General features: G+C 33.9%; 5 protein-coding genes across 8 annotated transcripts; 2 read left to right on the forward strand and 3 right to left on the reverse strand.

The window, feature by feature from the left end:
* The first annotated feature begins 29129 nt into the window (after positions 1-29129).
* On the forward strand, positions 29130-32758 carry LOC117906037 (RING-H2 finger protein ATL58-like). The gene is made up of 3 exons (XM_034818973.1): positions 29130-29752; positions 30619-30704; positions 31999-32758. The coding sequence occupies exons 1-3, from the start codon at positions 29543-29545 to the stop codon at positions 32363-32365; spliced, it is 663 nt and encodes a 220-aa protein (XP_034674864.1). The 5' UTR covers positions 29130-29542; the 3' UTR covers positions 32366-32758.
* Positions 32759-36209: 3451 nt separating this feature from the next.
* On the forward strand, positions 36210-40300 carry LOC117907527 (phytolongin Phyl1.1-like). Of its 2 annotated transcripts, none has more exons than XM_034821090.1 (2): positions 36210-36481; positions 36756-40300. In XM_034821090.1, the coding sequence occupies exon 2, from the start codon at positions 37279-37281 to the stop codon at positions 38110-38112; it is 834 nt and encodes a 277-aa protein (XP_034676981.1). In that variant the 5' UTR covers positions 36210-36481; positions 36756-37278; the 3' UTR covers positions 38113-40300. The 2 variants fall into 2 exon arrangements, with proteins under 2 accessions (XP_034676981.1, XP_034676983.1); XM_034821092.1 differs by lacking the exon at positions 36210-36481 and adding an exon at positions 36488-36622.
* An 811-nt stretch (positions 40301-41111) lies between these two features.
* On the reverse strand, positions 41112-49209 carry LOC117907863 (tRNA-specific adenosine deaminase TAD3). Of its 3 annotated transcripts, none has more exons than XR_004650071.1 (10): positions 49101-49209; positions 48925-48976; positions 48022-48095; positions 46405-46526; positions 45586-45668; positions 44835-44934; positions 43562-44017; positions 43081-43193; positions 41924-42155; positions 41112-41791 (listed from the first exon to the last, which is right to left on the reverse strand). XR_004650071.1 is itself a non-coding variant. In XM_034821533.1 (10 exons), exons 1-9 carry the CDS (start codon positions 49174-49176, stop codon positions 41975-41977), a joined length of 1257 nt encoding a protein of 418 aa, XP_034677424.1. In that variant the 5' UTR covers positions 49177-49209; the 3' UTR covers positions 41798-41894; positions 41942-41974. The 3 variants fall into 3 exon arrangements, 1 of the variants encoding a protein (XP_034677424.1); XR_004650072.1 differs by having other exon boundaries at positions 48930-48976; positions 49101-49140; XM_034821533.1 differs by lacking the exon at positions 41112-41791 and adding an exon at positions 41798-41894 and having other exon boundaries at positions 41942-42155.
* Positions 49210-53070: 3861 nt separating this feature from the next.
* Positions 53071-59354, reverse strand: LOC117905904 (single-stranded DNA-binding protein WHY2, mitochondrial). Its single transcript, XM_034818773.1, has 8 exons — positions 59215-59354; positions 57764-57885; positions 57563-57660; positions 57382-57474; positions 56639-56733; positions 56354-56424; positions 55778-55866; positions 53071-53488 (listed from the first exon to the last, which is right to left on the reverse strand). The coding sequence occupies exons 1-8, from the start codon at positions 59244-59246 to the stop codon at positions 53393-53395; spliced, it is 696 nt and encodes a 231-aa protein (XP_034674664.1). The 5' UTR covers positions 59247-59354; the 3' UTR covers positions 53071-53392.
* Positions 59355-62549: 3195 nt separating this feature from the next.
* LOC117906585 (auxin response factor 1-like) lies at positions 62550-69720 on the reverse strand. The gene is made up of 15 exons (XM_034819675.1): positions 69483-69720; positions 68547-68744; positions 67731-67846; positions 67509-67604; positions 67326-67382; positions 67016-67168; positions 66829-66913; positions 66425-66515; positions 66172-66336; positions 65874-65993; positions 65712-65787; positions 65170-65335; positions 64574-64977; positions 64097-64287; positions 62550-63462 (listed from the first exon to the last, which is right to left on the reverse strand). The coding sequence occupies exons 2-15, from the start codon at positions 68590-68592 to the stop codon at positions 63291-63293; spliced, it is 1938 nt and encodes a 645-aa protein (XP_034675566.1). The 5' UTR covers positions 68593-68744; positions 69483-69720; the 3' UTR covers positions 62550-63290.
* Positions 69721-72089: the final 2369 nt, after the last annotated feature.

A 72089-nucleotide genomic window follows, 5' to 3' on the forward strand; every position in this document is an offset into this window, starting at 1 on the left:
GCAATAACTGTTAACTCCTCACACTCTAACGATAGGTTATACGGGGAGAAGTCCAGCGGCTTTCAAGTTCGCGAAAGGGTGACACGAGCAAGCTGACATAGCACGCTCATACTTGGACAAGGCCGCTAAGAAAATAAAGAAGTGGGCAGACAAGAAGTGACGTCACACGGAGTACAAGGTCGGAGACATGGTGCTTGTCAAGCTCCTTCCTCAACAATTCAAATCCCTAAGGCCGGTGCATAAGGGCCTTGTGAGGAGGTATGAAGGACCCTTCCTCATACTTGGGAAGGTCGGCAAGGTGTCTTATAGAGTTAAGCTACCACCAAGGTTGAAGATTCATCCTGTCTTCCACGTAAGCTACTTGAAACCCTATCACGAAGACAAGGATGATCCAAGCCGAGGGTTGTCTAAGAGGGCACCTACAGCAGTCGTGACCTCCTATGATAAGGAGGTAGAACACGTTCTCGCAGATCGGGTCATCAGGAGACGAGGAATACCTCCTGCTACGGAATACTTAGTGAAATGGAAGGGACTACCAGAAAGCGAGGCTAACTGGGAGCCAGCAGATGCACTATGGCAATTCCAGAAGCAGATTGAGCGGTTCCGAGTAGAAGGCGCGACGAGGACGTCTGCGGCTTAGGTGGGGGAGAGTGTCACAAGATGATTCAAATGAGCCTTCCCATGGGCTTATATAGAGCTAAGAAGCTTCTGGAGACTCCTAGAGTGGGAAGAGTGTGAAAGGTTCTAGAGAAGCCTAGAGGAATCCACACAATTCTACACTATGGTGGAAGACATGAGAGGAGTCCAGGGCTTTCTAGAGAATTCTAGAAGTCTCTTGTATATCCTTGTACATAGCCTTGTACCTAGAATAATGTGGGACATTCTAGAATATACTTGAGTTGTAAGGAACCCTCTAAGGTTCCAGAGAGTTCCATTGGTGCCTATAAATAGGTGAGGGCCTCATTTGGCCAAGGCACTAAGCAAGTGAGCATCCAAACACTTGTAAAGGCTTCCTTGAGTTAATAAGAGCTTCCATTCTTTAAAGAGTTGCCTACTAAGCTTCTTAAGCTTTCGAGTCGTGAGCGTCTTATCCTAGCAAGCTAAGCATTGGGAGCAAGGCTGACTTAGCAAGATCAAACATCGTGACTTGCCTAAGTGCCACACGAGCTTAGTGAACGACTAAGTCCGTGACATCAGGCTCTAAATGCAATGAATGACTCTAGTTCAATGATGAGATGAACGACTCTCAATCAAGGGCAAGATAAATGACTCTAGGTCAGAAGCTCAAGACTCTAAATGCTATGAATGACTCTGGGTCGTGATGTAACAGGTAACTCCGGGTTATAATGAATAGCTCAGGGTCGTATGAACAACTTACAGCTATGAGCTCTGGGCTCTATGACTAATCGACTAGAAGGAGAGTGTGATATGCAAACCCAAGTCAAACCGCTCACAGGCGACCAAATGATAAAGGCTCGGCTCGGGGCTAGAAAGGCTCCAAGCCTAAGGAAATGATAACTCAAGGCCACGAGGGTCATGGCCTAAAAGGAAATGATAGCTCAGGGCCATAGGGCTTAAGGCTTAAGAGAAGAAAGATAACTCAAGGCTACAAGAATCAAGGCTTAAAAGAAAAAGGATAGCTCAGGGCTACAAGGCTTAGGGCCATGAGAAGAGGGATAGCTCTGGGCTATGAGGCTTAAGACCCAAAAGGAAATGATAGTTCAAGGCTACGAGGCTTAGGGCCTAAATGGAATTGAATAACGAAGACTGACTCGATAGCAGACGGGAAAGAAATGGGCTAAAAGCTATAGACTCTAAACATCAAGGATCACACTACTAGGCTTAAGAAGAGAAATATGTCCCAGTATCTAGGGTGCTCGCGCTACCGAAACAACTAGTAAATCAATTATTTGCTGAAATCAATGGGTAAAAAATCGATGCATCATAACAATATCCTTTGGAAAAAAAATCTGAACCAAAAAATCTCTTTGTGTGTCTCAAAAAATGCTCTGTCGATAAATCTCGAAAAGACAAATCTCAAAGTGTGTACATCACAGCTCATCTAAAAACAAATCTTGAAGTGCACAAAATGCTACTCATCTAGATAACCAAATCTCTAGGATTGCTATGGTGAAAGCAATCTATCTCATAAACACTTGACGAAATAAACCATTAGCGCTCTCTAGGTGAAATCTGATGTAATCCATCTCTATCTCAACAAAACCATGTGGAAAGGCCTTGATATCGTAAATCATCAAAAGTCTAAGGTTAGTGCTCAATCTGGAACAAAGCTGGTCGTTGTCTCAATCTCAAGGATACTCTCTCGAAAACCAAATTGTGAAACCAAGGTTTGGTTAATCTTGATTTTGATGATAACAAAACAAGGTTTAGAACTAATGATCATATTTCAAGTGTGATTAGGCAAGACGACTTCCAAAGTGGCAATCCAAAGACAAATCAAGCCAAGGAGAAATCATGAAGAAGAAGACCACCTCAAAGAGAAGAGTTTTTCAAGACCAAAGCTTCTTAAGATCTCTTTGTAAGGTTGTTGGTGCACTAGGACTTTCATGCATTTCATTCTTTATTTATGCACCAAAATCATCCAAGAGTAATATTGTTTTAAATATCTTAAGAATTGGATGATTTCATGTTTTCAACTAAAACCTTGTGTTAAATGATTTTCAAACTTGTGTTAAAAAAGTTGAAAAAAGTTGAGTGTTGAGCCAAAGAAATGGCTTAACCGGTTCAACCGGTCGACCGGTTGTCCTCATCCGGTCGAGGACCGGTTGACGGAGGCCAAAAAGTTTCTCTCTCTCCCAGTGGCCTTTTCTTCCCGATCAAGGTTGAACCTCAACCAGTTGAGGTCCGGTTGAGGCCCAACGATCACTTTCCCTAACGGCTAGTCAACCGGTCGAACCCCCAACGGCTAGTATGACTTTTTTTCTTCTATAAAAAGGCTCCAAACTTCATTGTTTCATGAGCAAAAACCTTCCCAAATCATTCTTGATTATATTTGAGCCTTGGAAGATTATTTTTGAGTGCACCATCCAATCCTAGTTTCTCTTATATCATTTGAGCTTAAAGTTCTTGTGCTAGGATTTTTGAGAGATCATTTTATTTGTAAACCTTTGAAAAGAAGTTTCTCAAGTGTGAGGTATCACTTGAGGGGTTGTTCAAGAGTGGGATAACTCTTGAGAAGTGTAAAGGGTGCTTGGAGCCAAAAGTCCAAGAGGGTGAATTGGAACCATAATCCAATTGTAAAGAGATTGGAAGCTTGGTTGAAGCTTCAAGATAGTGGAACTCTCACTCGGTTAGGAGGTTGAGGAGAGTGGACGTAGGCAAGGAAGTGCCGAACCACTATAAACTCTCGTGTTTGCACTCTCTCTTCCCTAACTCTTTTAAATTATATGCAATTGCGTTTATTTTGTTTATTATATATTTGCATATAATTGTCTCTTATTTTTGCATAGTTTAAATTTGTGAAAAAGAGATCATCACCCTATTTACCCCCCCTTCCTCTCTAGGGTGATTACCATAGTTTGGATTAGCCTCAAATTCCTAACACAAATAACAAAAAAAAAAAAAAAAACCACTACTCGAAATGCTCCGATAGAATCACATAATGAAATCTCCAAAGTAAATGAAATATGCCCCAACATAACGTCTAATGTCAAAGTCATGAGACAAACAAGCCAACATCGATCATCCATCTATGTAACACTACACAGACAAAACCTCATCAAGGAGAGGAGAATATGCCCTGGTATAACATTTGATGTCTGATAAAGAAAGTCTCAACATCAATCAAACATCCCTACAACCATAAATAGGGCTAACCACATGACTCAATAACAACTAAGAATCTCGAAGATAAGGGAAAATATGTCCTAGTGTGGATATCTAATGAACAACAAGAGGATGAATCCGACATCATCAATCAACTATTTCCAACTCAACAGCTAAGAAATCAGAATGAAGTATCTACCAATGTCTCAAGGAAGACAGTCCAAATATAAATCAAAATAACGAGGGATGTGATAATCTCAAGAGTAGAATCAAGTCTTTAATGAATCCCTAAATGCATCTTATGTGAATCTAATAACCTCAAAATGCGGAGATATGCCCCAGTATGTGGGATCTGCGCACTGCACTAAAAACGGTCTCCAACTCAACAACAATGCGCTAAGAAATTAGAATACAGAATCTGCCAATGTAACAAATCTCAAAAGTATAACGAAAATGGTAAGGATTTGATAATCTCAAGAGTAGAAGCATGTCTCTAATGAAGCTCCAACCAGCTCTGATAACCTCAAAGTAGGGAAATATGTCCCAGTATGATAGCTAATGCATAGTAGAATGGGAAGCCAGACAACATTAGGTATCCTCCATAAAATCAAATGATCATCTACATCCATCACTAAATCACTTTCAAGCATCAAAGAAGTATATCACAGAAGAGAAAATAGGACGACATCTACATGTCAAACAAATCCTAAACACCTGTCCAAGCAGAGGCTGTCGAAGATAACATTTGATCTCATGGTCTCAAACTGGTCTTAAGACATGGGACGTAACATAGGCTAGAGTGATAAGGTGAAACAAATGAAGGGAAACTAGACTCAAATACTCGATGATCAAACCCACACCCTTGTGTATAAAATGTAATGCACGAAAAAATCTCATGAGCTATGGGCTTAAAGGTAACCAAATGAAATGTTGATAGTAATGAAAGAGAAAGTAGAAGTGGTCAAACTATCAATAAAGTAGGAGAATAATGTGAAGAAAGTATTGAATAAAAAACATGTATCAATGTAGGAAAAAAATAAGAGGTGGAACAAATATTAGAAAAGAGATAGTGAGGAAAACATAGAAAGACATGAAGAAATCAAAATGAATGATGATCAACCCATATCAATGCAACGAAGGAAAAGTCATATCACTAATAATGGAATGGTAGATAAGACAATGATCTGGAAACCCTAGTAAGAGGTTACTCATCTCTCACACCCAATACCCATCAACAACGATCTAAGAAACGAAGGATCTCCTAGAATTCTCATAAAATCTCTCAACACTCCAAATGCATAACAAAAGTGACTTAAGAAGTGAAAGCTCTTATACAAATCTCATAAGAACCCTTAATGATGGATGTACCCAATAAACAACCCTCAAAAGATGACAAAAGTGTCCAATGGAGCAAGATACTATATACAAACATATTAATGCACTTTCTTTCCATTTTTTTCTTCTTTCTTACTTTCTTTATTTCTTTCTTTCTTTTTGTTTTCTAACATGAACCCTCAATGATGAACATACCTTATAAACAACCCTCAAAAGATGACATAAGTGCCCAATGGAGCAAGATACCATATACAAACATATTAATGCGTTTTTTTTTCTTTATTTTTGTTTTCTCACATGAACCCTCAACGATGCATATACCTAATAAACAACCCTCAAAAGATGACATAAGTGCCTGATGAAGCAAGATACCATATACAAAACATATCAATGCATTTTCTTTTTCTTTTTCTTTTTTGTCTTTTTTTTTTCTAAAGAATGTGCATACTCTAATCATCAATAAATCAAACTCCACTGAGAAAATATAAGGAATGAATAAACTCCCCCCAATCACTGATGAACACATGAACCCCCTCCCATTAGATAACCTCTCAAGCTAAAATCTCTTAATCAATGCCAAATAATGGAATGAATGGAGTGATATGCTTACCATCTATGCACCAATATGTGAAGAATCACCACTCCAAGTGAATGGGAAGATAAAACAAAGCAAGTAATGGTAAAAACAAGGAAGGGAATGAAAAGGTGAATAATAGTGAAATATAACGAGGTGATAAGATGATAATGACAAAGATAAAGAAGATAGGCCTATAAGTATGAAGCTCATGAGACTTTTCTAGCAAAGCATACATATACATCAAAGGGTCTCAACCCAGGTGTAGAAAAAGTAAGCAAGACTATAAGAAATGAAAGACTATAATGTACCATACAGGCTCAATGGGCTAGCAACGATCTATATATCAATAAGGTAATAAGGTATAAGGCTAATTGAAATGATGGCCACCCATCCTGTGACCATGGTCTCAAATGTAATACTTATTCAGCTGATCTACACTAATTGGGTTTGAGAATTGATCTCCATATAGATACGTCAATCATGTTGCCTCATCTGAGGTCAACTCTCTAATGACATGTGGTGTACTCCAAGTAGGTCTCTAAGGCCTCCTGGAATAGATGAATCTCTATGACCATAACTAGGCCCACAACATCCTAAATCATATCACCAACATAAGCAAGATATCCTAGCAAAAACAAACTAAATCTCTTTTGAACTCTCATCGACAAAAATCTCAAACATATCAAGAGAGCGAACTATCTCTGGCTAATCTATGTTGACCATCCAATTGTCATCCAATATGTCCATCTCAGGCTCATCATGAAGAAAAAACTTTGTCAATCAAATCTGTCATCTCAAAGAAAATACTAGTAACCTCCATAAGATCTTGTTGAAATTTGGCATTCAAAGTTAGGGTTTTAATTTAGGAAAGTATTTTAGGAATAAAAAAGGAGAGATCATTTAGGATATTTCCTTAGGATTCAGTTTCCTAATTTTAGGAGAGAATCAAGTTAGATTGATATTTTCTTATTCAGTCATTTGTGTATATATATGTGTATGGTGTGTACCGAATAATATTAATAAAAGGAATTCAGAAATTCTTCATGGTATCAGAGCCAGTTTTCTGAAACCCTAATCCCTTCTGGCCGCCTCTTATTCAGGCCATCATTCATTCCGGCCAAGTCTCTCTGGCCATCTCTCAATCCGACCATCTCTCTCTCTGGCCATCTCTCATTCCGGCCATCAGTCCCTGTTCTCACAGCCAAGGGAGAAAACGTTTTTCGGTCGGTCGAATCGTCGTCATAAAACATTCACCGCCGACGACTTTTCCGACGAACTTTTCCGGCGAACTTTTCTGGCGACGTCTTTTTCCCACACCGCAAGGAGCGCCTGGAGGAGATCTCCAATTTTTCCCAAAGCACCGGGGCCAGAAAACCACCCACGCGCCGGCCACGCGTGTTTTTCCGGCCGGCGACTGCATCTCACGCACCGGCGCGTGAGGGCGTGTGAGACACTTTCCGGCAACGCGCTTCCTCCTCCAGCCTCACCTGACGCCGACTAGCCACCCTTCATACCTGTTCTGCCATCCGAGCCCTGCACGTGCCTCTTTTGGGGTTCTTTTGCCTCCGCGGGCCCTCCGAACAGTTTTCCGGCGTGCTCCGACTAATTTTTTCTCAACCCCAATCCCTGCACGTGCCTTGGGAAGTGTTCTTCTACCTTTCTGGTGGTGCCACGGTTGTTTTTCTTTTCCATTAGGCCGGTATCTCTGATTTTCTCTCTCTAACCATATTCGACTGTCTTCCTCATCTCCATGACAAAATACGAAATGGCATCATCACAAGTATCCAGCGTCACGGCACCAGAATCAGGGGGCAGTTCTGAAATTCCAAACCTTGGTGGCAGTGATTTCTCTCCTATTCTCATCATAGGACACAAATTAAATGGCCATAACTATTTACAGTGGTCACAATCTGTGTTGCTGTTCATTTGCGGTAAAGGAAAGGATGAGTACCTCACTGGAGAAACAGCCATGCCAGAAACTACAGAACCGGGTTTCAGGAAGTGGAAGATTGAAAACAGCATGATCATGTCATGGCTTATCAATTCCATGAACAATGACATAGGTTAAAATTTTTTGCTGTTTAGGACTGCAAAGGACATCTAGGATGCAGCCAAAGAAACTTACTCAAGTTCTGAAAATACTTCATAACTTTTTCAGGTTGAATCAACCCTACATGACTTCCGCCAAGGAGAGCAGTCAATTACTCAGTATTACAACACACTCACAAGGTATTGGCAGCAACTTGACTTATTCGAGACTCACTCATGGAAATGTTCGGATGATGCAGCAACATACAGGCAAATTGTGGAACAAAAGAGACTGTTCAAGTTTTTCCTAGGACTAAACAGGGAATTGGATGATGTTAGAGGCCGAATCATGGGCATTAAACCCCAGCCAAGTCTCAGGGAGGCTTTTTCAGAGGTTAGGCATGAAGAAAGTAGAAAGAAAGTGATGATGGGATCCAAAGAGCAACCTGCCCCAACATTGGATGCCTCTGCCCTTGCTGCTCGGTCATTTAATAGTAGTAGTGGAGATCGTCAGAAACGGGATAGGCCTTGGTGTGATTATTGTAAGAAACCAGGCCATTATAAGGAGGCTTGCTGGAAGCTTCATGGCAAACCGGCTGATTGGAAACCAAAGCCACGGTCTGACAAAGATGGCAGAGCACACGTGGCTGCCAACTCTGAGAGCACATCTGTTCCCGAGCCGAGTCCATTCAACAAAGAGCAAATGGAGATGCTACAGAAACTATTAAGCCAAGTTGGCAGTGGCAGTACTATCGGGATAGCCTTCACTGCTAATCGAGGAGGAATGAAGCCGTGGATAGTGGACACAGGTGCTTCTGATCACATGACAGGAGATGCTACCATTCTTCAAAATTACAAGCCAAGTAATGGTCATTCATCTGTCCATATTGCTGATGGTTCAAAGTCAAAAATTGCCGGGACAAGTTCCATAAAACTTACTAAAGACTTGTATCTTGACTCTGTCCTTCATGTACCAAACTTGGATTGTAATCTTTTGTCCATTAGCAAATTGGCTCGTGATCTCCAATGTGTTACTAAATTTTATCCAAACTCGTGTGTTTTTCAGGACTTGAAATCGGGGAAGATGATTGGCAGTGTTGAACTGTGTTCCGGGCTCTACCTCCTCCCATGTGGCCAATTCTCAAACCAAGTCTCTCAAGCAAGTTGCGTACAGTCTCAGAGTATGTTAGAGTCTTTCAATTCTGTGTCAAATTCTAAGGTCAATAAAGATAGTAAGATTATAATGTTACACTATCGCCTTGGTCATCCTAGCTTTGTTTACCTTGCAAAATTGTTTCCCAAATTATTTATCAATAAAAATCCAGCATCTTATCACTGTGAAATTTGTCAGTTTGCAAAGCATACTCGAACAATATATCCTCAAATCCCATATAAACCTTCGACTGTTTTCTCTTTAGTACATAGTGATGTGTGGGGTCCCTCACGGATAAAAAATATTTCTGGCACTCGATGGTTTGTGACATTCGTTGATGATCATACATGGGTAACATGGGTTTTCCTTATGAAAGAAAAGTCAGAGGTCGGGCACATTTTTCAAACCTTCAATCTTATGGTTCAAAATCAATTCAATTCCAAAATTCAAGTCCTCAAGTCAGATAATGCAAAGGAATATTTTACTAGTAGTCTCAGTACTTATCTTCAAAATCACGGCATTATCCACATAAGTTCTTGCGTTGACACCCCACAACAAAATGGGGTGGCTGAACGCAAGAATAGACATCTCTTGGAGGTTGCCCGGTGCCTTATGTTTTCCTCTAATGTTCCAAACTATTTCTGGAGGGAAGCCATTCTCATAGCTACCTATTTGATTAACCATATGCCATCCAGAGTGCTTACCTTTCAATCCCCACGTCAACTTCTCTTAAAAAAATTCCCTCACACCCGTGCAGCCTCTTCTGATTTACCACTCAAAGTATTTGGTTGCACAGCATTCGTTCATGTGTATCCTCAAAATCGTAGCAAATTTGCTCCTCGAGCCAATAAGTGCATTTTCCTAGGGTATTCTCCAACCCAAAAAGGGTACAAATGCTATTCTCCAACCAACAAAAGATTTTACACCACCATGGACGTCTCTTTCTTTGAACATGTCTTCTTCTATCCCAAATCTCATGTTCAGGGGGAGAGCATGAATGAACATCAAGTTTGGGAGTCTCTTCTTAAGGCTGTACCTTTTTCTCACTCAGAGTCACCAAATCCTTTCCAATCCGCGCCCACTGAGTTGTCCACACCCATGCCGTCATCAGTCCAGCTAGCCCAGCCCACAAATGTTCCTTCTCCCGTGACCATCCAGTCTCCCATGCCTATTCAACCGATAGCCCCATAACTTGCTAATGAGAACTTACAGGTTTACATCAAGAGGAGGAAAAGACATGAATTAGAGCACGGATCACAGCCAACATGTGGCCAATATATTGACTCCATTTCAAGTCTACCTGAAGAGAACATAGGTGAGTATAGGGCTGGAGAGGTGGTAATTCCAAGCATTGATGATTCTACTCTGCCGATTGCATTGAGGAAGGGTGTTAGGAGATGTACAGATCATCCAATTGGGAATTATGTTACGTATGAAGGGTTATCACCATCTTACAGAGCATTTGCTACTTCTCTTGATGATACTCAGGTTCCCAACACAATACAAGAGGCATTCAAAATTTCAGAATGGAAGAAGGCAGTGCAAGATGAGATTGATGCACTTGAGAAGAATGGGACATGGACTATCACAGATTTTCCGGTTGGGAAGAGGCCCGTGGGGTGCAAGTGGATTTTCACCATAAAATACAAAGCAGATGGATCAGTCGAGAGATTCAAGGCTCATTTGGTAGCTAGAGGGTTTACACAATCCTATGGGATAAACTATCAGGAGACTTTTGCTCCTGTTGCAAAACTGAACACTATCAGGATTCTTCTCTCATTGGCTGTCAATCAAGATTGGTGCTTGTAACAACTGGACATAAAAAATGCGTTTCTAAATGGTGACCTAGAAGAGGAAGTCTACATGGAAATACCACCTGGATTCGAAGGAAGTATGGCAAAGAATCAGGTTTGCAAACTCCAAAAATCCTTGTACGGCCTTAAACAATCTCCCCGAGCCTGGTTTGATAGATTCACAAAGGCAGTCTTGAAGCTGGGCTACAAACAAGGTCAGGCTGATCATACTCATTTGTCAAGAAGTCTCATGCCGGGAAAATGGCCATATTGATAGTCTATGTCGATGATATTATTCTATCTGGGAATGATATGGAGGAATTACAGAATTTGAAGAAGTATTTGTCAGAAGAGTTTGAAGTTAAAACCTTGGAAATTTGAAATATTTCCTTGGTATAGAAGTGGCTAGATCAAGGAAGGGAATTGTAGTCTCTCAAAGAAAATACATACTGATCTTCTTAAGGAGACCGGTATGCTTGGATGCAAACCAATTGATACTCCTATGGATAGTCAGAAGAAACTTGGTATCGAGAAAGAGAGTACACCGGTAGACAGGGGGAGATATCAGCGACTCGTCGGGCGCTTGATTTATCTCTCACACACTCGGCCAATATTGGCTTTGCAGTGAGTGTGTAAGTCAATTCATGCACAGCCCCACTGAGGAACACATGGAAGCAGTCTACAGGATTCTTAGATATTTAAAAATGACACCAGGGAAAGGCTATTCTTCATAAAGACAGAGAATCGTGACACTGAAGTATACTCAGATGCGGATTGGGCAGGAAACATCATTGACAGGCGGTCCACTTCTGGATACTGTTCTTTTGTCTGGGGAAATCTTGTTACCTGGAGAAGTAAGAAGCAATCAGTTGTAGCCAGAAGTAGTGCAGAAGCTGAATACAGAGCACTAGCATAAGGAATCTATGAAGGGATTTGGATAAAAAGGGTTCTTAGTGAATTAGGACAAACGAGTTCATCTCCGATTCTGATGATGTGTGATAATCAGGCAGCTATAAGCATAGCAAAGAACCTTGTGCATCATGACAGGACCAAGCACGTTGAGATTGACAGACACTTCATCACAGAGAAGGTGACTAGTGAGACGGTTAAATTGAACTACGTTCCTACCAAGCACCAAACCGCAGACATCCTCACCAAAGCTTTACCTAGGCCTAACTTCGAAGACTTAACTTGCAAGCTAGGATTATATGATATATATTCTCCAGCTTGAGGGGGAGTGTTGAAATTTGGAATTCAAAGTTAGGGTTTTAATTTAGGAAAGTATTTTAGGAATAAAAAAGGAGAGATCATTTAGGATATTTCCTTAGGATTCAGTTTCCTAATTTTAGGAGAGAATCAAGCTAGATTGATATTTTCTTATTCAGTCATTTGTGTATATATATGTGTATGGTGTGTACCGAATAATAGTAATAAAAGGAATTCAGAAATTCTTCAGATCTCTCATCCGATATAACAGGCTCGGACTTAATATCCATTAAACTCATCATATGTATGCTATCACCCTCAAAAGTATCACTGACTGAGTGGGTAATGGGGGTGGGTGGCAATGAATCATACGACATCTCATCCTGAACTAAAGGTTGTCTAGCCTGTTGTCCATCAATCCGCTGTCTCAATCCTACTAATGCCTCCTAGGTAAAAGTCATGGACTATAAACTGATCATCTGTAACATGCTAAGGATCCACATCTAACTGCTCTCTAACTCTGGTCAATCTACTCCCAACTCTAGTCCAAAAAGGTGAATCGAAATTGAAAGGAATAAGGTATAAGGGGGATAGGATAAGATACAACACATAAAAAGTTCTAAAGAGGCGGAAACACACTAATCACAATGCAAAAAAAAAAAAAAAAAGTGGCCCAATTGCAACTCAAACATGTACCAATCTCTAAGCACACTGAAAGGAGACCATGAAAAGGAAAACTAAACCTAACTATGACCAAGGCAACTCTGAAGGTCCACAGATGCACCCACGTGTAGGAATGAAATCCTAATTAGACCTAGGCTTAACTTCTAAGGTCAAGGTGAATCTATAAAATAAAATGGGTGGGTTAAAGGATCCCTAGTAGAAGCGATCCTACGATTTGGTGGTATGCAACCCTCTGCACGCCTCTTTAGAAATGGGGTGCTACCATGCAAAGTGGTCATTACCTCCACACATGCACTACCTCGCTCTCCCAGGAGGTTTCCTAATGGTGAAGGCTCTTACATCTCTCAACACTCAGGGATAGTCTAAAGTGCATCGTGAAGGGTGTGGGTCCATCCGAAAAGCCTAAGATCTAAAATAAGATAATAAACATAGGCGCTTTCATACATCAAACGAGTGGAAGGGTTATCATGTAACAAGCAGTCATGCAAAGCAAATAAATATCAAACAATCAAAGTCCTATCTAACACATGTAAGAACGAATCATGCTAAAGTGAACAAGCAATCAAGTGATCATACAAGATAAACAAACATAAAGACATGTTGAGATAACAAACCAATCGAGCAAGCAAATTGAATCACTTTGCCTAAAAAAATGAGGTACTCTCTAATCGACCAATTAAACATCATATTTTCCTCAACTAGTATTCAAGCTTGATCCTCCAAAATCCCCAATAGAGTCGCCAAGTTGTGGACCCGCATTTTTCGCATGCATCCTCACTCAATGGCAAAACTTATTTTTGTTGGTGAAAAAATTGTTTGGAAAAGTCGAAGTCGCCACTTATTTTAATTTATTTTAAAAGGGAAAATGAAACAAAAAAAAAAAAAAAACCCTCAAAAAATGACTCCATAGTTTTGGAAAAACACATCTTCGGAAAAGCTCGAGTCTAGGTCCGATGATCAGATTTCCTATTGGGAAGGTACCTCAAAGAGGTAGCACCCTTTTAAGCCCTAAAAATGTCTCTACTAGCTAAGTTGAGGGAAGTATGACAATTAGTCAGTTGATTGAGGATACCTAGGTGGGCTAAAGTGATTTCAAAACTAGCATGCCAAATAAGAAATCAAATCACAATCTTAAAGAAGAGTTAGGATGCTTACCTGGATTGCTTCTTAAGCGTTATCATAAGACATCAAAGTTAGCTCAGAAATATGGCACATAACATATATTTTTGTTAGAGATAATCAAACAAATATCAAAGTGACCAAACATGGCATCAAACAAAGACATAATTCACAATGATATGTGTATTGAAGGAATTTTGAAAGTAGGGCGATAAAGAGCGTCCTTGGATAGTAAGCTAAGCGCTTCAATTGGAAACATGGTTAACTCAATAATAAGTATGAAACAAACTCATATATGTCAATGCCAATCAGATATCAAACAAACGTATCTCTATAATCAATATCAAAGGAGATAACATGGATGTCGAGCCCTCATCAAGGCCCATTTTACTTTTGCATGTATTGATGCCATGAGTTCCATTGTTTGGAACTATGAAGTTTATTCATGCTTGTTAAAAAATCAAGAAAACCATGAAAATTAGTTGAAAATAGCAAGAACTCATTATACAAAGAGGGTGTGCGCTAAAGGGAATTGTTATGTAGTGTTGAAAGAACACTTAATTGGGTGTGTGCTGAAGGGACAAAATTGAGGGTCTACAAAGAAGGCGTTACTCGAAGAACAACAAGAGCTCAATGTACAAGTTGCACCAGAGGAGACTAAAAGAGTTTGTCAAGTATTTTAGAAGATTTATATAAGTGACTCATCGACTCTTTCTTTATCTATCTTTGATAATGATCTATTCCTATGCTTACTAGAGATAGACTCTTATGCTAAGTTTCTTTATTTGGTTTTCTTTTTTGTGTTTGCATGTATGAGTCAAAACCTAGTCTAAAGTATTCAATACCTATATTAATTTAATATAATATAACAATAATAAGACTTTTTCATAAAAATGTGTTGAAAATCCATGTAGAAGTTAAAATAAGGTGTAAGTGCACTAGAGATGTGCGCCGTCTTATGAAAGTCTCTCTAATTACATGAATTTCCAACTCTGAAGCTTCATTCTTCCTTAAGTTTACGCCATTTAAAAACCAAATCTTAAATCTTGCTAATTCAATTCTTATGTTTTATGTGAGTGTGTTTCAGTAGAAAAAACATGAGAACTTGATCGTAAAAGAAAGTGAAGTGTCGTCTTTCACAAAGTCTCTAATTGCATGTTTCTCCTCATGTACAAGAATGGACTTTAGCCATGAGTTGTCCAACCTAGACACTAATAATGTGAAAACGCTTGATCCTTGAGTTTTCTGATATTGCCCTGGTATGAAGGAAAAAAAATCCAATATCAGTGTACAAACTAATCTCTAACTTGATATATACTTGAACTTTCCTTAGCTTCAATTCTACTGTGACCACCAAAATGGAAATTGATTCCTTGTCCTTTATAAGCTTCAAATCCTTGTCATCTAAATTTTGGTTGAGAAACCATTAAAATATTGGTAGCCCTCGAATATTTTTAAGAAAGATTCGCTCCAAATGAACTAAAATATACGAGCATGGGATGATATTGAGGTTCCCTAAGTGTTAAGACTGCACTCATACTAAGAGTCAATGAAGAAGGAAAGCTACTATACCTAGATAGAGAAGAAGGTGCAGACATGAGAAGAATCCCAAGGCATTCCTTTTACCTTGTGTTTATGAGCAATTCTACTAATTAAGTACCAATATGCCAATCTACGCCTACAATACCTTCTAAATAGCTCTTGTAGCTGCCAAAACCAACCAAATCCACAAAAACTTAAAAATTCCATGCAATGATTTTCATTTTAGTATGATTATCAAGTAATCAAGTTTAATAAATTATGGAATTTCATGATAGCATGATTATCTAAAAGGATTCATTCTATCATTATTATAACTATACGTTAGATAGTGAAATGTGAATCAATCTTATTGCACTATGCAAGGGATGTTAGGGGGAGGTGTAAGGAGATGCTATCCTTTGGATAACATTTTCTATTTATTGAATAATAAGTTTGTACCTGTTGTATTTTAACTCTCTTATAATTTAGGATTTCTTTTTAAAGAGAAAAAGTTTGTGTGTGATTGTAATTAAGAGGAGTAAAAGAGCTTCTATCATTGTAACTTTTTATCTTCATTTAATCAGTGGATTCTTGAGTGTTGATGTGCTTTGTTGACGAAGGGATCACAATAATTGCTGAATCTTGACATGCTTCATAGTTGTAGGGATGACCATGATCATCGAATCATATTATATTCATACGTGCACAGAAATTAGTTAATACATGCACAGAAATTAGAACATTTAGACATGAATGAGACAGACACCCATAATTCACCATTGCATAATTGCCAGGAGAGTTTTTGCAGCTGGTGGTTCTCCACCTTGGTCATTGCTTCAAAAGCATTCTTTGGATAAGCCCTTTTTTCCAAGTAAATATTTCCAATCAAAGAAGAGACAAAACCACGAAGATGAGACCAAATGTGCTGGTGATGACCCACTAGTTGCAGCTGAACTTACAACAAACTCAGCAGCCACCAACCAGACTTTCACAATATTTTACAACTACAGGTAAACAAATGTGGGTCAATACCCTAAAAGGACAATAAATAAAAAACACATCCTAGATTTGGAGAATCAAAGTGTGCTCAAAATTTTTCATTCTTTTATTTGGTATACTTGTAGCTTAAGTGACACAAACTAGATGCTTCCTTTCTTTCATTTGACTAAATGTTTTCTTGGGTAGACCTTCAACCAAAGAGACATAATTAAAAGGCTCCATAATTAATTATACATCCTATGGAACCATAGTCTATGCAGTGTTCCCTATATATGAACATGTATAGCCTGACATTTGAGAGAATCAAAGTAGCTAAACAATGGATATGCTATTCAGATGATTTGTAGTTTATGTGAATTTTTTTGGAAGATTGGTCCTCAAAGAATTTAAAATTGGGTGCTGTGGCGACATGTAAGCCAATTCTGACCTCAAAAGATATGTATTTCCACTTGAAGGTTGATTGGAAAACTACATATCAAAATACTAGTGGGCCATTCTTAAACATTGTCAAGAATGATGCTCTTCAAATGAACTAAAATATTCTAGTTCATAACTATGGGATTAATGTAAAGGGTCCCCAAATGTTAAGACTGCACTCATAGCTAGGCATTCCTTGTGCATTGTGCGTATGAGCAATTAATTCAAGTGAGTGAAAGGGAACCAAGATGATGGAAGAAAAGTTTGAAGGCTTTGAGGTATTTTTGGAGCTTTGTAGGATGGTAAAAAGCCCATTGAAATTGGGCTAAAAGATCCTCGAGTCAGCTTGTATATGTATTAGATTTTGCACAAAACCAGGTATAGATGTCAGAAAATGCTTGATCCTCCCTTGAACTTGTTAACATAGCCACACATGCGAGCGAAAATAAAGAAAAAAATGAGATATTTTATTGTAGTTCAATGATCCATGTGATCCCTACATCCACAAAGTACATTAACACTCAATAATCCATTAATCAAATGAAGATAGAAAGATTACAATGGTGAAAGCTTCGCTACACAATTTTTTCACTGTCTCTAACAAAACCATAAATCATATAAAAGACTTAAATATAATAAGGGCAAACACATCATTCAACAAATAAAAAAAATTATCCATGGACACTACCTCCTGCACTATCGCAAGATTAACAAGAGAACTCAAAGACTGATATCTTTTGCGTAGTGCATACAACAAGACTGATTCAAACTTTATAATCTGTCATAACTTTCTAATTAATTTTTGTCATTGTTATAAAGAATTAATATAGTTGGTTGACAAGACTTCACAATCCATCATAACTTTCCAATTAATTCTTTTATCATTGTTATAAAGGATTAATATATCTGGTTGAGACAGGAATAAGTAGTACTCTTGGACATGCTTGAGAAATGCACCTAATAATCCATCATCAAATCACTGCTAAGAAAGCCTTTTGTTGCTGGTGGTTCTCCACCTTGTTCATTGCTTCAAAAGGATTTTTGGGTTAGTCTTTTTTCCAAGTATACATGTCCAATCAAAGAGGAGACAAAAACAGGAAAGTTGAGACCAACTGTACTGATGGTGGAGACCAGTACTAGTGACAGCTAAATTTTTAACATATCTTACTAGAGTTATACTACGGATAGACATAAAACAATACCTTTACAAAAAAAAAAAAAAACAACCAAAAAGGCATATCCCGGATTTGGAGAATCGAATTGTGCCCAAATTTCGTTCTTTTATTTGGTGGACTTCTTTCTTCCATTTTTCTTTCGATTAATATATAGTTTTGAAGCATATTCTAAGCAGTGTTGCATACATATGAACATGTATAGATTAAAATTCAAGAGAATCAAAGTAGCTGAAGAATGGATATGCTATTCAGATAATTTGTATTTTATGTGAAGATTTTTTGGAAGATGGGTTTTTAGAGAATTAAAAATGGGGTGGTGTGGCGACATGTTAACCAATTCTGGCTTTAAAAAAAAAAATATATATATATATATATATGCTTAGCTTCAAGGGTGGTTGAAAAATGAAAAACCATAAAAATATTGGTAGGCCACTTAAATATTAAGAAAGACTATCCCTATGAACTAAAATCCAAATTAATTATCATCTTCAACTTTCTGCCTTAAAATAAGAACTTAGGAACGATGCTGATGGGACAAAAGTTTGAAGCCTTTGTGTATGTATTAAGGGGCTTGCCCGAAATTGTATAGAAGTGGCTGAAACCTGCCATTTCCCACAAAAACTCGAAAAACTCCTTACAATGATTTTCATGATACCGTGATTTTGAGGTAATCAAATTCAATAATTTCAGGCATTCCATAGTAATACGTCTATCAAAAAGGCCTTCTTTTATCATTGTAATGAAGAATGTATCTGGTTGATTTATACACTGCAATAAGAGCTTCCGGACATGCATGGTGTATGCACCTAATTAATCATTATAACTCCCATACAGTTTGTCTTGATGGTAGTTCTCCACCTTGGTCATTGCCTTTAGGATGACAAAATTTAGTACGATTTACTAATATAACTCGAACCTAATATGTTTTTCGCCAATTTGGATTTAGTATAATCGGGTTTGGGTCAAATTCATGTTGACCTGTATAATATATCTTGTAAACAGGTAATTTTTGAGTCAATTTATGTGATATCTCACATCGGATTAGAAAAAAGTTTTCAATACTATGTAAGTGTGAATCCCTCTTAATCATGTAAATGCGTTTTAAAACCGTAAAAACCACTTTTAAGCCCAAAGTAGATAATATTTATACAATTAGATTTAAGTAGTTTCAAATGGTATTAGAATTTATCCCTGATTTCGATGTCAGGGTTTGTTTGACCTGCGATCTTATAGAACACAACGAAAATATTGTATCTATATGATAAGGATAATTGTGACATCTCACATCAAATAGATGAGAAAATTTATGGCACTATGTAAATATGATTCCCCTTAACCATATAAATGTGTTTGAAAGTCATGAGGATCTCTTTAAGTCCAAAACAGATAATATATACATAATTGAATGTGAATTATTACAACCTACATAACATAAATTTGACCAAAATTGGTCCATTTAATAATTGAATTAATTAACCTAATTATAAATTTAAACTATTTAACTTATTTTTAGATAAATAAGTGAACTGAATCATAAAAATATCCGGTTGAAATATTAACATTAGATCTAACTTAACCTAATTATTAAATTGGTTAAATGGGCTACATAATATGTTACCTATTTATAATTAGGTGATAGTTAGATTTGAGTTTTCAACTCAATTATTCTTCAAGTTGGGTTTGAATTGAGCTATGTAATAAAATGTCTAAGCCTTAACACGAAATTAATACGACCATCAACTCGAATTTTGACCCTAATTGCCACTCCATATTGCCTTAAAAGGATTTGGATAAGTCCTTACAAGTATAAATCCAATCAAAGAATACACAAAAACAGGAAAGATGAGACACAAAATGCAGTGGTGGTGCCCCAGTTGTAAAAGCTGACCAATTTTCAACAAATTCAGCAGCCACCAACCAGGGCTTGCAGAAACATCCAAGAGATCAAAGACTAACATAGAGCAATACCCCAGAAAAAACCGATCAAAATATAAATAACCAAATCCCAGATTTGGAGAATCACATGAGTGCATGTGCCCCCTAATTTCGTTCTTTTTTAAGTGTATACTTCCAACTTTAGTGACACAGAACTAGCTTCTTCCTTTCTCTCTTGTGGCGTAGAGACATGATGAAAGGTTCAGCATAGACTTAGGTGCCATGTTCCGTGCAGTGGTGGTGGATAGATATGAAGATATATACATATATATATATATATATATATATATATATATATATATATATATATATATATATATATTAAGATTATTAAGAGCATCAAAGTAACTGAAGAATGGATATTCCATTTGCCCAGACCATCCGTCCGAACATCCTTTTATACAACAAAGAAGCTCATCTAGCTCTAATACAGGTAGACAAACTCTTCAAGAGACACGAAGTAGGGAAGAAGTCCGTCTAACTTCAGCGAAACTAGACAGACCTGATTATAGTTGGCTTGACACCAATACTATTCACCTAATTTATATTTATGTGAAATTTTTTGGAGATTGGTTTTGAGATTAAAAAATGGCCCGGGCTAAATATATGAAAGGCTCAATATAGACTTTAGTACCATATTCTATGGATTGGATATATAAATGTAAACCAACTTTGACTTTAAAAGATATATATGTGTTTTTGACTTGAAAAGTGGTTGACAAACCATCAAAATATTGGCAGGCCACTCTTAAATATTAAGCTACAATCTACAAAGCTTGCAACATGGAGTTAAAACCATTGTCACACATGCTATCACTTCTTCCAAGCATGGAGTTAATTCTGCAATTTTTCCCAAAGAGCTCTCGTAACTGAACCCAGCCAAATCCCACAAACTGAAAATTTAACTCCATACAATGATTTTCACGATGTCTTGGTTATGAGGTAATCCACTCTATATGGGATAATTTTAAGGTTCCCCAACTGTTAAGTGTGCACTCACAGGTACTCCTTGTGCGATGTGTTTATAAGAGCAATTTTAATAATCAAGGTTTTATTTAGTAAGTGTTTTCGAAAACAATTTTCAAAAACAGTTTTTAAATATATTCTCAAATGTTTTATGCAATAAAGTATATTTGGGATCTAAAATATCTTTAACCTATTTTCTATCTTTTTAAATATGTTTTTAAAATAATTTTTATCTAAGTGTAATTATTTTTAAAAGTGGTCATAAAAAAAAAATTAAAACAACTAAAAGAAAGAAAATAATTTTTTAAGTACAGAAATTAAACTGTTTCCTATTTTATGATGATCAAATTTATTTGTCAGCTCTTTTGTTAAGAACAGACAAGACTTGCTGGTGGTGACCCACTAGAGGCAGCTGAACTTTCAAACGAACTAAGCATCCACCAACCAAACTTTCACAATGGTTTACCACTAAAATCTGTAATTTGTATTTTATGTGAAGTTTTTTGGAAGATTGGTCTTCAAAGATTTAAAAATTGGGTGTTGCGGCGACATGGAAGCCAATTGTGACCTCAAAAGATATGTATTATCCACTTGAAGGTTGATTGAGAAACTATATATCAAAATATTGGTGGGCCATTCTTAAACATTGTCAAGGAAGATGCTCTTGAAATGAACTAATTAAAATCTGCAAGTTCATAACTATGGGATTAATGTTAAGGGCCCCCAAATGTTAAGGCTGCACTCATACCTAGGCATTCTTTATGCACTGTGCGAATGAGCAATTAATTCAAGTGAGCTGGCTTGCTGCTTTAAATCCAGTAAAAGGGAACCAAGATGATGGAAGAAAAGTTTGAAGGCTTTGAGGTATTTTTGGAGCTTTGTAGGATGGTAAAAGGCTCATTGAAATTGGGCTAACAGATCCCCAAGACAGCTGGTTCATGCATTAGGTTTTGCACAAAACCATGCATAGATTCGGACACTACTTGACTCTACCTTGAATTTGTTAACACAATTACACACATGAGTGAAAATAAAGTACAAAGAAGATTTTAACATGGTTCAACGATTAATATGATCGTTACATCCATAAAACATTTTAACAGTCAACAATTCACTAATCAAATGAAGATCGAAGATTTTTCTTCTTCTCATAATTATGGTTGTATATAATGTTTTAACTTTATAATAAAACTCTAAATCATAAAAGAATTAAATAAAATAAGAACAAATAAATAATATAAAAAAAATATACGAGGGGCACTGCACTCTTCAATCCCCGCAAGCTCGAGGAAGAGCTTAACCTCGACATCCATTGCATTACATAATAAAACTAATTCAAATTTCATAATCTATCAAAACTATCTAGTACTTAAGTACACAAAGAGTATGTAGTTTCTAAAAGAAAGATTTATTAGTTTACTAACATCTTCACCATACCGAATCATTACGCTTGCCACATCCTCTAAAGGAGCTAGTGGCTTGGCCACTCCACTGTTTCTAGCCACTACATTAAGGGCTTATGTCACACTTGCCATTATGCTCATTCTATGGACATAGGTAACTAGGACCTCGAACAAATTCACTAATTCCTTTATCAACCATCTCCAAGTTGCCTAAGTTTTAATTCATGTTTCCTCCTATAGAGCTCTTGTAGCTAAAACTAGTCAAATCCCATAAAATTTATGTTGGATTGCAAAATTTTGAATCAATCTTGTTGTATTACATAGGAAATGTGAGGTCGAATTTCTTACTCAACTCATAAGGATTGAGTTGTCCCTATTATATTTTTAATTTTTTTATGATTTAGAATTTTATTTTAGAGAGAAAAAAATTCGGAGTGCCATCACAAATGAGAGGAAAGGAAGAGCATTCATCATTTTTGTTATCCTTCCCTTTTATTTGACTATTGCATTCTTAAGTGTTGGTATATGGACTCGTCAATGTAGGGACCACATTAAAAGCCTCTTGTATTTAGTTTCTTTATTTCTACTCACATGTCTTATTTGGTTAACGATATGAAACACGCCTTATAACTTTCACAACATCAATGTGCTCATGATCAATAATTTCAGGAATTTCATGGTAACATTAATCAAGATGCCTTCTTTTATCAGGAATTACATAACTGCTAAGAGAGCCTTTTGTAGCCGGTGGCTCATCGCTTAAAAATAGGGATATTTGGATAAGTCCATATACCAAGTATATATATCCAATCAAAGAAGAGACAAAACCAGGAAAGATGAGACCCAGCTGCACTGATGGAGACCCAGTCCTAGTGACAGCTAAATTTTCAACATATTTTACATTACAAGTCATAAAACTACAGATAGACATAGAACGATACCTTTAAAAAACTATCAGAAAAACATATCCCAGATGTGGAGAAACGAATTGTGCCCAAAATCTCATTCTTTTATTTGGTGGACTTCCAGCTTAAGTGAGACAAACTAGCTAGCCACTTCCTTTCTTTCATTTTGCTCATAGTTTTCTCGGGTAGACCTTCAACGAAATGGACATATATATCTACAAAAGGATTAATTAATATATAGTTTTGAAGCATATTCTATGCAGTGTTGCATACAGATGAACATGCATAGATTAACATCTCAGAGCATCAAAGTAGCTGATGGAAGAATGGATATGCTATTCAGATAACTAGTATTTTATGTGAAGATTTTTGGAAGATTGGTTTTGAGAGGATTAAAAATGGGGTGGTGCGGCGACATGTTAACCAATTCTGACTTTGAAAGATATATATGTTTAGCTTCAAGGATGGCTGAATAATGAAAGACCATCAAAATATTAAGAAAGGCTCTACCCAAATGAACTAAAATCTACAATAATTTTTATGGGTTTCCAGATTGATCATCATCTTCAGCTTGCTGCTTTAAGAACTTAGGAACCATGCTGATGGAACAAAATTTTGAGGCCTTTGTACATGTATAAAGGGGCTTGCCCAAAATTGTTTAGAAGTGGCTGAAACCTGCGACATACCACAAAACTCAAAAACTCCTTTCAATGGTTTTCATGATAGCGTGATTTGAGGTAATCAAATTCAATCATTTCAGGCATTCCACTGTAATATGACTATCAAAAAGGCCTTCTTTTATCATTGTTAAGAAGAATATATCTGGTTGATTTATTTACAGCAACAAGAGGCTCCGGCCATGCATGGTGTATGCACCTAATTGATCATTATAACCCTAAGACAGCTTTTGTTGGTGGTGGTTCTCCACCTTGGTCATTGCCTCCAAGTGATGATAAAGTTTAATACAATTTATCAACATGATTTGAATCGAGACACATTTTTCATTGGTTTAAGTAGAGAATAATCGGGTTTGGGTTCAATTCATGTCAACTTGTATAACTCATTTAACAAATTAGTAATTTTTTAGTCAACATGCATAAAACAAACTTGATCCGAACTAACCTGCTTAATAATCATACTAATTAACGTAATTATAACTTTAAAATATTTAATTCATATTTGACTCATTTTCAATTTATTTTAAAATAAGTAGATCAATTGAATCGTAAACATGTCTAATTAAAATATTAATTATATAGACTAATATAAGATCTAACTCAATTTGATTATTAAATAAAAATACTTATTAAAATTACCACCTATAGTTGCTTGGAAATGGTTTTAGATAACTCCTTCCAAGTACATTTCCAAGCAAAGAATAGGCAAAATCAGGAAAGATGAGACAAAATGTAGTGGTGGTGCCCCATTTGTAAAAGCTGATCAATATTTTTCAATAAATTCAGGAGCCACCAACCAGGCTTGCAGAAACATCCAAGAAATCAAAGACTAACAAAGAGCTATACCCTAGAAAAAAGCATTCACAAAAACAAATAAAAAAATCCCAGATTTGGAGAATCACATGAGTGCATGTGCCCCAAACTTTCGTTCTGTTTTTAAGCGTATACTTCCAACTTAAGTGACACAAAACTATAGCTGCTTCCTTCCTTTCATGTGGCTTAGAGACATATGATGAAAGCTTCTGTTTAGGCTTTGATGCCATGTTCCATGCAGTGGTGTTGGATATATATGAAGATATATATAGATTAACATTTGAGAGCATCAAAGTAGCTGAAGACTGAATATCCTATTCACCTAATTTATATTTTATGTGAAATTTTTGAAGAATGGTTTCGAGATTAAAAAATGCCCCGGTGGCATGTAAACCTATAAATATAGATAGATATAGATATAGATATCAAAATATTGGTGGGCCCCCCCTGAATGTGAAAAAAAATCTGTCCAAACTAATGGATGAAAATCTATATATAAGTTTACAACTATGGGATTTCCAACTTAAGTAGGGGGAGTGCGGCGGCTGGTAAACAAACTCTTATATATATATATATATATATATATATATATATATATATATATATATATGTGTGTGCCCCTTTCTCTTGTTCTATTCATACCTATTTATTATTGCTCCTGCAGAATCCCATGTTCTATAACGACAAAAATCTATCTTATTGATATAAGATGGATAGAAAAAAGATCAAGTGAATAGATGAAGGAATTATATCTAGAAATATAAAATTCTGACATTACCTTCAATCAGGCGGTTTTTCTTAGAACTCTACTAACAAACACGGGATCAAGTTTGCTTATTATACATTCTCTTTATATTGATTGAATAGATGATTGAATAGACCCGCGATTTTTTCCTACTTTTTCCTTATTTATTTCGCCATCTACACCTTTTTTGTATCTATGTAGATTATCTATATAGTGCCAATCCAACACAAGTCCTTATTTTTTTTTATTTGAATTTAAATTCAGATTTATTAAATTTGAATTTTTTTTGTTTTCTACATTGTATTCTTTTCTCAACATTCATTCATATTGACAACTGTGTAGAAAACAAATATAATTTGATCGTAGATAAATGAATCTTTTTTTTTTTTTTTTTCTGTTCCATAGGTTTGGTTTTTACTTTACCTCATTCAAATGATGGTTTCGTTGAATTCGCTGTGTCACAAATAGTTTTTTCAATAAAAAATATGGATAAGATAATAGTTGACATATATATATATATATATATAATTTGATAGTAGATAAATGAATTTTTTTTTTTTTTTCTGTTTCATAAGTTTGGTTTTTACTTTATCTCATTCAAATGATGGTTTCGTTGAATTCGCTGTTTCAATAAAAAAGTATGGATAAGATAAGAGTTCACATATATATATATATATATATATATATATATATATATATATATATATATATATGTGCGCGCGCGCGCGCGTGTGTTTGACTTGAAAAGTGGCTGACAAACCATCAACGTGTTGGCAGGCCACTCTTAAATATTAAGAAATTCTTTCCAAATGTGCGCAAATCTACAAACTTAAAACCATGGAGTTGATACTATTGTCACACATGCCATCATTCCCTCCGTGAGCTGAGGTTGTTGGAGGCCTCCAATAAATCCATCAATTTCCTTCAAGGAATTTACCACTGTTGTATATGATTTATCAGATTTTAACTTTTGACCATCTTATCTGAAAATCAAATCTTTTGTAACATTTAATATTACACTTATCAAGAGAAAATCACATCATTGAGGCAGAGTTGCATTATTGCATCCAATACATCCTTTTGTATTTTCTCCAATACCCAATTCCCCCAAAGAGTTCATGTGGTTAAAAACCAGCAAAACCTCCCTCAAAACCGAACAACCCATATAATAAAATTTGGGAATAGTGTGTTTTATACACTTATTTAAAAAAAAAAATCATAAAATAAGAACTTAATTTTGTAAAATTTAAGTTTAATGCGTAAATGAAAAAATAATTAAAATTTTATATACTTCTTTTATTAAAAAAATATTACATTTAACCATCCAGATAGTATTTTTTTTAATAGTATATATCTTATTTTTTACCATTTAAATATTAATTTTTAATGATATAAAAATTACTTTCTATCATTTCAAATACTATTTTTGATTATTTTAGATATTATTGATAAATGCATAAAATTTTAGTTATTTTTAAATAATTATTCTTTTTCCAAAAAGAGGAGGTAGAAACATAATTTTTTTTTTTTTTTTTATATTTGATAATCATGGATGTGACTTAACCTCCAGTGGTTCTGAGGGGATTCGAACTGATGACCATCGGGGAGCAAACCCAAAGCTGGATTAACTGAACTACCCGTAGAAACATACTTTGTCCCATAAATTTTCATGATAGCACCTTTTCAACAATTTTTTGCCACTTCGTATCAACAAGGTTGTCAAAAAACAGCTGGCTAGCATTGTACGCAGCAACAAGAGCTTCAAAAGGGTGTTTTGGATAAGTTCTTTTTTGAAGCGTCCAGTGAATGAAATTGGCACAATCAGAACAGATGAGATGAAATGTGGTGGAGACCCACCAGTAAAATCAGCACCCACCAACCACGCTTCCACTACCATATGAGAAAAAATCCCAATCACATTGAAATATAAAACTAAAGACAAACACAGAGAGAACAACATCCAAAAGGAAAAAACCAATCAAAAACCCACATCCCAGATTTGAAGAATCAATCTGAGGCCCATAAAAAATCATTGTTTGACTAATTTAATGATGGAATCCCAGCTGAAGTGACCCAAAACTACTTCATATCAAGAGTAGACTTTCAAATAAAGTGACATGTAAGGGTTCAAAAATGGACCTTAGTCCCATGTTCTATGTTGTTTTTTGATGAAGATAAAGATTAATATTTGAGGGATTCAAAGTATGGATGTCATATTTTATCATCCAACTTGTATTTAATTTATGGGAAGAAGTTTGTAGAAGAGTACTGGCTCTGAGTAAATTATAAAGGGTTGTTTGGTGGCATGTAAACCAATTTTAGCTTTAAAAAATAATCTGTTTTTGACTGGGCAGGTGGTTTGAAAACCATAAAAATTAGGATTAGGCTTCCGTTTAGAAATGTACTTTTTTATACTTAGTGAAAAAATACCATCAATTCGATATTATCATCTCATTTATTTGTAACTTAATCTGATTTATTTGTACATTTATATCTAGATTTTATTCATTCGTATCCTTGTTAGACAACCTACATCTCCCCACACAACATATTCAATGGCTTAAATTCTTTATTTTGTAGGTATCACTACGATGTCATAACATTTTTAAAAAAAATCATTTGAAAGTAGTATTAAATTTTTAAATAATTTTTCAAGTTACTTCTTGTATGATCAGATTTGTTTGTACTTTAATCTCATTTATTTGTACTTTTATATTTAGGTTTTATTTGTTTGCATCTTGACTTATATTTTATTATACATATTTAACGGTCTGAATTTTTTATTTTGTAGGCACTATTATAATATCATAAATTTTCAAAAAAATTAATTAAAAAGTAATATTAAATTTTTTGGATAATTTTTCAAGTCACTTCTCTTATGGTCTTAGTAACACTCTATTCCATTAGCTTTAAAACTTATATATATTTGTTAAGGACTAGTTTGGTGATCATGTTCACTTTGAACTTAATGACAATGATATTCACGACTTTATATCTATATAATGCCAAAATTCTCACTCCAAAATGATGTGGAATATCATAAAATGCCAATGTCTTTTTCATAATTAGACAATTAAGAAATATGAAAAGATCTAAACATACCTAACCTTATCTCACATATTTTTGTAATTTTGATAAAATAATAAAATTCATGTATTGGGTTCCTAATAAAGTCAAATTTCATGACTAAAATACTTAAAATATTAATTAATCAAATTAAATAAAAATTGATTTTCCAAATCCAATGATATGATAATCTATAATTTTTATTTTCCAAAATTAAGCAAAATTAACTTATAAAATAGCTTTTCCCCCTTTGATTTAATATTTATAGTATTTTATCAATTTATTTAGAATTAATTGACATATAGTAAAAATAAACAAAATAGTAAATGATTGTTTTAAAAAAATTAATACCTTAATTTTTATTAAATAGATTTTAAAAGTCATTATTTGTTTAAGGTAAATCCAAGGGAGTTATCACATTTTATATAGAAATTGTTATCATTTTCTATTTTTAAAAATAAATAATAAAAATTATTTTATCAAAAAAAAAAAACCTTTAAAATTATTCTTTATATTGTTGGTGTCTTGGTTATTTCTTTTTAAAGTTATTTTTAAATTTTAAGACGTGAAGATGTGAATGAATAGCCAAAAAAACTAAATATTTTCTCTTGTGAATGAAAATAAATTTAAAAAAATTATTGGTAGGAGAAGTTATTTTTTTAGAATGAATTTAAGATATTTTAGAGAATATTTTAAAATTTTCAAAAATATTTTTTGTGAACTATTTTAAAAATATTATTCCTTGGTATTTCTATTTTCCCCCATTCCTCGACGGATTCAACGAAAGATAATTAGTTCTTCCACAGAGTGAATAAAAAAATATCCTTGATTCTCGACTAAATTCCATGCTGAATAAGAAAATGGTCATATGTGGTGATTGAGTATATTTAGGGCAGAATTTCATGGTAGAGCCTCTGTACAGCCAACCATGAAGACAGTTTGAAGCTCAAGAACCTGACACCTCCCACACTTTTCCTTTTCTGTCAGTTACAAGTCTCCCTTTCTTTTGCCCTTTTTGTCAGTTACAGCATTAGTCCCTAACTTTCTCGCAATTTCCCTCATTTTCTCTCATGTTCCTTCTCACACTCTCAAATCTTCCATTTCTACTCTTTAATTCACTCCCAAACCCCAATTCCTTCTCTGGGTGTTCCCCAAAATCGGCATTCTTTGCGCTTGTTGGTGTAATTTTTGCTAAATTTTATTCCCTTTTTTTATGGGATTTTTGAGGCATTCTTGGCAATGTCTTATAGCTATTCAGACCCACCAAGCTGCTGCTCAGCTTCTGCTGAATTGAAGCTCTACCAGGCCTTCATCTTCTCTGTTCCAATCTTCTTCACCTTCATTCTCCTTTTGTTGTTCTACCTCTTCTATCTTCGCCGTCGGAGGGTCGATTGGGCTTCGCTTCGGATGCGATCTTCTATGCAGAACGATGCCGATCATGCTTCTGGAGTATGTTTTTCCTTTCTCTTTTTGTTTTTTATTTTTTTGTCCTTTTGTGCTGGTTTACAATATTGGGGTTTTTTTAAATCTGTTTGGTTGGTTAGAAAATGTGAGGAAAATGGAGAGAAGTTGAGAGTTTGAATGTGGGGTTTTTGTTTGGGAACTAGAAGAAAGGGGCTTGTTTGGTTTTTTTCTTTCCCCCTCTTCTGATCTTCTACTATTCGGGTTTCCCTTGTCTGTTTGGCTGGTGGGAGAATGTGAGAAATGAAGAGACTGAGGTTTTGAATCTTGAGTTTTTTTGTTGTTTGGGGACTCAGGGAAGTGCATGGTTGGTATTTTTTTTCTCCCTGTTTGGCTGCTGAGAAAATTTGAGTATAAGTATGGAACTTTGAACTTTGAATCTTAGGTTTTTTCTGTTTAGTACAAGGCATGTTTGGTGATTTTTCCCCCCCCCCCTTGTTTGCTTGCTGAGAAAATTTGAGTAAATGTGAGGAGTTTGAACATTGAAACTTTAAGGTTTTACATGCGGAACTTGGGCTGATACAATGCTTCCTGGAAAAATCTTCATTAAGAAATTTATGAAGGAACAGATTTTTTTTAAAAAAAACAAAAAATCTTTTGCTGTCCCAATTCTTGGAATTTTTTTAAGATTCATAATTTTAAAAATGCATTTTCAAGGCTGAACCAAACATGCCCTAAACCTCTACGCAATGGAACCAAATGCAGTAATTAGGCCAGTCTTTTAGTATGGAAACAAAAACAACATTGAAATACATTTTCCATTTTCTTCCCTTCCTTAAGTTTTCTCGGCAACCAAACGGAACATTTTTATCTGTTCACATTTATTTTATATGTTTGTGTTGTCTCTGATTTAGGTGTCTGAATTGGGCTTGAAGAAAGAAGTGAGAGAGATGCTTCCCATTATTGTATTCAAGGAAAGCTTCTCTGTCAGTGATACACAGTGAGTTGGCATTCTTTAATTTATTTTTAATTTTGTTTGTTTCTCTAATTGTTTATGTTATCATGCATGTGATGTTTTGTCTATGATACATGGACAATGGCGGACTAGCCCGACCCAACCCAAGCCTGGCCCGACATTGGGATGATTTTGGCAAACGTTTTTAATAGTTTGGTTTGGTTTGAGTCGAGTTTTTTTAATATAAACTTCATTTAGAATTGAGCTTGGATTAAGATTTGGGCAATCCGAGTATGATCCAAATCCCATTTTATATCTATAATTTATTATTTATATGATTTTCATATAATTTTAAAGGAAAATAAAATGTCAAATTTAATTATATTGTGTACCATATTTCACAGGCAAGTTTAACCCTAACTCAAATTTGAGTGATACAACCCAAATCTAACCAACCCGAACACAATTGAGTCTAGAAAAATCAGGTCAAGTTGGGCTTTTAGGCTGAATTCTTTAGATTAGAGGTCAAGTTGGGTTTGGGTCAAGAGTTTATTATTTCAGGTCAAGCTTAGATTGGTAGAAAATACAACCCAACTTGCCCAAATTGCAATCCAAAGTCTAAATTGTTGTGAGTTTATGGGTGAAATTTGGTCCAATTATTTGAAATATGGGAAGCTTAGGGTTCATAAGTTGGATGTGTTTTTGTAATTGCCATATCTTAGACTTTATAATTTTCACACTGTTGCATAGGAAAACAATATTCCTAGAGTAAACCCTGTTTTCGTTCCGTAGAATAAGAAACAAGATATTGAGGTTTCACCAATGAAGGGCAAGATGAGAGGATCATTTAGTGAAGACCAATGGCTGCACCTAGGGATGTTAACCGAGCAGGTTAGGGGCGAGTTAATCGAGTAGGTTAGGGGCCAGCCACTCACATCCCAATCCCGCCTTGATTAACTAGGGTACAAGTGGCAACTGATAAAATCAATCTAATTCAATTGAGACAGACTTAAATTGGCTTGATTTTCAACTACTTGAAACTGGCTTAGTGGTTCTGATTTCAATTTTCTTGTCTCCTAACAAATAACAACCAACCCAAACTGATATCTCTTGTCATTTGTAAATGCTTGATATATGATGCATCCATTATACTTTGAACTAAAAATTTTAAATGTATGTAAAAACCTATTAGGTTTTAAGGCCTAAATTGGTTTGCATCCAACTGATGATTTAAACCGAATCAAATTGACCTTAAACAAGTTTAGTCTAGTTTAATTTTTCCATAATTAGAAGTTTAGTCCGACTTTGATTCAATTATAAACCATCTTTCTTGTTGCAGGTGCTCAGTATGCCTGGCTGATTATCAAGCAGAGGACAGGCTCCAACAGATACCTGCATGCGGGCACACATTTCATATGGACTGCATCGACCACTGGCTCGCCACCCACACGACCTGCCCACTCTGCCGCCTTTCCCTCACTGCAGCTGCCAGAACTCCGGCTGAACCGATCACTATCCTAGTAGAAACACCTCATGGAACTTCCCCAGAACAAACACAACCTGATGCACAAGTCTCCCAGCCCAGGAATGAAAATGAAAGAGCTGTTCATAACACCATGGAAGCAGAGGGAGGAAGCTCTGAATGTGATGACTGTGAGACTGGAACCAGAGATGCAAGGAATGAGAATGAGAGGCATGAAGTGTAGGGACGATGGATCAGGTCATTAGCAATTTGTAACATACTTAGATTAGTCTAAATATGGTGTAGTCGTTGTTCAGGAATGGTTTGTTAGTAGCCTAATGAGGGCTGCTGATGTTCAATTTGTTCTTTCCATGTATTCAACTTGGATATGATCAGTTCACAGCTCAATTGAGCTTGATATTGACTTGAAGCAAAGCCTTGGTCTTTTGGAAAGAAGAGAATTGGGGATATTAGATGTAAGGTTCAAAGTAAAGGATAGGTCCTTTAGTGTATCCAAATTGAACCCTTATTTTATGTAAAGGTAATTTGTTGATGATACGATTATAAGTTGTAAGTTCTTTCATAAATTAGGGACATTTTTTATGTGATCCGGTTGATGAGACTTATTCCTTATGAATGACTAGAATCTTCTTTTATGATATGTTACATTTCATTAGCAAGATAAAATAGAATAAGATATGTATATTTTAAAATATCATCTCCCACTAGATGGATAATGCTTGTCTTAAGATATGATTTTCATTGAGATGTAATATCTTGAAGTATATAATATTGTAAGATATTTTATCTAATAAAATATATTATGTTATGTTTACATTTAATTTGTAAAATAAAAAAAATAAAAAAAAATAAAAAGAAATATGTATTATTTTTTAATGTTTAAAATAAAAAATATAATATATTCTAATATTTTTTATTTTAAAAATATGATTTTTCTCTTGCACTAGTATTAGACAATACATATATTAATATTATTTTATGATATATTTTATTAAAAAGTTTTAAGTTTTTTTTTTCAACCATAAATTTAATTTTATAATAAAAAATTATAAAAAAGGTAGATAGTATATCCCACTATTGATCCTATTTAGATAATTTATCTCAACACTTATTTTATTTCATATTTGGTTGAATTTAAGATATGATAAATAATGAGATGACTTTGGTTAAACTTAGAATAAAATAAGTGATGGAATAATTTATGTCCTATGGTTCCATCCTCAATCAAACATAGAATAAAATATGTTACATGTTCTATTAACATATCCTATGTCATATCTGTAGGGACCACCCCTAAGCAGACATGTGGCAGACCACCCTGACCTCACAAGGCACTCCTCTGATGGACATGTGGCACATCCTGCTCTCTGTTCGGACCCGGTAATTGTCATCCCAAGCACCTGACCATATTTTGCGGGCAATCATTACTTATCCTGCCAAAAGCACACTCAATAGGACATCCCTAGGTCTTTTTAGGCGACTTGCTACGCCCTGTCCTGCGCCACCTACAGGATAATAATTGCCCTGCTACCCTCTGAGCAACCATCATAATTGTGGAAGTCAAAAAGCCTCCCCATCTTCAATATGACAAAGCTTCAGACACTATAAAGGGCTCCCGATGACTCAGTCAAAGGGGGTAAGCATTCATTAGAAAAACTTCATAAAACCAATTTGTTTTATCGTTGATTTGACAAAAGCTTCGGAGTGTGTGTCCAGACCACCTGTCCAGATATCTTTTGCAAGAGAATGGAAGAAAACATTATTCTCAGGGGGTGAAAACATCACGGAGCTATAGTGCCTCTAGGAATTCCCCACATCAACAATAACCAATCCACCAAATATAGTTATATGGTTTTATATTATATGATAAGATTCATCTTTCTATGTCGATATTAATTATCATGCCCCATGAAACAACTTGTAAGAAAGTAGCCTCTTACAAGTGTTGGGAGTTTCTTTCCAAAATGATAAAGAGTATTTTATACGAGATTAATTAAATCCTAGTGCCATATATGTCCTAGCCAAGTCAATAGCAAGCTTGTGACACATGGTAGGTAGAAGGTTACCTTCTCCCATAAATGACCTTAGTGTATATATTCAAGTTGCCTTTTTAAAGGGACAATTTTGACAAAAATTTTAAAAGTTTGAAGTTGCTCGTTCATAGGACGATTTCAAATTTTAGTATTAAACTCAAGACATCAGTATCTTTTGAAGAAATACCTCCACTATAAAAATTTGAACTTTAATATTTTTTCAAGAGACCATTTCAAATTTCATTATTAAAATTACTAACTCCTCATAAACTAATATAAATTTAGAAATAATTTTCCAATTTCTATATTTTATTTAATATATATATATATATAGTAAAAAATTCTTAATTTTAGGCATAATTTTCTCCCTCACAATTAAACGTATACCTCATGTCCACATAAAGGTGTCAAACTAGTCTATAATTACATTCTTTAAAAAACATTATAAATGATTTTTAAACACCACATATGATTTTTCAGATTTTTAAAAGTATTTCACTATAAAATGATTTTTCAATATTATTAAGAGTGCGTTTAGGAGTTATTCTAGAAAATGTTTCTAATATTTTTAACACTTGAATGATAAAATTTTTTAAATATTATAAATATTAAAAACACTTCCTAAAATCACTACCAAACGTGTTCTAAGTAATTTTTCAGATTTTTAAAAGTATTTCTTAAATTTTACTAAACACCTAGGGTTTGTATAATAACTGTTTAAAAAAAAATATTTACCAACTAAAAATGGTTTTTGGTTTTATGTTCTTAAGAACAAAAAATATGGTGTTTTCAGGTGACATATTTTAATTGTTTTTGTTGTCTTCACTTGTTTTCTAATGATTATTTTTAAAAATAATTATACAAGCATATGGAGTAATTAAAAAATAAAGTAATGGATATAAAAATTATTTTTAAAACATACTTAAAAATATTAAAAATAGGTTAAAAATATTTCAAATTACTCTTGTTTTATATAACATAAACTATTTTTAAAAACTATTTTTGAAAGTAATTATCAAATAAAACCATTCTTTTTTTTTTTCAAAAATACCTTTTAATCTAAAAACACTTTTTAAAAATATTATTAAACTTACTCTTTATTTCACATGCCTCTCCTTCCCAATATGTTCTCTTTCCTCTCTTTCCCAATATGTTCTTTTCCAAAATAGCAAAACATTTGTAGAAAAATAAAATAAAATAGAATAAAATAAAAGTGATCATAGCCCATTATTTTTTTATTGAATATTTTTTTTCTTAACTCATGACAAGTATGAAAATCAAACGAGAAGAAAACAAGGGTTGATATCAACTATTTACGACTCCATACAAAATGCCATGCATGCATCTCATTCATTAATAGAAATTTCAAACATTGAAAATACATCAAGAAAGAAAAGGAAAAAGCTCTGAAAAGATGAAAAGATGTTACAAGGTGAATTCAAGAAAGCAATGATGTTTTTCCACGTAGATTCTTTAAATAATTGGATAAGTATTTAGAGGGAAAAAAAAAGTCTTTCACTGATATTTTATTATTCTTTATTTTCATAATGAAAATTAAATAATATTTAGAGCATAATTTTAATAAAATGCCCTTTTTTTGCTTGTAATAACTCTTCTATTAAAAACAGTTTTATGCACCATTAATTAATATTTGAAGATAAATTAAAAAATGTATTTTTAATAGTATTTTTTATGATGAAAAAATTTAAAACAAAATTATAATTTTTTTATATCAATTTAAAATTTTAAAAAAAATTAAATTAAATTGTTGAGGAAAGTACTTTTTAAAAAAAAAAATTTCTCACTATGGTATCTAATGATATTTTTTTAATAAAAACATTTTTAAAATACATACGAGAAATTTAAAATATATATATATATATATATATATATATTTTTAAATATAAAATAAAAAATTCTTTTAAGTTAAATTTAAGTGTGAGTAAAAACAATTTGAAGGGTAGGGGTAGATACATTAGTCAAAGGAGAATCACCGTCAAAATCCCAACAAACTCCATCCTTTTTTGCTAAGACCAAGCCAAGGAATACACGCTACAAAGGGAGCTCTTCTTCTAAGGTCTCTACTATTGGACGTGTCCTCCATTCCTGAGTGAATACATGCTAAGCCCATGTGTCACTCCCACGCTTGGATCATCCACAGTTTTCAGAGAAATGAAGATTTAGACAATCTGTGAAGTGGGTCAACACCACAGCCCTCAATCACCATCATCATTATCATCTTTGATGAGTTTTAAAGTGGGAGTCTTTTTCTTGATTCTCTATCAGTATGCTTGATCTGATTGTGGGTGGGTTTTGACTTCAATCTCGATTTGATTTTTGTGTTCTATTGATGAATTTTAGAGGGTTTGTGTCAAATTCATTTATATATTTGTCTTTTCCTTGGAGATGGGTTTTTGAGGGTTTGATTCAAATGCTGATATGTAAAGGTATTGGGGGAAAGGTCTAATGGGTGTGTTTTGACTTTAATTTGACCTTGTCTGGATGTTCTCTTGATTGATTTTATTGGGTTTGTATCAAATTCTTATTTATTTTTTGGAATTATTTTATTTTTCATTGCAGATTGCAGTCTTTGGAAAATGGGTTTTTGTAGGTTTGATTCAAATGCTGATATGTAAATTCTTGAGGGGAAGACCTAGTTGGAGTTTGGATCTGCAGTTGACTCGGGGTTCTTTTGGATTCAAAACCCTGAAAAAGGGTGTACTTTTTTATGTGGGTTTGTTGTGGAAAACCCTAAACAGGCATGTGGGACTTAGTCCTATGGGCCTTCTATCTAAATTTTGAATATCTAGCTCAAGGGCTGTGTTGGTATCTTTTGGAGGCTTTGGAATTTTTCACAGATGAATTGCTAGCATTTTGTTTGGTTTTTGCCTCATTTGTTGAAGAATACATTGGGAGAATCTTTTGTCAAATCTTGATTGCTTAGGTTCTTGAAATAACTCAAAATCCACGCCAAATTTGAAACCCTAGAAGAAGAAAGTAGAAACTGAATTCAGAAAAAAGTGAATTGAGAGTGTTGTTGAGTTTTTGGAAACGGGGTAGTTAGAAGAATCAGTTTCAGATCATATTGAGGGTATATTTATCAATGGGTTCGTTTGAGAACACAGTTTATTACTGCTGTGTGTCGAAGGGTAATAGAATTATGTATGCATATAGTGGTGGAGGCCATGAGATTGAGAATTTGGCTGCCTTGTGCTTGGAAAGAGCTCCTCCCTTTCACAAATGGTATTTTCAGACCATGGGCAAGAAAACTTTTGGGTTTTTGATGGAAGATGGGCATGTTTATTTTGCAATTGTAGATGAGGGTCTTGGAAACCCGGGAGTTCTACAGTTTCTAGAACACATGAGAGATGAATTCAAGAAGATAGCTAGAAAGGATTCTAGGGGAAGCCCTTCAAGTTTTAACTCACTCCATATACAAGATCAACTGGTGCCCATTATCCACCACTTGATCTCCTCATTAGAGCATGTTTCTCAGACTAGTAATAATTGGATAGCTGAGTCTCCCTTGCCACATCATGTGGGTCTTTCTCCATCACCAAGTGATGCAAATGGGCAAATGGAAGCTGCCAGTTCTACAAAAGCCCCATTGTTAGGAAAGTTTAGCAAGCAAGAGAAGAAGAAGAAGATGAAGGATCCTGTCATTGCAATGAGAGACATTGAGTTGGAGGAGCACCGGAAGTCCACAGACAGAGGTATCAAGATAGATTCGGGGAATTCGGATTCCAATAGCCAAGGTGGTGTTGGTTCTTCAATTTCATTACAGAAGGATTTGGGTTCAATCAGGATCAGGTCAGGCTCTCAAAGCATCCGAAAGAAGTGGTGCCGCCACGTAAGGATTGTTCTTGCAATTGATGCAGCTGTATGCCTGATACTGTTTGTGATATGGTTAGTAATTTTCCATCTCACAAAGAAGTAATATGCTTGATACTGCATGTGTGCAACAGACTTCTTGACAAGGTAAATATATATTGAAGGTATGTGCTTCAAATTACACTGTCGGTAGCATCATATTGTGGTTATTCTGTACAGAATCTTTTATGTATATGTATATGAACGTGTTAGAGCTAGAGAAACATTGAGTCCCACTTATGGAGCCATTTCACGCCACTTGGCATGGTGAAATACTATATTCCTCAGTTCTCATTTCAGTTTCATTTTGTTATAATTTATAATCTTAAGTCTTAAAATTTTAAATTAAGTTGCTCTGCACTCCATTTATGTAATAATGCACAAATGTTTGAAAATACATGCAGTTTTCTCTGTTAATTTACGTAGTGCTTTCCTTTGAAAGTGCATAGAGGTGATTATCTAGCGTTTCCTTTCTCCTATCAAACAAAGTTGTAATTACCCCTTCTCTTGAATGGTTTCAGTTGCGCGATTTCTCCTTTTGAACCTTTATTGGATTCTTTATCTAAAAGAAGTTGTTACTCAATATAGGAGATATCATGTTTTTCTGACTATTAAATGTACTTTGTTCGAGTTGATTGAGAGTTGACCTAGAAAACCTTGGGTGAAAATTGAGGAAGCCAGTGGAAAGAGTGTATTCCTTAAGAGACTGAAAGGTTTGGGTATGATATTAATAAACACTAGATTTTCAATAGAGTTAAGAGTCAGTCGGTTCTTGTTTCTTTGTTTCTGGGGGAAAAAACAAAAAGAACATTACTCACTGAAGCAGGCCCAGCGTGGGGTGAGTTGATATGGTTCTAACAATTTTGCTTGAAGTGGCTGCACTCAAGACTTTAACCTTCTCATGCTTCCATGCTTGGAGGCTTGGGTTGTCTACCATTGCACAAAATGATGGCCCCTATAACTGCAGGATATATGAAAATTGAGTTAGAAATGAGCGGAGTCCTGACCGCTTAGTGATAGCTTCCACAGTCAGAAATATGCCTTTAGTGCCAATGTTTTGCAATTTCCATGGAAGTCTAGTGACCATATGTATAAGGAGGCTTTGGTTGCAGTTTAAGGCAGTAATAGGACAAGCAGAAGGTCGGAAAAAACTTAAGATAGTAAGCAAAGACCTGGGCGCTTTTAACAGATTGTTGCTTTTGCAAGGATTCGACCAGCTTATCCAAATAGTTGGGGATTTGGGGACTTCGGCTTGAGGCTAATTGGATTCATTATGGTCAGTGATTCTTTTTCTGTTAGGTGCTTGATATAACTTTTTATTAACTCATTAAACAAATAAAGTATGTACCACATTATTCTTTTCTCTTCTTTTCTTTTCTCTGTATGTTCTTTCATTCTTTTGGCTCGGGTGGGGGCGCAGGTATAGTGGCTAGTGGGTAGTTGTTGTTCAATCATAACACTTGAGTGTTCGAGCATATGAGTTGAACTAAGCTTGATCCCTGACAAACTTTCCCACTTGCAGTTCCTGGTTTCTTTATGTAGTCAATAAAATCATCAAACCTTTATTTTTGTACAAAAGTTGGAACCTTTTCTGCTCACCTCTTGGATGTTTCATCTTTAGGGAACCAAAGAAAAGGCTGTCATCAACAGAAGTTTAAAGTTAGAATATTTTCTTTATGTCCAAAAGTCCCTATTAGAATTTGCCGGCAGACCACCCCGAAATAGGCTTGTATTGCAAAAACCTCAGAGGAACTAAGAAAATATAATAGAAAGGTACACAGTTAACTGTAGTTACTGATCTTGGAAAGAAGAGCATTTCCCTCTCTTTTCTTCTTTTGCAACAAGGCTGAAGTATTAGTGCTAATGTTCCTGAATAATCTCTCGAAAGTTCTTCTCATAGTTACTGGAAACTCTTTACCTACTTGTATTCAAGCACCCCAAATAACAGTAGTCAGGTGATAGCTTGTGACAAGTAATCGATATGTATTCATTTCCTGTTTTGTGGAAATAGGAATGACCCTTTCAAGCCTCTAGGGGACACTATAAGGTATTCTTGACTGTCTGCAGTATCGTATCATGGCAGCTGGGAGTTGCAGTGATTGTGGCAACATGAAGGCAAGATGTGCTCCTAGTCTGCCAATGGGTTGCAGCCCTACCTACATGGGGTTGCCGTCTTCTTGTGCAGGTTGGTAAGTTTGCTGCAGGCCAACGTGAACTTCATCTTGGACAATTTATGCATTCCCCCTTTGTGCGCATCCACTTCTTTCTGTACCATTCAATTCATGTGACCCCAATATCAGATTCTTTCTACTTTGTTTTTCAAGTGAATGTACCAGAAATCTTTAAAGGTTCAACGCAACTAAACTGTTTTGATGCCCACCATTCCATCACTACCAGTATATTTATATTTTTTTGTATATGGATGGCTTTTGAAAAGGACAGCAGAGGAATCCCATTTGGAGAAGTGGAGAACTAGTTTCAACCCTTATCCTTTCTCGTCGTCATTCTCACTCTCATCATAAGCAACTGTCCTATAAGTAAACTAAACCATTGCGGCTGTTGGATTGTACTAATTGAAGCTTTAGACCAGCTAAAACTGGATCGAGTGGCCACAGTAAAAACACCTTTCAGTGTTGGTGTAATTTTTATCAAAAACGCTTTATGAAGATTTAATTAGCCTTTAAATATAAAAATTAAAAGAATTTTTTACATGATAAAAAAAATATATATATATATATATAAAGAATTTTCCAACAACCCGATTTCAGTGAGTACTTTTTTTTAGATTGGTTTGGTCTCACTATAAAAACTAGTTTAAAAAAACTCAAGTATAAATAAAATTAATTATAATTTTATTTTATATTTTTAAAAATTAGTGAGGAATAAGATAAATGAATTTAAAAAACATATAAAAATAACTTACTCATTTTAAATCTATCTTTCATTTTCTTTCAAATTTTATGGAACCAAAGATGGTCTTCCAGACATGCAAAAATGTTGATCTATGGCAAGGCTTAAATATTTAGCCCTCAAAGCATTAAGAAGTCTTACTAATCCCCTCAAAAATCAGTCCCAAGTGAACTCCTAGTCACTTTCACATCACAACATCTTTCATAGCTATTTCACTTTAATCTTATTCAGCCGATATATGGACTGTGTAACATTGTCTCAAATACAGTCATGTTTTACCTTCTAGTGGTGGCAACATAGGGGGTGTCCAACATTTTGGCAAAGCGCTCACTGCAAAACCATGATCGAAATCACCCTGGATCATATGTGAGTCACTTGTAAGGGTTACCAGCTGCACAGCTTGGACCATCTATCTCATTCTGGACTAAATTTTTCTTTCATCTTTTCTATCTTTTGGATTTCTGGGGTGAGATAGATATTACAACAGAGTGAACAAAGTGCCATGGGAAGGCAATTCCCAAAATATTGAACCAAGAAAAAGGCTAAAAACCCTCAGAATGCCCTCTGTCAACAACTCTCTTGGCTCTGGAATGGAGGTTCTCTGCAAATGGTTTGTTTTCAATGGATCATCCAGAGCCATATTCACCAAAACAGTCAGAAAAAAAATCTCTTCTGGGTGTCTGAATGATTGTATACCCGGTTTATCTTGAAGGGCTTACAGCAGCCATAGTTAAGAGCCACGCTAGGATCAAAGATCAGATTTCTTCCCAGGCTAAAAATGCATCAATAAGCTGGAGGGGTCCCAGGTTAACCATAATGCGCAGCCAAAACAAACCCTACAATCACAAAGAATGCAGCTCAACATACAACTCCTCTATATGAGTAATTTGGTGTACAGAGTCAGGTGAGGTTTATATGGATGTTGAAATGGTGATCCTGAGAATTAGCAGGACCAGCACAAGAGTTACCTGTTTAAAAGCTGATAGTTGTGTTTGGGTAATTCATAAATGTTGCTGCAACTAAAGTTTTACCCCTCCATCAAGGATTTCTTCAGGCAACGAAACTCTGAAAACAGCATAGTGATGATTTAAGCTTTTCTCCCCTTGAAGTCTATGAACACTGCCCAGTGCACCTGCATTGGGATTTGGAAAAGCGTAGAAGATACGCCTAATTCTTTGATGGACCAGCGCCATTGCACACCTTTAATCAGAAAAACAAGGCAAAATATGAGAAAACTAGACATGCAGATGATCTGAAAGAGAAAATGAAAAGGTTCCATGAGTGTGCTGATGACAATTTCATGATCAAACTCATATTTCAGCTGGTTGTCACTTAATCACATGAAAATCATTTTAACTCTGCATGAATGTAGTAATTTGTGTGTTTGGTGTCAATTTAAAGGAAATTCATCACTTAAAATCCTGGCTGAGGAAATTTCCACCATTTCTATGCAGGGAACAGAGAACCTAGACCTGACCAAGAAAGTGGTCGATCCTGATTCTAAGATGGGAAACACAACTAGTGTGGTTATCCTTCATTCCACTACCAAACCTAGACATTCAGGTTTGCCAAAATGGTGTCATATTACCTTAGCTATGTCAAAATTGTGGTATTGCCTTAACTAAGAAAATTAGACAATTTGTAAACTATCTAAGGGCCCCTTCAACTTGTCCTAGTTCCAAGTAGGCATTAAGCAGCTGGACGCATGAACACAAAGAGGTTGTTAACCATTTTGCACATGGTGCCTATCCACTTCATTCAATCCATGGTTCCTATTGGGCCTATTTCAAAAGCTGTTCTTTTTTCCCATAATGTCTTAAACCTTTATAAGAAGTTCCGGTAGCTATCATCTAAAGTTTATATTTAGTCCTCATATATTTCATTGTAAATTCTACACATGATTTAAAATAATTTCTAGCTCCCATTTCCTACATATATTTTTACTGCATTTCTGCTTATCAATTCCTGATTTTAGCTTCTTTTCCTGGTAGCTAATCATCATGAATCAAATCAAACTTAATTTCTGAACTAGATAGGAACAAGTGGAGATTCTGAGGCAAATACATAGCTTAATAACAATATTGAAAGAAGCGGATGAGAGTAGTGATCAGTTTGACAAACTTACATGGCACATGGCTCCCAAACAAGATAAATGTCATAACCAGTGCACAGATAAGGCCTGGCTGCATCAGAATGAAACCCATTGCAATGAGCATCCAGTTTCTCAACATCCTCAACCTAAAAAGGCATAAGAAAAAAATACTAACTTTGTCAGAGATATTGAAACTCGAGAATTCACCCAACTTCCACAAATTCATTCAAATAATAATGAAGTTGTAGTGATACACAGTTTAAAATTCAACCACCTTGGCCCAAAATTATGGCAACCATTTCTGGCACCTAAACAGAAACATGAAGCCATTACAAAAATAAACATTTTCTCACACCCTTGGTTTTTTTCCGATGAAACAGAATTTGTAATGGTTCTTAGCTCCAAATAAATAAATGAATATGCTTCTCTAGCCCCATTTCTTGGTTTCTGTAGTTGGCTGAATACTAATGTATTGTCCAAACTGTTCAATACAAGCTTAAGGAAAGTAACTCACCTTTTTAAGATTGGTCTTTTGTCGTTTTGCCTGAGAGCTTATGGAAGCTGATAGCGTATGATCCAGTTGGTTAGACTGATTGCCAATCTGTCCCAAACCAGGGAAAAGGCGCCTGTCCCTGGCAGCTGAATACTCAATAGCAACAACGGCCGCATGACGCAAAGGATGCCAATAAGAACTTGCATGTGATTGATGTTCAGCCCATCGCCAAGGATATAAACAAGAAACACCAGTATATGATTGTTTGGGTTCATCAGGTGGACCTTTTGAAAGCAGAGTTTCATGGCTCACTACTCCATTGACAACACCTTGGGAAGTAGCAATGTCTGGCTGTTCAAGGCAACTGGCTTCCACACTAGTCTTGTCCATGGGGGTGTGCCAAGAGCAGATTTCATCACATGCACTCACAATTATCTGTTTAACTGATGGATCCACTATCACTGCAGCATTTACTACCTGCAGGGTGAGCAGAAGAGGCAGGATCAGACAGAAACCCCAAACATAGATGCAGGTTAAGCCAGAGCAATGGTATATGGAATTCCTTTACAGAATGACATACTTATGAACTTGTCCCTTCGTAAGGGAAATAGAATGCCTTTCACACTTCAGTTTATTTCAAAACCCCACCCAGCCCATCATCCAGTGAAGGAATTTCCTTGCAACAACATTTTCTAGTAAATGAAGGATGCCATTTAAACAAGGTTCTATGAGCTTTCTTTTGATTCTCTAAATTTATGACAAGTATTCGGTACAAGTACCATACTAGTTTCTTCTGTGGGCTCACATAGGGACACCAAAATCTCCTTGCCAAACAACCAAAGAATTAGCCAACGCACACATTTTAATGTTCAAAGGGAAAGATAAACATCAACACATAGTGAATTGAAATTTTGAAGATGAAAAAGTTTCAACTGCAAGTGCACCCAAATGCAAAGGCATTCTAAGCTCAGACTCTACCAACTAGTCTGACAGATGTTTTAAAAAAGGTACAGATTAAATGGAAACTCATAGCAAGCATATGAGCATGCTCCCTTTATAGCAAATTATTTTCATTTACAAACTTTTGTGCTGTTTGCTTGAGAGGAAACAATGACAACAATCTTGTTTGCCTATCTACCACATGGTTAGCTGTAAAACTCTCTCCCAATTTCCACAGTTGAGAAAATCTTGGTTTAGTAGAATCATACATCGGTTGTTCCACCATTGTGGCATGGTTTGGTTCCAAATTGCATTTATGGTTTTTGCATTTAGGGAACCAACAAAAAACAGTTACCTGACCATCATCTGATTTTGCCAACTTAACAGCAGATTTCATGAAGCTGAAAACTGATTGTGAATCCTCTTCACTAAATCCAGTAATGCCCTCAATATTGCTGTAATCAGAACAACACCAACCACAGAATATGTTAAGATTGTTGAAAACATACCATTGCTTCTTAAGATGTTCTGGGCAATATGGAAAGAACATATATCCTTGTTAGCCCATACAAGAAGGTGAAACTGGAAAACAATTGGAACAAGTGCATCCAATAATATGTTGGACCAGTGTCATCCAATGCCATAATTCCTAAATAAGTTTAAAAGAAAATGCACAAGTGGTTGTGCAGAAGCTTCCTTAAGTTCTACAAACTGGTTTTCCTACCCAAGGGCCCATAGTTCAAAGTCATCTACAATATCTTCCACAAATAAACTCAACTTCAAAGAGAGCAACATCCAAACAGGAGTCAAAAGCAAAAAAAAAAAAAAAACACCAGAAACCAACATTCTCTTGTAGTTTGATTTGACATTTTCCATTACCAAAATTGTTGCTCTCCACCATTCCAAAAAGGAAAAGAAAATTTTTCTAGAAAGATTTTTTTGCCTCTTCATCATTCTCATTCCATGGATAATAAAGCTCGCATTATTTACAATTAAAGTGAAGACAAGTCACATGGATCTCAGTTGTAAATCTGTGGTAAGAAAACATGAAGAAAGCAAACAAACAGAAAGCAACCTAATATTTAGAAAGAGGAATCAGAGCTTACTAGGTTGGTGGATGATATGATGTTGGCCATAGCTTGCATTGTTCTTCCCACTCTTCTTTCGATAATGCAGCATATTTGCAAACCTAAAAGTAAAGGATTGACATGTAGAAAATCATGAGTATCTTCACAGGACCCAAAGCCAGTCTTATAAGGTTAGAAGGACATAAGTAGAAGACAACAATAAAACATCATATTACAAGAAATATTGTCAAGAAGCATTGCTAGCGCATGATCAACTTTTTCTACTCTATTTTTAAAAATGTAGGAAATTTGAGCAAGTTAAAAGCAGAAATTAATCCTTAAGCCTAAAAGAGAAAGAATTGAACCAAAATATTAAAACATGATAATAGTTTTATATATTTAATAGAAACAGAATCAAAACTGACATTCATGAAAGGCTATCATATGATGAGGGACTGATGCAAAAATTTTAAAGGTGCAACCAGTTGAGCAGGCATTGCCTGGGGCAGTTACATGAGAGAGAACTAGAAACAGTTTTTTTCTCATGTGTTAAGCAAGAAGACAAAACCTAAGGGCAACAAAATAAAAAACGACTCTAACTAGATTTACAATGATTAAGGACAAAAACAACAAACAAACAAACAACAACAACAACTGAATTTACATGCTAATTCTCTGTTTTTTATCATCCCCCACCCCGAGGGGAAAAAATCCTCTAGCCTGTCATAGTTGCTAACCAATTTGCAAGTTATGTTCTTCATGGCTTCATTATTTAACTGTTATGTTGATAATTAATTACTTAAAAAGAGCATTATTATTAATAACTATAGAAAATTACAAGGCAAAAGGATAACCCACTTTTGTAATGAAAGCACTCAACTGGTAGGAATTGATTAGCTCGAGTACATCATTTGGTATGCCGTCCAGTGGATTTTCATTTTCAGAAGCTAAACATAAGATTATGGCTAACTGTGTTTTTCCTGCCAAATAATCCAATCATCACATCATTTTTATGAGAACTAACATGATATAAAATGCAGACAAAGAATTGGAACAAAAGGACTAACTTAATTCTTTTCCAAAGAAGACATAGTGCCCAGAAAAAAAGAAAAAATTAGAGAGCAAATAACACATAATCCTGCCACAGGTTGAGACAACCGAAAGGCTTCATGTTCTATTTCATGGCATTTATATTGCTATACCATTTTTAATATATTTGTTAACTTCAAATTAAAAATTATAAAAAGAAGGTAGTAATCAGGATCTTCAAAAACAACATATATTATATTTGCTAAACAGCGGACAAGAATGACTTCAAATTTTGAAAGCACATAATCCCTACCTTCACATTCTTCACTCCCGCAAGGCCCCAAAAACCTCAGTTGCCTTCAAGTTTCTTTTAAACTCCACTAAATTTCAACGAGGCCTTACAACTTTTAACAGCTTGGGTTCAGCTATAGACAGGGCCCCTATCATGTATTAAATCATATGCCATGACATTCACCACATAAAGTTGAGAGAGAGAGAGAGAGAGAGAGAGAGTGAATGCACCAAAATCTCAACCCTCTGTTAGATTTTCAAATGCTAGAATTCTTAATCATTCGAGAAGCACCAACAAGCTAATCCAGAATTCACTTGCATCTCATAAAATAATTTTGCTTAGCCATGGATCATAAAGTTGAAGGAAGCCTATGAGCACCATGCCTATATCTTCTGTTTCTAGAAACCTGTTGACTAGAACATGCCAAAAAGGTATTTATACAATACCAAGTTTACCAACTAATTCTCTTTTAAATTCCACCCATTTGGCCATTCTTCAAATTTGAGACAGCTCCATTCAGAAGTTTCCTAGATCTCATAATTTTTCTTCTTTCAATCTTACAACTCATTTACAACATTAGAATCAAAATGCAATCCTTCGCCTAAATTTCACCAATAATCAACACAGTTACTGATTTCTTAAAATTGAATCTAGCCTGAAACAAGTAAACAACAAATATAATTGAAGATAACAAAATAAAAGAAAGAGAAATTAAATTTTAAAATCTTAGATATTGCATTGCTTGAGTTTAAACAGAACATAAGCCTCCATTGAACTATCCTAACATATCTATCTAACCATTTTTTTTTATCAGAACATAACTATCTAACTTGAGGTGATATTCCATTAATCTAAAATAACACACAGGAAAATCTTAAAAAATATTGTAAAAGAAATAAACCATCAAAGTCTTGTTTCCCTATTCTTTTCCACCAGTTCCCCCAAGAATCTAAAAGAAAGTAAGGTCAAACAACATCAACACATAAACCAACCCATATCAAGTCTTACCAATGATCTAGTTAAATAGCTTCATGTATTCCTTATTTTATGGTTATTTGCAAATATACATCATACTAAAACCATAAAAGGGCAGTAGCTTCATAAATTCAGTTGTTATAGGCAAAATAGTAAAAATATAAATCAAGCAGTCATACCTCCCTGCATGTGCTTCTTTTGTATCCGTTTCACATGGCGGAAATTTTCCAGCGGTGCTATTTGATTTAATCGCCTAAGAAGATACAAAATCATTCAAATTAATTCAAAAGCAGCAACAGCCTAACAACCCATCAAGAAAATGTCATAACTTTTTTACGAAAGAAAAAAAAATTATAAATTCCAGGAAATTCTGAAAGAATAAGAAAAACAACAGCAGAAACATACCCATAAACTAGTTTACTAATTCATAGATTGTTGTCTTTTGAGTTACAGGCTAAATTTACTCACAGATGCCCACTAAGAACATGCCATAACTTTTTTTTTTTTTTTACTTTACATTTTTTATTACATTAATGACATGAATGTAACATGCCATTTGTTCTGTTGAATACGTTAAATTATTTTCTTTTAATAATAGAAAGATGTGTGTATCAAATTTGAGATACTATTAAGGAGACTATAGGAAGGTAAGGCACCCTCATGAAAAACAAGAAGCTCAGATTTTGTATATAAAACGAAGAAACACTGCAAGTTAGTACCGATAATAAAGGAGTTTCCAACAAGGAAAAAATTGGCATATAGCAACAAAGAGGCATTTAGTTTCCAAACTGTTCCAATTCAATGTAAAGTATTATGATCATGTCACCGAATCTCTTTGGGTTTTTTTCTGGACTGTGAAATGAAAGGGTTCTAGCATACTTTTTCAAAGATGTGATAAACATTTCACAACATAACTGTCTAAATTAGAAAAATTAATTCCTCTAAAATAAAAATAACACCAACTACCCATCAATCCATCAAAGAAAATGATTATTAAAAAAAAAAAAGCACTCAAAATTCAAGAAAATGTGAACAAACAGCAGACCCCATGAAACTATGAGCAATAGAAAAGAAGAAACCACCTTACAAGTGTGTTGGCGAGCTTAGGATCAATCACTGAAGCAAGCACATCCACTGTAAAAACGCAAAGATAAAAAACGCAGTGTTTTCAATGATTATTTCAACCAAAACTAAAAACATCAACACCATGAGAACAGCATTGTAAAAAGGTGGAGAATTGATAGAGAAACTAACTAACCAGTGGGTTGATTGGTGGGTGAAACAGGTGGCTTTTCTGGCATGTGAATGATTTCCCACTTCGCCCTCTCCATCATCGTCTCTGCTGTGAGATTGGATGTATCTAGGGTTTTGAGGTTGTAAGTTAAGAGGGAAAATGAACTTGTCATTATTATAAAATAATTAAATCTAGTTTATTTTCCATTTGAAAAAAAAAAATAAAGAACATGTTTTTTAAACTTATAAAGTACTTTTAAATAAAATTTTAATAAAAAATGTTTTAATTTTAAGTAATTTTTTAACTCAATAGAAAAACTAAATATTATTTCTTATTTAATATTTTTATTTAAATCTTAATAAAATTTAAGATGTTTTTAAGTGTTTGGTATGGTATTATAATAAATTATTAAAGTATGAAAAATATGATATTTTTTATATTAAAAGTTCATATAAAGAATAAATTATATATATATATATATATATATGAAAGTTCATAAATAAATGAAAAAACTATATCACATATTTGAGTTTCTAAACAAAATCGTTAATTATTTTACAAAATTAATTTTTAAGAATTATATTTAAAATTTTACCAAATTAATTAAATAATTAAAGGAATTTTGAGTATTTAACTTTGTCATTATTATTATTATTATTTTATTAATGTATTTCCTGAATACCTATTTTTAAAAAAATTAATAAGGATTTCTATATTTGGATAATGTTGTAAAAAATATTTATGACTTAAAAATACACTATAAAAATAAAAATTAATTTTTAACTATTTTAAATTTTTATAAAAATTATTTAATATTTAACTAAAATTTTATAATATTAAATTATAATTTTGCTTTTGATATCAATCATTACCTAAAACCAAAATTAGAAAATAGTTTGGTAATTTTTTTCTAAAATAGTTTTTTTGTTTTTCCTAATATATATATAATTCGTAACCAAAAAATAAAGAACAATTTTCAATTCTTAAAAACAAAAAACAAATGTTTTTAAATATCATCTTTTAATTATTTTAAAAAATAATTATAAAAGTATAGGAAATGATAAAAAATATAAAAAATAAAAACATATTTTCATAATTATTTTTAAAAATACTTTTCAAATAAAGCCTAATATTTTCTTTTTAAGTATCTTATTTACTTCCATCCTCAAAAAATTTCAAAATGAAATAGCATGTAGCAAGTAAAATGTATATATAAAAAACATAAAAAGGTTGTGACCCATCATGCAATTTTCCCTATCACATTATTTTCATTTTTCACTTTTATTAATATGAATATGCTTTTTATCCAATTTCTCTTATATCTTTTAAAACAAAAGTTTATTTTTGAAACTAAAATATTTTCAACATCTTTTCAATGATTTTAAAGAATAAATTTTATTTATAATACTTTATATTTGATTATTCTATATACTTATATAATAATTTTAAAAAAAAATCCTAAAAATTAAGTAAAATAATAAAATATAACAAAAATATGTTTTTAGAAAATACCTTATTTTAAAATAACATTTTAAATAATTATTTTTCATCAAAAAAAATTATAAAACGTAATTTTCCAATCTTTAACAGAGTTTTTTATTTTTAAGAACAATAACTTATTTTTAAAAATATTTTACAAACCTCACTTCAACTTCAATCTTGAGATATTGGAAGAAACCATAACAAAAAGTTAGTCTAGTTAATGTTGAAATTTGAATATGAAAACTAAGATTCAAAATAGTAAAATCATCAAGAAATGCAAGCATGTTCTTCTTCCCAATCATGCTAATGGGATACATGCTTTGCAATTTGTTTGTGCCCTTATCTGGCTCACCTGAAATTTATGGGCTGGCTCACCTGAAATTTATGGGGCTCACCCCGACTTTATGAGAGTTAATCTTTTAGTCTCTGTATAAGTTCACGATGAGGAATGGATATATGAAAAAAAAATCCATGGTCCCGATCCAATTTATGGTAATGGTGTCTGGCTCACCTGATATTTATGGTAATTAATTTTTTAATATTTGTATAAAATATTCCACTTTGTATAAATTGTCCCACACATGGTTTTATAAATTGTAGATGTGGGATGCGTTCTATGAAAAGTGGTAGAAATTGTCCGGAATTAATATTTGCATAAACTGTCAATGGTTTTATAAATTGTAGATGTGGGATGCGTTCTATGAAAAGTGGTAGAAATTGTCCGGAATTAATATTTGCATAAATTGTCAATGTAACAATAAATAAAAGAGTGAGATTCTCCGTTTTTAAGTTTTGTAAAATCCTATAATATATAATGTAGTATTAGGTTTTTGTTTTGTTTTTATTTTATTAATTTAAACTCTTAAATAAATATAAATGTTTAATTGCTTATTAAATCTTATGATGATAACTATAAAAAGAATTTAAATTGAATAATATAATAATTTTAAAATTAAAAAATAATAAGATATATAATTTTTGGCATATATATATATATATATATTCAAACTCATTAAATTTGAAAATATCAAATATAAAATAAAATATTATTAAAATTTTGAATTATATTTATATTTTTTAATTTCTTATAACTACTTTTAATTTTATATATATATATATATATATATATATATTCAAACTCATTAAATTTGAAAATATCAAATATAAAAATAAAATATTATTAAATTTTTGAATTATATTTATATTTTTTAATTTCTTATAACTACTTTTAATATTATATAGTATATAAATTATATAATTTGAAAACAGTTCAATCATTAATTGATAACTTCTTCGGTTTAATGTCTTTTCTAATTCTAAAAACATTAAACATAACTCCTTTTATGGTATTACTAAAATTATTCTGGATATCAATCAAACTCCTACATGTAATAGTTGGGGAAAGGGATGAGTGCTTAATTACTTATATTTGTGTTCACATGCTAAAAGCTTGTATGGCATAACATTTAATAATAATAATAAGAGGAAAGTGATTGAAATTGATGTTTGGAAATTATATTTTAAAAATATTTTTATTAAAAAAAATAATTATGATATTTTTAAAACTTTAATTAAATAGAAATTTCTATATTTTAGCTTTAATAAATTTTGAATTAAATTTTTTTATTAGTCTCACACCATATTTTCCTACCCTAGATGAACCATCACGTTCTTACATGTAAATGCTCTATTTTACACGTGTCTAAATAGGATTGGACAAATGAAATTAAAAGAAAAGAGCTTTCTTATTGATTTTTGACAGATTAGACTGTCTTGATAGTATTGCTCTTTTTCTTAAAAACACGATGATTTTAAAAATTCTTTTCGTAAAAAGCATTATATTTGATAATGATTCTAAAAAATATTTATAATATTTAAAAATGATAAAAATACTTTTTAAAATCACTACCAAACATCTTCCATCAGCCTTGTCAATATTGATTTTTGACAAGGATCATATTGTGTTGACCATGTTTTGATTTAAAGCATTTTTAGCAAAAATAGTCTCTAAATGAAAATCCCTTATCAAGTGTTAGTAAAAATAAAATACTATAAATAGCTTTTTAATTTTTTAAAACATTTTCAAAGTTTGATCAACATCTTTTTCCTCTAAAAACACTTTTATGTTAAAGTGTTTTCTAAAAACACAGTCATATAGATTTAAAGTATGTTTGACAATGATTCTTGAAAACGTTTTTGGTATTTCTAATACTTGAAATTTTTTACTTTTAAAGTATTAAAAATATTAAAAATACTTCCTAAAACTACTAAAACCGTGCTCCATAAAGATATTCTAACATTCAAAAACAATTTCTTACATAATTTAGATATTTAACAATTTTATAAATATTTAAATAATCAGTTTGAAGATGATTCCTCCAAAAGTCACTTCTTCACTATATAACACATTCCAAAATATAATAGCCAAACATTTTTCTTTTAAACTTATGTCTAAACAATAAGCCATTATTTTAAAAGGGTTTCTAACAGGAGCACTCCTAACAAAAGAAGCTACAAATAAAAGCATTATAACTAAAATCATTCCCAAACCAACTCTTTTAAGGGCACCAAATACTGACCCAAGAAGCTTCTAACCACCAAAAACAAGACGAGGAGACAAGCAAAAGAGGGAAATATGGGAGTTCAACCAAAGAAGTCACAATTAAGATGACGGTTGTTTGGGGCCATCATTCATATAAGTCACCATAACTGGCTAAATGAAGAGCTAAAATTGTAGCATTTCTTCTGAAAGAAGACAAAAAAAGGGCAAATCAAATGGGGTAGAACCTGGTAATAGAAGGAAGAGGGAGATGGGATATAAGTCCTGAATTACTTCATCTGTCCCATTCTAAAGTTGATGGAGTTGCTTCTGTTCTTGGTAGCTTTTGATTCATGTACCGATCCCATCCCAAAATGTGGGGAAGAGCAAACTGCAAAACAAAGCTTCAGTTTGGGTTTGGAAACTTTGTGATTTCTTTTTTTTAATAGGTATAAACAGTTGTTCGAAAAGGGTCTAACATAGGGCATGCAAAAGTATACACAACGATGCAAAAGTATCAGGCACCAAAGGCCAAAAAAGAAGAGGGATACACAAAAAACAACACCCTCGCCTCACTTGCAACCTGGCCAAACAATAAAATCAAATAATGACACCGAACCAAAACCTAAGAGCACCCTAACCCATTTATGCAATGATTTCATAACACTTGCTTTATAAGCAGAACCAATAAATGGAATTTCAATTGCCTCAGTAACTCCTGAGGACATGTTCGGAGCGTTGGAATACAAAATGGGAATGAGAAATTAAGGTTGTTTGGGAACTCTTCTCAAGAACAACTTTTTGTTTTTGAGAATGGAAAGACTGAGACATCAAAATACTTGACAATTGTTATCAAAGTATAGGATGTCTTTTGAGAATATATTTTAAATGTTTTAAGTTGTTTTCACTTGTATTTTGAAGAATGATTAAAAACAAAATACTATTTAAAAATGTTATTTTTAAGATATATTTGAAAATATAGAAAACGAGTTGAGACCATTCCAAGTTTTCAAGCAGATTTTTGTTTTAGAAAACATTGTAGAACTATTTTCAAAAATGATCCCAAACAAGGCCTGTTGATTTGCAAGTTTTCTATTCTTTAACAAAAATATTGCATATAAAAAACATAAAATAGTTTTTTAACTTAGAAACATATTTGATGAAATTTAAACCAAAAACAATTTTTTCAAAATATTATGTTTTAATACTTTGGAACCTGTTATATCATACATGGGAGTACACTGTTTTCATAGAGAATGAATTGAGAAAAATGTTTTTTATGTTTCAGTTTCCTAAACAAAAATTGAGAACAGTTTTAAGAACTGTTCTCAAAAATTGTTTTTGACAATTGTTTTCAAAAACTTGTCAAACATGCCCTAATTCCTTTTCTCATTTATTAATGAATTTAGATTACCTATTAAAAATAGGAATAGAAACCAAAAATCATTATCATGGACACCAAAGCCCACTCTTGCACACATTTTGATTTTTTTCTTTTTTGTTTAAAAAATGATTTAATGAATCAGGTTCATTCCTATTCCTACTCCCTCCAATTCCTGCATACTAAAAACACCTTAATTGCCCAAATGGTGGGATACCGGGATAGGGACAACAGGCTGCTAATGTGGCCACTAGAGACACTATCAGGGAAAAACCTCCTATGTAAAGCAGTGAAAAATAAATCAAGTCTACCATATTATACTAAAGCTGTAGCACTCATGGTCACAAGGTCATTGTGTGCCCAAGGAAAAGAATCTTCCTAGAGAATTATTCCTTTCCATCTCCCAGAAAAGGTGGGTGGAGGACAAAAGCCTAGGAAATATGATCATTTCTGGTATGGTTATCCAGTTACCCAGATTCCTAACTAGTTTGCACATATGTTCATTCCTGGAATGTTTGTTGAGTTTCCCAGGTTCCTACTAAGTTCGCAATAATTTTTTCAGATCATCCATCACAAACATTGACTACCATTATTCTGATTAAAAATAAAGGGGAAAAGGTAAGCAAAGCATAAGATTTTAATGAGTAAAGCATAAGATTCTAACATTTTTAGCCCCGCCTCCTCCTGGTATGACTACTACTATGACTCCTTGTAGCGGTAGGAATAGCAGATATTATTATTTCCCACACTGAGATGCACACAATTTCACCCACAGCAAGTATTCGCTTAAACCTTTAGCTTTTGGCCATAAACTGGATCCTATCTTCACTAACATAGCACTAAAAACTTTTCCTTTTACTTCTGTCCAAAAATATATCAATTTTTTGGCCTTGTCCTTTAGTTTTGGATCACACTGAGCCTGAAAATATAGCTGAGTTACCTCTTTATCCCATCTGTGAACCTTAATATCAACTACCCTTTCATAGACTGCAAGAAAACAAGCCTAGGCTACCAATATTTTAAGCAAACGGAGGATTTAATGCTTTAAAGTTCATCTCACATCGCTTAAAGCCAAAAACCAAGCCCTGATGACCAGTAGATGAAACTGGGGAAAGAGAGATAGTGATGCAAAATGTTTATGGAGTTTCCTTTGACACCAAATATAGTCTACAAATCTTATCTTTTCAAGAATTTCCCCTTTACTAACTATAAGAAATAAGGAAGCAATGTTGTATAATTGATCAAAAAAATGCAGAATAAATGCAAGGTAGATAAAAACATAAGGTTCAAATGTCATACACTGCAAGCTGTCTGCATCACTGCAAATTCTGCAGCTGTGAGAGGAACAGCAAGGCGCTCATTGGTTTTTTGAATATTGTTCACAACAGCTGCAACCAAATGTCATATAAGACAATCAAAAGTTAATTAGACAAGCTTACAAGTTTATGGGACATAATGGAGACTTGGCATTGTTAGAGCAATAAATTCCAAAACTTTGTATATAAATTAGAATAAGCATAAGTCACTGTCCCTACATGCAAGCCCAAGTTTGATAGCTTGATAAATCCCCTAAATGAAACCATGATAGCAAAATACAATGTGATACTAGTAACAGCACAAACCAAATGTAGATTTCAGCCAACTCTGTATATGGACAATAAAAAGAGAGAGAAAAATGAATAAATAAGTTCTCGTAGCAAAGTAACTGCAAGAAGAATCAACAGGAACTAGAACAGAGAATGTCCACTTTCATAAAAACAAACTTGCAACTAGTTAAATATTAAAGCAGAGTAGTTGTCCACAAGTAAAAGAATATATATAGAAAATTCAAGTATGAACAAATCAAACACAAATATACGGTGTAAGGGTGCTTACACAGAGAAAGAAAATAGCTACCACCATCCATAGACTTAACTGATAAGCTCTTCCTCACTTGACCAGCATTACTGTAGCAGAAAATGCTTTGTTCAATCCACTGATGGTTATTTAATTAAGAAACACACCAATATGAGGAAGCTTGCAAGACTACAATAATATCATAGTACTATTTAAAACCTTGGATAAGGTAAAATAGTTCTTGTGAGGCAAACAAAACAACCATCACAAGTTCAGTCTACAGATCACACATGCTCCACAAAAATAGTATGTCAGAGGACTAACCTTGTTTTCATTGAAGGATCATGGAAAAATTCACAACCACCTCCAGGACTCAAACTTAATAGAGACCCAACCTCTACGGCTGACAATGCAAAGAACTACAAAATGCCAATTAAATTGGTCAAAGCCACTCTCACAACACAGACATTAATACACACAGGTAGGGAGAGAGATCGATTGTGGAGTTGATGAGTGAAGGAACGTGTATCCAATAACTGATACATTGTGGAGTTGTTGAGTGAACGAACATGTATCTGATAACTGATATTTTTGAAATGGTACTCAGTTATCATTTCTTCAAATGCATCTTCAAAGTAACTAAAACAATCGAAAGCATGGATATTATGCATGCATACATGAGGGTTTAATAAAGAGAGAAATCATGGAATTTTTTTGGATGAACTAATATGTATTGAATAGCTGAGGTTTAAGAAGGTTGTAAACATTTCCAACATTTGCATCCTCAGACCAAATAAAGTATTTGAAAACCTGGATTCCATCCATGCACATATAGGGGTTTACCGTGCTTTCTTACAACAAATGAATATATTATAGAGAAGGAAGAACTAGTGCAAAGAAAAAAGGGAAAATAAGGAGAGAAACAACTAAAATAAGACCAATTTCAAGGAGGGTATAAATGTCTTCTAAATTCAAAGAACAAAGGTCTAAATTAACTACCATGCTCCAGGTCCTTTATTGATTAAATAAGAATGCCAAGGTGAAACATAAAGGCAATTTTTTTTCACCTGCTTCTTCTCCCAGTCGTACTTGCGCTCACCCACAGCAGGTGAGAATTGCAGCATCATGACACCATGGCGATCAACTTTCAGACCTCCAGACTATGCAATTAAATGAATGGAGTCGAGAGCTATTCAACTCAATATAAAGAGAAGCACAAGAAATCAAAATTGAGAAACACAAGCATACATCCAATCTAGAGAATTTTGGGAGAACAGGGTACACGGTCAATGAAGCTTTGCCCTTGTAAACACAATAAGGAGCATATACTCGGTCTGGGTAATTTCCTGCAGGGCCGGAAACAAGACAATACAAGTGATCAAGAAAAGGTTATCATTTGAACAAAAATGAAGAAAAGACCTTAAGAATGTTTACTTAATGCATGGATACCTTTATCAGCAAAATGGTCTGTGGCAGTTGAAAGGCCAACCCGAGATGTAAAAGCATGCAACCATGAAGGATTTCTAATATCACCAGGTTTCCCATGCAAAAGATTTTCAGACAAATGGGTCCTGTTTAAAAATTAAAAAAAAACAAGTAATAGACTTGAAAGTTAAAGAATTTTTTAATAAGCAGAAGACTAGAGAAACTAAGGGAACCAAAAGTTTTAAATTTAACTGGGTTGTCTAGTCTTTTTGTGAGGAACAACATCAACTTACGCTTAAGGCCCTTGAATAGGCAAGAGTTGACGCATATGATCCAATTTGTCAGTTTGATACGAGTTCGGACTGGTTGGGTTAAACTCACATATAATGGTTTTTTGTAACTTTATTTTTCATGCATCTATGCCTAAGCTTAAAAAATAAATGATACAACATTTCAAGAGAATAACAAAAAGAAAAAAAAAAAAGGTACATTATATAATTAAATTTAATAAAATTAGCTAAAAACATATAAAATGAATATTATCATATATGATAGTACAAATTATAAAAATTATACAAAATATTAAATCAAGGTCATCTTGTGCATAGGTTGCCTGAATTCTTGACCTAAGCTTAACCTGAAAGGATTTCAGGTAAAGAAAAGTTAGAAAACTCAACCCAATCACAACTCAAGTATTAAAAATAATTGTCCAAGTCTGCAAAAACTCAGCTAACCAGGGCCAATCCGTGCAACTTGCGTACCAACCAAACACAGACACCAACACATCTAAGATATAAGCAGCACATGCAGCTCAACTAGCAGAACTGTCACTCCCATGAGAGGTTTGTGGTCCATGTGTATTCATGGTTTTCCCCGGTTCTTCATTGAGGAAACCTATCCTTTCCCACGTTCATTTCCTACCTTATGTCTTTTTAGCTATTATGAGTGCTGTATAGATGTTTGTTTACTGCGAAAATACAGGAAAAAGAAAGAAAACAAAATTTCACATTACATTCTTTTTCCAGCATCCAAACCTACAAAATAACAATCTCCACACAACCCATGCAGCAATTAGGCTTCACTAACACACCCTTTCAATATTTCAAACACCAAAACACCATTAAACATCTCACAACACTCTGTTTCCCTCAATTTCCCAGGCAACCCAACAACCACTTTCCCTGCTGCCGTTTGTTTACAGAGAAAAAGCAGGAACATAGAGAGATTAAAATGTTCCATTCCAGGAGACGTACAAGAAGCAAAACCCCAACTTAACTACAGAAAGTTCTCTCATTTCCTCCGTTTTCTCAGCAAGTAAACCGACGGTCAATTATACATCTAACTTTTCTTCATTCTGCAGTCAGCATTCCAGACAGTAATATTTCCTATCCCAAAAATGTTTCATTTTCTGGGGAAACAAACATTGGTAGTGAAAACTGCAAACTAGGGTTTTAGCTCGAGTATGGTACATATACCTGGACTGTAACAACTGCTTGAGCTTCATCATCTTTCCACTGAGACACAATTCTAGAGAGACAAATCCACAGATTCTAGAGAGAAGCCCAAATTCCAGGGATAGAGACACAGAATCTAGTGAGAGAAAGACACCATTGTCGGGAGAGCGCGCGCGTCTGTCTTTAGGTTTTATGGAGGCACAGAGAGAGGACTTTGGTGCACGAAATTTGGGTGCACTCCACGTGTCGCTATACCATATGTGGTCACAGAAGTTCTTCTCGGGTGAGGAAGTTTTTTTTTTTTTTCAGGAGGGAAAACTGTGAATTTAAATTAGACGCTATATTAATTATTGTTTAATACATTTTTTATTTTCCAATAATTATCAAATTATATTTATTAATATAAATCAAATAAATTTAATCAAGTAAAGAAAATCAAAAGTAGAAACAAATCAAAATCCTGGTGAAATAAATTTAACAAAACACAAAAAAAAATTCATTGAATTTTTTTTAAAATTTTTTATTAACATGTTATTTGAAAATTTAAAGGAAAATATAAGAAAAATAGTAAAAATAAAAAATAAAAATAGATTTAAGGTAAATATCTAAGTAGAATCTAAATTTAGTTTTTCTTAAATATCAATTTGTTATATGAAGACAATTAAATATAAAAAATAATTAAAATTTAATAATATTTTAATCAAATAATTAAACCAAAAATTTAAGGGTATGATTATTTTGATCATGGAATTTAATCAAAAGTTGACATAATTTTCATGAAAAATAGCTTTAAAAACTTCGAAATTAAAGATGTGGGGTTTTGGGCCCTTGATTGGCTTAAAAATTGCTGAACAAAGGCCAACTCAACCAGCATAGGAATGGGCCAAACCCAGGACCAGTGCCCAACCCAACTATCGTAAGATGGCCTAAAACCTAAGGCCAACCAACTCGAAAATTTCATACCAAAGCCCAACTTAACCATAATAGAACTAAGGTTTGACTCGCTTGAGCCTGGTATATGTGTCGAGCCCAAGCGAGGCCCAAGGCTTCCAACTTCCCTTACCCCAACCTAGTGAGGCCCATGGTCAAAGTTGGGCCAAGGACCACTTAAGGACAACTATTTTTTAAAACAATTTTCTATTTTTTAGAAAAAAAAAACCAAAAAATAAAGAGTTTATAGAGAAAACTTATTAATTATTTTCACTTGTTTTTCAAATATTGTTTTAAATAATTTTTTGTTTTATATTTAAAAATTTAAAATAAAAATCATGTTTTCAAAACACAGAAAACAAATTAAAAATATTTTAAATTCTTAAATAAATTTTTGTTTTACAAAACATAATAAAGTCATTTTTAAAAATTATTTCTAATAACTGTTTTTAAAAACACTTTCCCAAACAAATCCTAAGTATCTATTTGAATATATTTTTTATATTTTTAAACCCCAAAAAAAAATTAAAAACATGTTATACAAAAAAGGTATAGATTCATTTTATATTTTTAAAAATCATTTTCAAAAATTCTAAAAATTTATACTTTTTTATACCTCAATTTTTTTTTAAAACATTATTTTTAATATAATTTTTTAAAGTTCTTATATTTTATATAAAAAATTTATGATTAGAATTTGAGGTAATAAATTAATTATATATATAGCGTTTCTAGGGTTTAGTATAAATCAAATCATAGAGCATGGGTTAGTATTAGAACTTGACTTTGCATGGGTCTAGTCTAAGTACCCTTGTCTATTTCTCCTTGGCATACGCGTCAAACAAGAATATTATTAAAGTAGAAAATTCAAAACCGCCTTTGAAAACGTGTGAAATAAGAATACCATCGAATATTCTTATCAAACTATAAACATATACGAATAAAACAAGAATATTATCAAAGTATAAAAATAATTAAATAATAATAATAATAATAATTTTAAAATAATGATTGGTATTAGAAGTTTAAGGAATACAAAAGAATTTGTCCTTTTTTGGTCATTTATGGAAGCGTTACATTCCCATTCAAAATGGGGTTGATCGGGAATAATGAAACAGCAGAGACCCAAAGGATTCCAAGTCAATAGTTTGAACAACTGAATTCAACCCTTGGAAAAGAGTTTGATGTCTGAAAACACCCACGAGGAAACCCTTACCCAGAAAGGAAAACACAACACAAGTTCACACCCACCACCAACTCCTCCCCCCCAAAAGGGCTGACCGTTCTATAAGAGTAACTTGGTGTAAAAGCATATGCTACCTCCGTAGTCTACAACCACATAAAGTCCCAATAAAGATATGAAGAGGCGGCAATTTTGATGCGAATTTACGACCAATTTGAAAATGACATGAATTTTAACGTATTCTTCTTACGGTTAGATCTAATTTCTCAATCCCCATGAAAAGGAAAATGAATTTCACACTCTTCCACACTCTTGCTTTCGGGATTGGAGAATTAGAAAAATTCAATTTTCTTCGTTCTACCCGCATGAAGAAATTGAACTAATGGACAAACAATGATTAAATAGACTCCTCTACTATATTGTTATAATCATATAACATCGTTTGAATTTAATAACATGTTTAATTGTTTACTTAATAATGTGAACCTGCTTAATTTAATTTTTAATCATATTAAAATATGTTCTGTTTATAACTTAATTAACTTATCAATTTTTTTAATTCATATAAATTTATTATAAATATATTTTTAATTATAAATATCACAATTTGAAAAAAATAAAATAAATAATTAAGTGTCTGTTAGAATGCTTAAAATGGAAAATAGTAAGAAATTCTACATAAAAATAGAATTTAGCGTAAAAAAATATAAATTTGCTTTATATGTTTAATATTTGAAAAAATAAAAACTTTTTTACACTTTAATTTTTTAGAACCATTTTTAAAATCATTATTTTTTATAAAGATCTAAAAATTCTTAAATAATGTTAAAACAAAAAATAAAAAATATATCCAAACATTTGCCAGCTTAATCTAAAATTAACAATGTTTGTTTCAATTAAAATTATAAAGTTTTGTGAGACTTTTAATTCATTTTCCATGTTACAAATATATTATAATTTAAAATTGAAAAAAGTATATTATATTATATTAAAAATAATTATTTTGAATTTTAAAATGTCGAAAAGATTATACAAATATAATTATATTATCAAATTTAATGAACTAAAATCATATTAACAAGTTATCAAATTCTCATATTGTGTTACATCATTATTCATATCAAATCATGAATCTGATTCAGATGGAGTAAGCTTTCAATATTTTTTACCATACAATCAATTTCCCTTGAATCAAGGGTTGACCATTCTCCAAAGCATGCCATCTCCAACAAGCAAACAGAAAGATCAAATTCAGACAAGGCTCTTGAACCAGTCAATATGATAAATGCCAAGACAACCACCTCACAACCTATTCAAGTTCTGGGTTTTTGAGTACATGCAAGAATATGGAACCCCACAATCAACAAAAACATTTTCAACATTTTTTCGCTATACACCAATGGAACGGAACGGGGCCAGGGGGCGGGGGGCGGCTATGTCTATATACAATGTCAGGACTATAGACTATAGAACTATATATAGATATATATTATTGAGTATCGACTAAGACATTTCGTGTTATTGTAGACAAATATATATATAAAATAAATGACCGAGAAAATGTCACCTCCATTTTTGATTCCTTCCTTGAGCGTGTTTATCCTGTCTGTAATGCGTGGGCGGCCAGTTGTCTCCATCTGTCTGGGTATCTCTGGGCCACGTTATCTTTTCCAGGTGGCCAGTTTTCCCCATGTCCAAACAAGAACCAACAAACTCCACCAACCATCCATAACCACTGCCTTTATTTTTCTTTTTTTCCTTCATAGTGAAACCCACTTTTCAATGTCCCAATGGGGCTCTCACTAAACAACTATTAACCCCAAAATCTGCAGCTGACCCCCCAGCATGGGCTATGGCCTTATCTGCTATTAGCTTAAAGAAAATCAAGTAGTGAGTGATTGGTTATGGACTTCTTTAGTCTTTTCCTTCAGCCCCTTGCGTTGAAATTTCACCATAGTAGAGGTTTTAAGTGGAAGGGGCGGCGTCAAAATCCAGACCCCACCATGGACGAGTGATCTTCAGTGCCAATCGTCGTCTTAGAATCTGGCTTGCCTGGTTTGAACTCTCCCTTGAGTGGAAGTTTCGCCTTTGGAGACAGTTCCTTGACTTCCTCCACTGTGTATATGAAGATCTTCCTTACCATACTGCAGAACTCACTGGAAAAAGCAAAAGAGAAAATTAGAGGGGCAAACAAGATATTCATAGTGCCGGAGAGACTGATATTATTGTTAGGGATTAGATCAAAAGTTGCCTACTAAGCTTATAGTAACAGGTAACGACCACCCATTAGATTGTTCTTGAGTAATTAACACGCACGTTCAAGTGGAAACATAGTTTAGTATTTGTCATAATCAGAATCAGTGAGGTCTTCTCAGCTTCGGGTCCCGTGCCATATAAGTTATACAAATGGTGTTAAGCCGACTTTCTATCTACCCCATGTCATCAAGCATGGATGACAATTAAAAATTTAATCATCATAGTTGGTAATGATGCTCGATTTTGTTTAAGAAAAATGATCCATATTCTAAAACTTGGTCTATAAGCAATTAATTGCATGGCATCTCTCCATCCCTTCAATGATTCATCAGGGAAGAGATCCAAGTGAAAATTTGTTCAGTCCTTCAAGAGGATCTGACCATCCATGCTCATGCATTAATAAAATTCCACACAATTAGGGAGACTTGTGGAGAAAAGAAAATTTCCATAATCCCCATGAAAGACTCATTTTTTGTCCGTTTCTTTATTTTCAAACTTAAAGAGAGCAGAGTGAAATGGTTAATTGAACTTAACTGCCAAGGGTCATCTCCAACCATCATCATATCATCCTCATCATCAGTGTAGACAACCTGCCATTTTTTGGTGGGTCCGCAGAGCTCACCTTTGATGTCAAACATCTCTTCGAGTTTGCTGAGAAGCTCTTTGTAGCTGCTAAACTGTGTCAAATCCACAGCCCTTCCAACAGCCATGCCTTGCATGTGAACCTGTATCAAGTAAATCCACAATTATATCCAGCTTCAACACTAATTCTACACATATTGCAGCCTAGAAATGAAAAATAAATGCACACCACTCACTAAATGAACAATATGCCACAAAAGTTTATAGAAACGTCAAAAGATATCCAGCAACTATAGTATCAACATAGAAGTAACCACAACCAATTTTTTACGATATTTATGAACTCTAACATGTAGAATTATGTTTAGGAGACATTGAATGCTTAAAGTAGAAGAGCAATTACTTTTATCACAAGAAGTTGACAAGTACCTTAGTGCAGCTTCGTATTTGCCGACTTTGCAGTAGAGAAGATCCCAGGCATGACTTCTCAGGATCGCTGCCAACTGTAGGAGTTTTGGATTGATTAATATTTGAACGTTGAGATTGATGGTCAGAGTCAGCATCCAAACAGACAACTGGCTGATCCTCGCCAGCACCAGAAGAGATGGTCGTGACAGGCAAAGTTTCTTCCACATTGGAATTGTCAACCAGTTGAATCCCAAATAACCTATAGCCATTGCCATTTTCTGGTTTCTTTTTTCCATATTCTTTATTGGGAACTGGGGTAAACAATTCAGGCACAGGCTCGGATTGTTGGGGCCAATATGCTGAATTGTTGGAAACAGCAGTACTTGAGTAGCTAACAGTAAAGCTATGAGGGTTGGTCTTCACAGCAAAAGCTGAGAGAAAAATGGAGGGTGACTTTAGAATCAGTTGTGGATCTTGTGGACCAAAATATAAAATATCTGATAAACCCTCATTTCACAATACCCAATGGTACCAATGGAAAGAAGTGGGAGAGAGAAACATCTGATAAGACATTTGCCTTAGAAGAAGAAGTAGTGAACAATGGAAAGCATTCATACCAAAAGCTGAAAGGCCTGGGGTTGGTGAAGATAAAACTGGTGATCGTGGCCGTTTGCTTCTTTGCATTGGTTGAGCTGTCAAAGGAGTTTCTGTCACAAGTGGCTCCAATTCCCATGGCGATACCCTTTCTGGCCTCAAGATGGAAGAAGGTTCATCCCATTGAACCTGAACATAGACATTGGATCAGTCACGACTGAAGACATACAAGACAAGCACATGCACACACATACACAAGCTGCTGAGAGATAGTTCTACTTTCGCATTTTATTTTCTGATTGAACAAACATATAAGACTACCAACATTCAAATTGACGCATTTTTTTAAATTAACTTTATTTGGTTTTGGTTTTCATAAGAGGGTTAGGATAGATGATCTTTAAAAAATATGAAAAACTTTTATACCCAAAGCCTGAGAAGTTCAAACCAAAACCATCAATCAGAGATATAGACTTAATCTTGAAGCCAAATGCACCTTTAGACTTTCCTGAGTTCAAGAATGCAGCAGGAGCATTAGGTAAATGCCAAGAAGAAAGATAATTACCTTTAAGGATCTCCACTCAGAATCTGCCCATCCTGATGATCCAGTATCTCCAACACCAACTATTGTGCCACTGAATCTGAAAGGATATAATTGATATCTGGTAAATATACATTTTCCAAGCTCCCATAGCATTAACATTAGATATGGCAACTGCAAAAGTACCTCCTTTCTGGAGCCTCATCACCTTCAAATCTCATCTTAAATCTCATACCCACAGAAACCTTGTGGTTTCGAGCTTCAAGGTACTTGTTGACACTAACGATAAACTCGGATGGACTTGCCCTGGAACAAATAATGTTTTTTTCAGAAACATTTTCCTTAATGTAATTAAAACTAGAAGTCACGTAAATCAACTGTAAGTCCGAAAACATAATGTTTGTTGAGGTAATTAGAACCATGTTTTCATACATGTAAGTCCCAGGTACATAAAAAAGTACATTCCAACAAGAAATAGACAAACCTTGGTTTGTAGAAGACGGAAAATAGGGTACCAGTAGTGATGGCATGAGATGCAGTAGCAAGGACTCCAAGATGCATGCTGTGACTTGATATTACAGATGGTGGCACATTGTTCAGTTGTCTCATGAGCCTCCGAACTCCAACACGCAATTCTCCATTTTCTCCTCTGTGAAAATTTGTGTTTCACAATTTATTGGCAAGAGAAATAAACTGAAAAAAATTCATCAACTTCAAACATACAAAATGTAACTTGCCTAAGGAATATAAATGCATCACCAGCTGCTAATCTCTTAGAACTAACAAAAACACTCCATCCAGTTGTGAGCAGATGACGTCTAGGTTGACCTGAAAGAAAAATTAGTGTTTGTATTTAGCAGAAAGAAGACAACAATCCACACTCAAAAGCCATTGTTGCAGTCCTTGCTACAATGGTAGGGACACTATTCTTGTATATAATTTTTTGGGTCACACAGGAAATGTCTACATGAGGACATGCAGGAGCTGATTTCAAGCTGCAATATGCATGTTTGTTTTGGGGTTGTCAATTTAAATACCAGCACCCATGTTGTTATCGTTGTACAGTCACTCATCCATGCTTAGAAAGAAAGATGCTCAATCCTTAAAACAACAAAAACCTAGCTTCCAAAGGAAGTCAAACCTCGAAAAATATGACGAAAATGCCATTCATTTCCATGCAAATCTTTAGCAACCAATTCTTGCCATGGTGGATTCTGGGACATATCCTGATCAAAAAGCAAGAACTTCATAATATGCACAAGAAAACAAATACACTAGCAATGAATGTTATAGAAGATGGGGGGGAAACTGGATTAAAGAAATCTCACCAATGGTGGCAAGCATTCATCTGCGTGCCTCCGAAGAACAGAGAATCCCCCATGAGTGCTTGTGTCAGAAGCGGTAAGTGTCTTACAAAATGAATGGACAGTGCAACTTTGAGGTTCAGGAAGTGGAGGATCTGGAGAAGTTATCTCACTTTGCTGATCCATGTGAAAAGCAAAACAAGAAAAGAAAAGAGAAATATTAAAGAAAGAGGTTTCAATATATTAACATAGGGAAACCAGTAATATGATTCTAAGATCGAAGACGTGTCTGATTTGTGTGTGTGTGTGAGAGAGAGAGAGAGAGAGATCATACATCTGGTTCAGGCAACAATGTAACTTGTGCATAAACTTCATCAGTTTCAGGTTCAGCCTACACTCCAGAAAAAGTAGAATTAGCGTATTGAGTACAAAGGACAATATGACAATCCTACGACAAGCAACGCAAAGGTTAGGAAGGCCACGATGTAATGATCAAAATGATATTTAACAATCTCACCCGAAGATGTACGTTAACTACTTTGCATAGGATCTTAGATGGTAAATTGAATGAAGGCATCTTCTGGTCCAGCCCCTGATGCATCGATGCTTCAAGCTACAAGATGATGCAAAAAGGTATGTTAAATCAAAATGGAGACAGTTAACGCTTCATTGACAAGTCAAGTGGAAACAAGAGCATAAAGTTTCACAACGAAGAACAATTAAACCATCAAAGCTCTACCTGTTCCATATGGCCTTGAGGAAAGTAATAAACACGTTCCTGTTCACGAGGTACATTAACCAGAGGCCCAGCACAGGCATGCCAAAGTTCCTTATATAAAGCATCATTGACGATCCCTACCAGAGAAGAATAAGAAGAATTTAACGATACCATATGATTAAAAAGAAAGGGAAGAAACAAAACAGACAACACGTATAGAAGCAAATATAAACCAATTTTCAGGTTGAGCACCATCTGCTATTAAGAGCATACAATTTCATATTAGGGTCTTCACAGTTTAAAAAAAAAATTGCAATTTTACTACAACCATCCTAAGAATACAAATTCTGCAACAAAGAAGCCACATTAAACTTGAAGAAGAACCAACGCATGGTAAACTATAGCAAAAATGATAACCATGGATGATCTTAGACAGTAGAGATGGAAATGATAGTGTAAAAATCTAATGACAGGCTGCAACGGTTTCATAAATCTCCATGTGATGACTAAAGTCTAATTCTATACAATTCCAACTCTTGGAGGTTAAATTTTTGCACCCCAAGATGCAAAAAGACCCGGTAGCCAATTTCCACCCCAATTCCAAGGACATAAAGATCTTAATTCCTAGATCCACAATTGATCTGCCAACCCGAGAAATGCATAACAACAGCGACAACAACCTTCTGCGATGATCAGGATATTAATGGTTTAATATGTTAACTCTCTGCATCACTTGAATCAAGAAGCTTCTAGTAGTAAAAATTATATATTAAAAAAAAAATTAATAACACACAAAATAAAAAAACAAAAAGGTAAAAAGGAGGGGAAAACCCTAACCTAATTTAGATCCATTGAGCTGATAATTTAAAGCCGCCATAACCATGAAAATCCAAAAGAAATTGTACTAGATAAGCAGAATCCAAATAAAGTCTTCTCTGTTTGTTTCCTAATTTGAGCCGATTTGATTCAACCAGTCAGCCCATTCAATTGCCAAGGCTTGCTATTAACAGACCCAGTTGAAGAAATCTCTATAACCTGCAAAAATTCAGCAAAGGAGTTACAGATATGCTTATAAAAATGTATTTATAGTACACAGAAAGACATAAATGCATATAATTCGGGTTTTGTTTGTATCTGATTGGCACCAAGAGAAAATTTTTACTGAGGAAAAATACAAATCATAGGATGGTGGGGAGGAAATCTAAATCTAAATAAAGACAAATGATAAACCCCCCTCAAGCTTCACAATAAATTCCAATCAATCTAAATAACCCTCCAGGAAAACAAACTGAAGCCAATTAAATATGTAATAAATTACAATCAATCCTCAAAAAATGTCTTTTTCCCCAGGAAAATTACTTCCAGGGAGGCGAACAGCACCAAATCAAGTTTGGAACCAAATAAAAGCCTTTTTCCCTGGGAAGATCACTTTCCAGGGAAACAAACAGAACCCGGTTAAATTTGCAATAAAAAATGCTATTTTTCGCGGGAGAAACACTTTGCAGAACATTCAGAACCCAATTCCCAATACAGATCAACCCTCCAAAATGCTATTTTTCCCGGGAAACAAACATGAACGGGCTAAATTTGCAACGAAAATGAATCCTCCAAAAAATGCCCCCCTTCCTCCGGGAAAAACCACTTCCTAGGAAACCAAACAGAACCCATCAAATTTGCAATCAGACAAAGCAACAACAACACAACCTAACCCAATCACCACTCCTTCCAGAAATAAAGAAGAAGAAAAAATAAACAGATAGTTTCAGAAAGTACCATGACTATTGTCTCCCTCTAAAAACACCCAATCCCTATTATCACCACCCAAAAGAAAAGAAAACCCTAACCCAAACCCTCAGAGCCACACGATTTCTCTCTCTAGAAACTGGGTTTTTTTCTCTCTCTCTCTCTCTCTCTGAAAAAAGACTCTCTTTCTTGTGGAAGCGAAAAACAGTGTGTTTGTCTGTTGGTACTGGTGCCTCTTTTTTTCAGTTGGGGTCAATTGTCCTTTATGAAGTGGGGAGGTGAGGTGCGCACTGCGCACTCTCCTAGAAAGGGGGGCTCCCCATCTAAAGCGTGCCCTAAATCCCCTACATGCTTTTCTCGCGCGAGAAAAAGGATGAGAAAAGGTGGGAAAATGACTTCGGTCACCTATTTGGGGACCCAAAACCCATTTTTTATTATTTTATCATATGTTAATCACCTTCTTCTTCTTCTTGTTATTGTTAGGTAATTTACTTTTTAATCTAGGGTTTTGGACTAAACTTTGGGCTGTTGATTCCAATTTGAATCCATGGCCGATGGGTTCCATTACCATGATGGTCGTTTTTGTCGTTTCAACACGTAGAGTGGTGGATTTACGCGTTAGATGTCAACACGATAAAGCCGAGGTAAACTACTATTCATCAATTATCATCATCAATCATGAATCTACTTACATTTTTTTTTTTTTTTTTTACCATAAGAATAATGTTTACTCATAGGAAACAAACTTCAAATGAAATAAAATAAAAATTAATTTAAATTAATAAATTAACCTATTTCACTTATTTCTTTCCCTTCCATATAAGAATTAAATAATTTTAACATGGTTTTTTAACTAATTTTCAAACATAGCCTTAGATGGTATTTGTTTTTTTTTTTGTTTTTTATTGAAATCAATTTATTTTCGTATTTAGGTTGTTTTATTTTTTTACTTTTTCATGACTTATTATAAAATTTTTACTAAATAAAAAAAATGTATCTTTCTCTAAATAGAAAAAATAACATATTGGTTTTTCTTTACTTTTTAATACTTAATATAAATAAAATATTACAAAAATAAATAACTTAGGTGGTATTTGTCTTTTTACTTAATTATAAATAGAACCTTAATGTTTAATATTAGGTTATTTGTTTTTGTAGTATTTTATTTCTATTAGGTATTAAAAAGTAAAAAAAATTAATATGTTATTTTTTCTATTTAAAAAAAGTTATATATTTTGGCTTTTTCTATTTAGTAAAAAATTTATAATAAGTCATGAAATAGAAAAACAAACAACCTAAATTCTAAAACTAAATTGCTTTTAGCAAAAAGCCAAAAAAACAAATACCACCTTAATATTTAACACTATTAAGTATTAAGGTTATATTTAGAATTAAGTAAAAAACAAACACCACCTTAGTCTTAATATGAGAAAATTAATTTTTCTTAATATTTATTTTCAATAACCAATCATAATGTTAATACATGACAAATACTTTAATATAAAGTTATCAATACCCTTTTAAGAATAATGTTTAATCATAGGAAACAAGTTTCAACCGACACAAAATAAAAAATTAATTTAAAATTAAGAAATCATTTTGACTCATTCATCAAACCCATTTCACTTATTTCTTTCCCTTTCATACACGAATTAAATAGTTTGAAAATCGATGTATTTCTAACTATTTTTCAAAACAAGAAAAATAACTTTTCTTAACATTTATTTTCAAGAACCAATCATATAAGACAAGTACTTTAATATAAAATTGACAATACTCTTTTATGAAATTAGTCAAAAATAAAAAAATTAAAAATAGTTTGAACAAATTTTCTTTTGTTTGTAAATGAAAATGTTGTATTTATTTGAAAGTGGAATATGGGTTTATTGGATATATTTATTAATAACATGTTATATAATATTTATTAAATAAAAAATGTTTATCTTATTAATCTATTTAGAGAAGTTATTAATAATCACTCAAAGAAAAATATCATGACCTATTTTTAATGGAAAAAAAAATAGTATCACTTTACGTGTAGATAGAATTCATATCCATTTATTATTAAGCAATGATAACCAAAGAAAATCGTGAGAATTTTCGTAATCAATATTACTAATAAATAAATTAAACTCGTCTAATAAAGATAAGTTATTTTTAGTCATACATTATGTGTGTTAAATGTAGATTACTTTTGAATATATATATTTGATGTTGATTATTTCTAAATTTGTTTATTTATATGATATCATCTTTATTGATATTGTTTCATCTTGTGTACATTAATTTGTAGACCCGATCTTTAATTAGGCTTGTCCCAATAAATCGAGTTTAGTTCATTACCACACGTTATCATGATCTAAATTGGGTATGTGAAGGGTTAAGTGATTAATTTCATGTCTCATGCTTTGAAAATTTTTTCTATTTTGAAATGTTTTTTTTTGGTTAATTTGGTAGATTCATATTCAAAGAGGAAACCAAAAGATGGAAAAAGAGAGAAAAAGTAGAGAAAAGTTGTAAGAAAATTTGAGAGTTCGTGGAAAAAAAATGATATTTTTATTATTTTATTGATTTTATTTAGTTTATAGATTATTGAATAAAATGTATATTTCTTTAATATTTACATTGGCAAAACAC

Source organism: Vitis riparia, chromosome 18 (genome assembly GCF_004353265.1).
Source record: "Vitis riparia cultivar Riparia Gloire de Montpellier isolate 1030 chromosome 18, EGFV_Vit.rip_1.0, whole genome shotgun sequence".
Classification (NCBI taxonomy): Eukaryota; Viridiplantae; Streptophyta; class Magnoliopsida; order Vitales; family Vitaceae; genus Vitis; species Vitis riparia.

What these genes read in the sequence shown, in the direction of transcription:
- LOC117906037 (XM_034818973.1), top strand. Translation starts at nt 29,543, where the DNA reads ATGTCTTATAGCTATTCAGACCCACCAAGCTGCTGCTCAGCTTCTGCT. An exon ending in ATGCCGATCATGCTTCTGGA is followed by an intron (nt 29,753 to 30,618) that starts GTATGTTTTTCC and finishes TCTCTGATTTAG; the next exon opens with GTGTCTGAATTGGGCTTGAA. An exon ending in TTCTCTGTCAGTGATACACA is followed by an intron (nt 30,705 to 31,998) that starts GTGAGTTGGCAT and finishes TTCTTGTTGCAG; the next exon opens with GTGCTCAGTATGCCTGGCTG.
- LOC117907863 (XM_034821533.1), bottom strand. Translation starts at nt 49,176, where the DNA reads ATGATGGAGAGGGCGAAGTGGGAAATCATTCACATGCCAGAAAAGCCA. An exon ending in AAAGAAGCACATGCAGGGAG is followed by an intron (nt 46,527 to 48,021) that starts GTATGACTGCTT and finishes ATTATTTGGCAG; the next exon opens with GAAAAACACAGTTAGCCATA. An exon ending in TGAGTGCTTTCATTACAAAA is followed by an intron (nt 45,669 to 46,404) that starts GTGGGTTATCCT and finishes CTTTACTTTTAG; the next exon opens with GTTTGCAAATATGCTGCATT.
- LOC117907527 (XM_034821090.1), top strand. Translation starts at nt 37,279, where the DNA reads ATGGGTTCGTTTGAGAACACAGTTTATTACTGCTGTGTGTCGAAGGGT.
- LOC117905904 (XM_034818773.1), bottom strand. Translation starts at nt 59,246, where the DNA reads ATGATGAAGCTCAAGCAGTTGTTACAGTCCAG. An exon ending in ACGACTGGGAGAAGAAGCAG is followed by an intron (nt 56,734 to 57,381) that starts GTGAAAAAAAAT and finishes GGCATTTTGTAG; the next exon opens with TTCTTTGCATTGTCAGCCGT. An exon ending in TGATGCAGACAGCTTGCAGT is followed by an intron (nt 53,489 to 55,777) that starts GTATGACATTTG and finishes TTTGTTTTGCAG; the next exon opens with TTTGCTCTTCCCCACATTTT.
- LOC117906585 (XM_034819675.1), bottom strand. Translation starts at nt 68,592, where the DNA reads ATGGTTATGGCGGCTTTAAATTATCAGCTCAATGGATCTAAATTAG. An exon ending in GCTCAATGGATCTAAATTAG is followed by an intron (nt 67,847 to 68,546) that starts GTTAGGGTTTTC and finishes CTTCTCTGGTAG; the next exon opens with GGATCGTCAATGATGCTTTA. An exon ending in TTTTCGTCATATTTTTCGAG is followed by an intron (nt 66,516 to 66,828) that starts GTTTGACTTCCT and finishes TTTTTCTTTCAG; the next exon opens with GTCAACCTAGACGTCATCTG.